The sequence below is a fragment of the Pseudonaja textilis genome, unplaced genomic scaffold, assembly GCF_049901715.1.
Source record: "Pseudonaja textilis isolate UNSWEBS1 unplaced genomic scaffold, rPseTex1.2 PTEXSCF50, whole genome shotgun sequence".
Taxonomy (NCBI): domain Eukaryota; kingdom Metazoa; phylum Chordata; class Lepidosauria; order Squamata; family Elapidae; genus Pseudonaja; species Pseudonaja textilis.
The window spans coordinates 22,337-93,092 of record NW_028262926.1 but is presented as its reverse complement, the minus strand read 5'-3'; the positions used below and the strand labels follow the sequence as shown (position 1 = coordinate 93,092).

Below are 70,756 nucleotides of genomic sequence, written 5' to 3'. Positions count from 1 at the left end.
TCAACCTTCCATCCTTCTGAGGTGGGTAAAATGAGGACCCAAATTGTTGGGGGAAATATGCTGACTCTATAAACTGCTTAGAGAAGGCTGTAAAGCACTATATATAAGTCTTATTACTATTGTTCCATTGTTTTCTCATTCATCCACACAGATGGATATTGGGGGCTTTGAGGTGGTGAATACCATAATATGAGGTTGTGAATCCACTTTGTGTCATGTGACATACATTAATTCTGCTTCTTCCTTCCTCCTGTTTGAAGTGCTGCACTATGGAGATCAGAGATGCTGAGGGAAAGAAGAACCCATCAAATCCCCCTCAGGAACTATTTTTCAGGAGAATCCCTTGGAAAGATCCGAGTCAGGACACTTCAGGAGGTAATGGAAGATCCTCCGATTATCCATCTGTCTTCCCTTCACTCTCTCGTCTCTCCTATAGAACAGGGGTCGCCAACCTTTTAGACCTCAGGGACCCCCAAACTCATAATTTTAAATCCCAAGGACCACTAACTGGTTCTGTGGGCATGGTCTAATTTGTGGGTGTGGCTTGGTGGTCATGTGACTGGCTGGGCATGGCTTGTATGTAAATATTATGAATATTGATTTTTTTTATTTAAAAAGAGCAATTTTTACCCAAAATCAGACAAAGCAGGCAGGCAGATTCAGTTGCTCACAGCATCATTTAATGATCTATCTATCTGCCATTGGCTAGCTCAGTCTGTCGTAAAATTTGCTTGCTGTGAGTCTGCACTGAATAATAGAACCTTCAGTCCTAAAGGAGTTTTGGCTGTGCTTAAAAGCAGAGCTGAAGATCTAAAGACTAGCTAGAAGGCAAGAGATCCAACCATTTCCTGCTTCCTAGCTAATCTAAATCTCACACAGCTGATGGTCAGAAAAAGGAAAAATAGCAATTTAGCAGGCAAGTTTGCCCGGTAAGGAGTGAGTGGGCGGGAAGGGTTCCCGCGGGCCATGTGGGTGGCACAGCCTTGTGTTTCTGCACAGCCTGGATTAATTGCTTTGGGGGGGTGCTTTGGGTGTGAGATTTCTCGGTGGCCCACCAAAATTTTCTCATTGCCCACCAGTGGGCCGTGGCCCACTAGTAGGCAACCGCTACTATAAAATATCTCCTCCTATTTTGTTAATTACGCATTTGGAAATTATTCTTTACAGAGAAACAAAGAATGAAGCTTTCTGATCAAACAGCGGTTGAACCTCCAAATCAAGTAAGAAGGGGAAAAGATATTAGATTTCTATTCTCTCCTCAGGAAGTGAAGCGGGTATGCAGAGGGCTCACTCCTTCTATTCCCCCCCATTCTTTGTCTTGGATTGTTTTCACGTTCTTCCACAAATATGGAGAGCAAAATAGCAGGTTCAAGTTTCTGTCAGCAAGCATAGCTTCCTCTGGTTATCTTGTGCTAGGTTCTCCTCCAACTTGGAGTTTACAAGAAGTAATATTTTAAAAAGTCCTTCAAGAAGTAGGAATAAACCTATCAGGGTAGCAGGAACTGCTAAAGACCCCCCCTTTCTTTTTCTTTGACTTCTTTCTTTCTTTTTCTTTGGTAATCCTGTCAATCTGGTCTGCAAATTTGAAGAGTTCCCCTTCTATCCTCTTGTCTAAATCAATGATGAAGATGAACAGATTTTGCGAATCCTCCTGTTCTGTTCTTTTTTCCATGTCCAGGAGGGTCTGGTGTCCTTCGAGGAGGTGGCTGTGTATTTCTCTGAGGAGGAATGGTCTCAGCTGGATCTTGACCAGAAAGCGCTACATTCAGAAGTCATGCTTGAAACCCATAGGCACGTGGTTTCTCTGGGTAAGAGTTTCCTAGTCCCCAATCAAGAAGAAAGATCATGGTTTTTTATTTAAAAACCACTGATCAGATATTGTCTCCTGGGAGGGAGAAGGAAAGGATCTAGCCTTCTCGTGCTCGAAGGAAGGAAAGAGTCAACGTCTCTTTGCCAAAATGCTTTCTGTGCCATTTCTTATCTGTATTTTTCCATTTCTATTTAAACATCTGTGGAGGCTGAAAAGAACGAGGTATGCTTTTATGTATCCTCTGGAGGTCGTGTGAGAGGAGTGTATTGTCATTTGCCCTCTGAAACCTCCCCAGATTGTGTGAGAACAGAACTGAGGCCATGGAAGAGCATTCTCCCAATCCAATTCAAAAACAAAGGCGTCATGCAATGTGACTCAGAGCATGCTAGAGTACAGGTAATCTCCGAGTTACAACAGATCACTGTGACCATTCCAAGTTATGACCAGCCCCTTTCCAAATATTTGAGACCCAGTCCCCTCTTAGTTTTCAAAGAGCCAGGATCTCGTGCAGGTCTCAGTTCTTAAAAGACACAGGCCTAAAGTACTGCTGTGTTAGATCACACGAGATTAGTAGCCTGAGATGGTGCATTACTGGTCTTGTGTGATCTCATACTAAAGTACTTTAGGCCTCCGTTCTCTGAGAACCGATGCCTGTACCAGATCCAGCCAAAGAGCCCTTGCAAGTCGATGAGACTTTGGGGCAGTGAAATAGCCATTCTTGAAGCATCGCAGTCTTTCCAGTCTCAGTACAAAGAGCGTTTACAAGGCAATGGGAGGCTTCAGCAAGGGATTTATCTCCAAAATCTCATCACTGGGATCGAGGAAAAGGCCAAATGGGCGTCCAGACAGACAGACTCTGTGGAGCAGCTGCTCCAAGATACACAGAGGAAGAAGGAGCTTGTTTCAAAATTGTTTCATTTCTCACAGGTCTCTGCTGAAAGTAACCCACCTCAATAAAACTTAAGTTTTCTTCTAATTCCTCCTTGGATGCTTCCCCTGCTTATTCCTTAACTCAAAACTGACTCTGAGTCAGATTTGCATATCTATAGATAATTGTAAAGAAAAAGATGTTTTCTAGATATTTTCAAAGCTTTCATGACTCATGAATGTAGAAATCATCATGTCTATATCACACTACTGTAGGCATGCAAACATACAACCTAATGGAATTTCAGAGAAATTCAGAAGGAAATTCAGTTGACTTTCTACACTTTGATCTTTTTCCCTAACCTTGTCATCATTTTCATTTCCCTTTTGCTTTGAAGGTAATACTGGGCAGGAGAATCAAGATTCCTGTGAACTGTTCCAAGTGATCAATGCTAAAGATGGAACAGAGAAGTTTGGAATTCGAACAGAATTTGAAAGCCATGAAAAAAAACAGTCAAAGAATTGGAACCAGGAAAGCTCATCTTCTACTGATGCTCCGATGCAAAACAAAGGAGATGATTCTATAAGAAGACACAATGGACAAAATTACAATGGGACATTCATTCTTTCTCTTGGGAATAACTTCCTTACATCTCAAAAAGTGATTGACACAAAAGAGAAGCCTTGTAAATGTTTGGAATGTGGAAAATGTTTTAGAACAAACAGGGAACTTACTATCCATAAAAGGATCCACACAGGGGAGAAGCCGTATAAATGCATGGAGTGTGGAAAGACCTTTGCTCATGGTAGCGGACTTAGAAGCCACAAAAAGCGCCACACAGGAGAGAAACCCTATAAATGCATAGAGTGTGGAAAGACATTTGCTCATAGCAATAGACTTACTATCCATGAAAGGATCCACACAGGGGAGAAACCCTATAAATGCATGGAGTGTGGAAAGACATTTGCTCAAAGAAGTCGTCTTATTATACATAAGATGATCCACACAGGAGAGAAACCGTTTAAATGCATGGAGTGTGGAAAGAGCTTTGCTCATAGCAATACACTTATTATCCATGAAAGGATCCACACAGGGGAGAAACCATATAAATGTATGGACTGTGGAAAGACATTTGCTCAAAGAGGTAATCTTATTTCCCATAAGATGACCCACACAGGGGAAAAGCCATTTAAATGCATGGAGTGTGAAAAGACCTTTGCTCAAAGAAGTCATCTTATTTCCCATAAGATGATCCACACAGGAGAGAAGCCATTTAAATGCATGGAGTGTGGAAAGACATTTGCTCGGAGCAGTGGCCTTAGAAGCCACAAAAATATTCACTCAGGAGAAAAACCATATAAATGCATGAAGTGTGGAAAGACCTTTGCTCAGGACAGTGACCTTAAAAGGCACAAAAAGATCCACACAGAAGTGAAACCATTTAAATGCATGGAATGTGGGAAGACCTTTGCTCAGGACAGTGATCTTAAAAGGCACAAAAAAATCCATACAGGAGAGAAGCCACTTAAATGCATGGAGTGTGGAAAGACCTTTGCTTATAGAAGTAATCTTATTTCCCATAAGATGATCCACACAGGAGAAAAACCATTTAAATGCACGGAATGTGGAAAGACCTTTGCTCGGAGCAGTGGCCTTAGAAGTCACAAAAATATCCACTCAGGAGAGAAACCATATAAATGCATGGAGTGTGGAAAATCCTTTGCCCAAAAAGGTTATCTTATTTCCCATGAAAGGATCCACACAGGGGAGAAGCCGTATAAATGCATGGATTGTGGAAAGATGTTTACTCGTAGCTGTGATCTTAAAAGGCACAAAATGATGCACACAGGAGAGAAACCATTTAAATGCATGGAGTGTGGAAAGACCTTTGCCCAAAGAAGTTATCTTATTTCCCATGAGATTATCCACACAGGAGAGAAGCCATTTAAATGCATGGAGTGTGGAAAGACCTTTGCTTGCGACAGTAATCTTAAAAGGCACAAAAAGATCCACACAGGAGAGAAGCCATTTAAATGCATGGAGTGTGGAAAGACCTTTGCTCGGAGCAGTATCCTTAAAAGCCACAAAATGATCCACACAGGAGAAACCATTTAAATGCATGGAATGTGGAAAGAGTTTTGCTCAGAATGGTCATCTTATTCTCATAAAAGGATCCACGCTCGGGAGAATTTATATAGAAATATCAATTCCACTTAGACTTATATACCACTCCTGGGTCCTCATTTTAGTGACCTCAGAAGGATGAAAGACTGAATTAACCATGAGCCAGTCAGGATCAAACTTGGGCAATTAGCCTGTATTTCTGCATTCTTTTTTTTGTAAAGTTTTTTATTTTTGACAACGAACACTGACAGATACAAACATAAAACATCAAAATAAAACCTCCTTTCTATTGTATACAGTGTGTTAGTTGGTACATATCTCTTGTGCATAATATCAACAGTCTTTCTCTTCTAATTTAAATTAAACTTCATATTGTAAATCAACTGCAAATTATACTATTATTAACTCATTAGACTAAAATTAAAAATTCAAATCTTTTACAAGGAAATTTCAACTCAAATTTCAGCTTAATTTGTATTATTCATTTCATTATAACTATTGTCTACCATAATCATGTATAATTACATTATCTTACCTCTATTATTCTATTATAATTGTATTATGTATTTTATTTCCCTATCTTCTTGTCTAGCCATTGATAAAATAAATCCCATATTTTATAATATTGTTTATCTTCGTGCTCTCTAATTTCTAATGTCAGTTTACTCATTTCTGCACATTCTATTATTTTCTTAATCACCTCCTCTTCTATGGGGATTTTCCTACTTTTCCAATTTTTAGGAAATACGATTCTAGCTGCTTTTAAAACATTTATAATCAAGTATGTCAATTCAGGTAAGATACCCAATAAAAATATTTCTGGTTTCAAATCTATATGCTGTTTTGTCATTTTTTCCAGCCATGTATGAATTTTACTCCAGTATCTTTTGGTTTCCACACACATCCACCACATATGGTAATATGATCCAGGTATCTGACGACACTTCCAGCATTGCTCCAATTTATTCTTGTACATTCTTGCTATTCTTGCTGGGGTAGATGCCACCTGTAAAACATCTTATACAAATTCTCCTTGTATGCTGTTGACATCGTCATTTTATAATTTTGAGACCATAAATTTTTGCCATTTTTCTAAGTCTATCCCCAAAATTTTCCCCAAGCAATCACTTCTTCTTCTTCTAATTTATCCTCAAATAAATATCCATATAATTTTTTTAATCACCTTCTCATCAGTACCTGTCAAAACTCTATCTAATTCGGTTACTTTATCATAAAAACCTGTTTTACAATCTTTATCATATCTAGAATGTATTTGCACATATGAATACCAATTCATTGTTATTTCTTGTTCCTGTTCTTGCATAGATTTGAGTTCACCCTTTTCATTCAATTTCACCATATCTGACTGTTCCATTTTATAAACAATTGGATATGCAAATACTTCGATAGTTGACAACCAGACTGTTATTTTCATTTAATGTTGTTTTCTTATTTTCTCCCATGTTGATAATAAAGCATCTCAAATATTATGTCTCCTAAAATAACCATGTGTTTTACTTTCCTTATACCATAAAATAGCATGCCATCCCAATAATAGGTCATGACCTTCTAATGTCATAATCTAGTATTCCTTAAAACTATCCATTCTTTCACCCACATCAATGTTACCGCGTGGTAATATATTTCCCAATTGAGTAAACCAAAACCTCCTCTATTCTAGCATCTTGTAACAGCTTTAATTTAATTCTTGCTTTTTTTCCCTGCCATATATTATTTCAATACTATTTTATTTAGATCTTCAAAGTATTCTTTCCCTAGTTTAATTGAAATCGTCTGAAACAAATATAAAATCCTTGGTAACATATTCATCTTAATTATATTTTCTCTATTAAAGATAGTTGCAAATTTTTCCATTTTGTCAAATCTGTCACAATCTGTCACAATCTGTTGTTTGAGTTTATAATAATTATCCTCTTTAAGTGTTCCACATCTAGCTGATATTTGTATTCCTAAATACAATATTTAACTTTGATTGTGATCTGGATAATCAATCTCTCCGCCAATTCTTTCTTTAGCTTTTCAACCATATTCTTAGTCAAAATCTTAGTTTTATCTTTATTTTCAAACCTGCCACCTGTCCATATTCTTTAATCTTTTCTATCAATTTGAAGTTGAAGCTGTAATTTCACTTCATATTTTATACTGTGCTGAAGTAGGCTTTTTTTTCCTTTTACCCCCCTTCCTGTTATGCTACACCTCTTTTTCCCCTTTCTTTTCTTTTCTCATTTTCTTACTACCTTTATTTTCTATCTTATGCCATGATAATCTTAATAATAAAAATAATAATAAAAAGGAGCCTTTTTGTCAGGAGCACTTCCTTTTCCACAGCAAAAATATCCAAATTCCTGGGAATAAAAAACATATTGATTTTACTTTATATCTGTACTTTTCTACTGGCAAAATTTCTTCCAAAATGTTACTTGATATATATTTTCCTGCTGAAAGAGAAATACCTGGAAATAATGGCAAAGATGTGGAAGTTCTCCCAGGAAAGGAGGAGAAAGTGGAGGAGAAAGGGTCACATTTGATTCCGAGATCTCCATTCTGGGCTGCTTTGCCAGCAAAAGTGGGATCCCGACCCACAGAAAGAAAGAAGGAGATTCCTTCCCAATTGGGGTTGAGGGGCGGGGAATCGGAAGGAGCAGCTTCATCCAGGCATTCCGAGCATGGGAGATGCGTGTTTGAAGGAAAGAAATTGAGTTTTTCTCCTGTGAAGAGAAGCGGCGCCTTTCCCGAGAGAGCCGAGCGGAGGATTACTACGGGGAGGAGCATCTGGGGGAAGGATCTGGCTGGGCTAGGAGGGATCCCTGCAGATCTTCTCCGCCTCTTTCTTGCTTGGTTGAGGGTTCCCTTTGGATTGGGGGTGTCTGTGACCCCCAAGTCTTCCCTGCTATGTGTTAAGTTCGCAGGGTTGGGCTCATAAAGACAAGAGACTTCAGTAACAACAGCTCTTTATTTATTGGCTAGCACCAGCTTAAAAGAATAGCAGCTGCGGCAGCTCTTTATAGAGCTTGCCGGGGCTTTAGCGGCCAATGACATCGCTTTAAGTCTCCCGCGCTTGGTTTTGACCAATCGCAGCAGACTCTTTGCAAGCCAATCACAGCCGCCCTGGTTGTCCAATCAGGTAGCGGTTAAAACGGACCAATGGGAATGTTGGGTTACAAGTCTGTCAATATGGAACATCCCTCCCCTCTTGGTATCGTCCAAGGGGCGGGGTGACATAGTCGCGTAGGAAGGCGGGTCTCCGCACCTACCTACTTGATTTGCTTCATTTAGTCTCTGGTCATCGGCCGGTTTGGACGGGCTCCGCGTTGCTCTCAATTCCCCCGATGGAACCGCCTGGAAGGGTGAGCCGGGCCTATAGCTGCGACTCCCGCCTGGTTCACCCGGGTTGGTTGAGTCGTTCGCTCTGCTGCTCCCGCCTGGATTTTCTGGGCTTGTCGAGCTTGTCCGGCTACTCTTTTCAGGTGAAGTACCCGTCTGCAACGGCTCTGTATATTCAGGTGAGTATGGTTGATTTATTGTTTGGCTTCTGCCTGAGGTTGTTCTGCTTGTGTTGAGTTTTTTTCTTTTTCAATGTTCGAGGTTCCCCCCCGATTTCTTTGTTAAAGTCTGTGCTGGCTAGCCTGGACCGTAGCTGGTCGATATGGCGCTTCCAGCTTCACCCATCGGTGGTTTCTGCATCGACCGGCAGCTGCTGATAGGCTTGTGCCAGGTCGAGCTTTGCAAAGACCCGGCCTCACCCCATTGAGTGCAGGAGGTGCTGGACTACTGGCACGGGGTAGGCCTTTGCTGCAGGGCATGGTTGAGGGTGGCCTTATAGTCTCCACAAATTCTTATGGAGCCATCTGGTTTGATTGGGGTGACTATAGGCGTTTCCCAATGGGCGTGGTCAATTGGCTCCAATACCCCTTGGGTGATGAGCTTATTTAGTTGCTCATCTATTTTAGGCTTGAGTGCAAATGGCACTCGCCGTGGTTTGAGGCGGATAGGGGCAACATCTGGGTTAAGATTGAAGGAGATTGGGGACCCCTTGTACTTGCCTAAGGTGCTGTCAAAGACCTCTTGGGAGTCCCGTGCAAGTGCCGCTTCACAATCTTCTTCGTTTGTGTGGTGAATGCTAGCCATTTCTATCCCTAGCGGCTCGAACCATTGTAGCCCGAGCAAACTGGGGCGGTCATTCTCCACGATGGTGAGTGGCAATATGTTGGTGCGGCTTTTGACTGTGATTTTGAAGTGCCCGATGCCGATAACGGGGATGCAGTTCCCCTGGTAGTCTCTGAGAATCAGCTTTTGGTTGCTTAGTTCCTGTCGGCGTATGCTGGGTATTAGGCGCTTGATGGTGTGCCAGGAGACCATGGAATGGTAGGATCCCGAATCCACCTCCATGGAGCACGGTTGGTTTTCAATGTTTACCATTACACATACTTTTCGGGCGTCTATGGTTGAAGAATGGCCGATGACAACCGTTTGATAGGTCTCTTCTTTCCACGGTGCCTCGTTGAATCGTTTGGTCCGGCCGCCTCAGCTCCATCAACTGTCACTCTGGTGATCCCGATGCTTTGTGGGGGGGGTGCCGTCTCGTCGTCTAGGGCTGCTGCCTTGGCGCCGGGGACTTTGGTTGCATTTATTTCGGCAAACTTTTGCAATGTGCTGGAGCGTCATTGGTCTCTGGGCAGAGTCATTTTGTGACTTCACCTGAAGGAGGAGTGAGAGTTCTGCGGAGAGAGACAAGCAGAGAAAGTGGGAGGGGGGAATTCCTTTAGTCTTGGGGGGAATTCATGACAGGCCCAGAAGGGACCCTCCACCTTCTTTGCTCTCTTCACCATTATCCGCCAGGGATTCCGGCTCCCCCCCTCCTTATTTCTCCTCCATTCAGATCAACAATCGCTCTTCCTGAATCAAAAACTGACCTACTATTTGCGGTGGGTCAGAAAACCCCAGAGCGCGGGGGGCAGAACCGGCCTCCGGAGGCTCCTTTGCCAGGAAAGGAGCCAAAGGCAGAAGCTTTGGGGAGGGGCGTGTGTGTGTGCGCGCGCGCGCGCGTGTGTGTCTCTCCTTCTCACATCCACTGCAGCCCCACTCCACGCCGGATTGGGTAGAGAGGGAAGGCAAAAGGAAGACCACACTCCCCTCCAGGGCTGGCATGAACCCCCCACTTGAGCTGCAGCCACCCCCTCGAAGACTGAAATTATTTCCCCTCTCTCTCCCTTTCTCTGCTTCTCTCTCTACATCGAACTATCTCCTCAGTCGGGTGAAGTCAAGGGAGACCCTGCCCGGAGACCGATGACGCTGAAGAAGGGAGGATTCTCATTGGCTTTTCGCTTTTCTGGCCACTCCCAAGTCCGAAGTTCGAACAAAACTCCCCCCCCCCCCCCATCATCCAGACCCTCCGATCCCGCCTCTGGGGCCGGGACTCTCCGCGTCTTCCTCCCCTCTCTTTGGGGGCGCTTGTGGGGCGGCATCCATGGGCTCTGCTGGGCTCCCACTGATGCTGCTGGTGGGGGCGCTGGGCCGGATCCCCGCAAGCGAAGGGGGGAAGGAGATCCCCGGTACGGAGGGGGCTGGGCGGGGGGAATGGGAGGGGCCGTCAGTGCTCCTGGGGGAAGATCTCCTTCACCGAGGGCTCCAACTGGCACAATTCTTGGATGGATTAATTGTGGGGGGGATCTGGATGAGCCCCCCACCCCACCCCAAGAGGGTCCTTAAAAGATCCACTCCATCTGAGAGTAACTTCGCTAACAATGTTTCTCTCTTTTCAGGGATTGTTTTTAATAGCTGTTATTTCTATAGTGCTGAAGAACATTCAAATTGTTATTTGTAATTTAAAGCAAGGATCTAATCTGGTTGCCATCCACACAAAGGACATTTTAGATGTGGATTATTGTTTGTCTGTTTTTCATAAAAAGTCCATTTGCATCTGGGAACATTAAAGGTCTTTGTGGAATAGCTTAAAAAAGGCAGTGGCTTTACAAAGTGAAAATCGTGACTATTTGTTCAAACAAATTCAGGATGAAAAAAAATATTTCAGCAAGAAAATGGATGGAGCATTTTTAAATAAGTGGAAATTGAAAACTTTCAATTTGGCATTTTATTGTAAACAGACAATCGGATGACATGAATCATTTTTATGGCCCAACCCAAAATTCACCTAATTTTAGAAAAAATCTATTGATAACATTTTGGGGTTCCAACTTGATCAGATGGGAGTTGCTGGAGAGAGATTTTAATTCACTTCTAGCTCCACTAGGGAATCGGAAGATGATTTTTCTTTTCTTTTTAAAGACACACACACACACACACACACACACACACGACAAAAACATTCTCTTTCTGTCCATCCAGGAATTGATGGAGCCCTGGTGCCTGAAGTCCTAAGCCCGGTACAAGTCCTCTGCAGCTGGCACACCTATCCGCACTTTTGCTGAAGCAGGAGATCCTATACCATTTCAGGATCTACTGATATCCCTACAGGATCTCTTTCATAAAAGTGACTATCCAGTATCTTCTTAATAATGTCCACTGATGAAGCAACCACAATGTCCGAAGGAAAGCTGTTCCACTGCTTAATTGTCTTCATTTTAAGGAAGATTCTCCTTAAAGATTAAAGGTTGCTTCTCTCCTTGATTATTTTACATGCATTGTGCCTTCTTCTGCCCTCTGGTGCTTTGGAATATAAATTGCCCCCCTCCTCTTTGTGGCAGCCTCTCAAGTATTAGAATACTGCTATCATGTCAATCATAGTCCTTATCTGTAGACTAGCCATGCCCAAATCCTGAAACGGTTCTTTGTATGTTTTAGCCTTCAGGCCTTTAATCATTTAGCTGCTCTTCTTTGCACTTTCACCAAAGTCTAAAAATCTTTTTTTGTTTTTTTCATTTTGTTGGATTCAACCTTGACTCATTTGGATCAGAAAGGCACAATAGGCATACACATACAAATCTAGAGATATGGTGGGTCACCGGTTAGAACGCAGTACTACAGCCAGGAGTTTGATCCTGACTGGCTCATGATTGGGGCAGTCTTTAATCCTAATGAGGTCACTAAAATGAGGACCGAGAAGTGGTATATAAGTCTAAGTGGAATTACTATTTCTATATAGTTTCTGCTGAGCATGGATCCTTGTATAAGAAATAAGATGACCATTCTGAGCAAAACTCTTTCCACATTCCATGCATTTGAATAGCTCCTCCCCTTTGTGGCTTCTTTTATGGAAAATAAGAGTGGATCTGTTTGTGGCTTCTAAGGCCACTGCTCTGAGCAAAGGTCTTTCCACACTCCATGCATTTAAAAGGTTTCTCTCCTGTGTGGATCTTTTTGTGCTTTTTAAGAACACTGTCGTAAGCAAAGGTCTTTCCACACTCCATGCATTTAAATGGTTTCTCTCCTGTGTGGATCTTTTTGTGCTTTTTAAGAACACTGTCGTAAGCAAAGGTCTTTCCACACTCCATGCATTTAAAGGGTTTTTCTCCTGTGTGGATCATTCTGTGGCTTCTAAGTCCAGTGCGATCAGTAAATGTCTTTCCACACTCCATGCATTTATATGGCTTCTCCCCTGTGTGGATCATCTTATGGTAAATAAGTGTAGAGCTATGAGTAAATGTCTTCCCACACTCCATGCATTTAAATGGTTTCTCTCCTGTGTGGATCTTTTTGTGCCTTTCAAGATCACTGTTCCGAGCAAAGGTCTTTCCACACTGCATGCATTTATATGGCTTCTCCCCTGTGTGGATCCTTTTATGCACAGTAAGTGTATTGCTATGAGCAAAGGTTTTTCCACACACTAGGCATTCATATGGTTTCTCCCCTGTGTGGATCCTTTTATGGACAGAAAGGTGCCCGTTTGTTCTAAAACATTTTCCACATTCCAAACATTTATAAGGTTTCTCTTTTGTTTCAATCACTTTTTGGGATGTAAGGATGTTACTCCCAAGAGAAAGAATGAATGTCCCATTGTAATTTTGTCCATTGTGTCTTCTTATAGCATCTTCTCCTTTGTTTTGGGTTAAATAGTGTTCATTTACTTGTACTTTAGCTTTGATTAGCTTCACACTTTTTCCAGTATATTTTTTCCCTATTTTCTCTTCTTGGGCAAGAAAGTCTTGCACTGAAGCATTACTGGAAGGTGAACTTTTCTGGTTGCAATTCTTTGACTGGTTTCTCTCATGGCTTTCAAATTCCATTCGCATTCCAAACTTCTCTGTTGCATCTTTAACATTGATCACTTGGAACAGTTCACAGGAATCTTGATTCTCCTGCCCATTATTACCTTCAAAGCAAAACAGAAATGAAAATGATGACAAAGTTAGAGAAAAGGATCAAAGTGTAGAAGTCAAGTGAATTTCCTTCTGAATTTCTATGAAATTCCATTAGGTTGTATGTTTGTATGTCTACAGTGCTGTGATATAGACATGATGATTTCTATATTGATGAGTCATAAAAGCTTTGAAAATATCTAGAAAATATCTCTTTCCTTACAGTTATCTCTATATATGCAAATCTCACTCAGTTTTGAGTCAAAGAGTAATCAGGAGAAACATCCAAGGAGAATTAGGAGAAAACTTAAGATTTATTGGGGTGGCTTAATTTCAGCAGAGACTTGTGAGAAATGAAGCAATTTTGAAACAAGCTCCTTCTTTCCAGGTGTAACTTGGAGCAGCTGCTCTACAGCATCTGGGGGTCGGGCGGGAAAAGGCATCAGCCTTTTCTCCATCCCAGCAGTGAGATTTTGGAGATAAATCCCTTGCTTAAAGCCTCCCATTGACTTGTTAAACATTCTTCATGCTGAGCCTGGAAAGGTTGGGATGCTTCAAGAATGGCTTCAAGAATCACTGCCCCAAAGTCCCATCAGCTTGCAAGGGCTCCTTGGCTGGATCTGGTACAGGCATCTGTACACAGAGAACGGAGGCCTGAAGTCCTTTAGTATGAGATCACAGAAGACCAGTAGTGCAAGATCTCAGGCTACTAATCTTACTTGATCTTGCACTGCAGTACTTTAGGCCTGTGTTCTTTTAAGAACTGAGGACTGCATGAGATCCAGAACAAAAGTCTTTGAAAATGAAAAGAGGACTGCATCTGAAGTACTTGGGGGAGGGCTGGTTGTAGCTTGGAATGGTCGCTAAGTAAACTTCTGTAACTTGGGGATTACCTGTACCCTAGTATGCTCTGAGACACACTGCATGAGGCCCTTTTTTAAAAAATTACATTGGGTGAATGCTCTTCCATGGGCTGTGTGTGAAAGTTCTGTTCTCACACAATTTGGGGAGTTTTCAGAGGACAAATGACAACACACACCCTTCACACGACCTCCAGAGGACACATAAAAACACACCTCATTCTTTTCAACCTCCACAGATAAATTCAAATAGAAATGGAAAATTACAGATAAGAAATAACACAGAAAGCATTTCAGCAAAGAAACATTGACTCTTTCCTTCCTTGGAGCATCAGAAGGCCAGATCTTTTCCTTCTCCCTCCCAAGAAACAATATCTGATTAGTGGTTTTTAAATAAAAAAACTAACTAAAATCTCTTTTCTTGATTGGGGACTAGAAAACTCTTACCCAGAGAGACCACGTTCCTATGGTTTTCAAGCATGACTTCCGAATGCAGCGCTTTCTGGTCAGGATTCAGTTGAGACCATTCCTCCTCAGAGAAATACACAGCTACCTCCTCGAAGGACACAAGACCCTCCTGGACATGGAAAAAAGAAGAGAACAGGAGGATTTGAGAGATCTGTTCATCTTCATCATTAATTTAGATGATAGAGGGGAACCCATCAAATTTGCAGAGAAGACCAGATTGACAGGAATACCAACACTCCAGGAAGATAACCTCCAGATATAAAAGGATTGACACATTGGATCCCATCTAACAAAATGAAATGAACAATCAGAAATGTAGGGTTCTACATTTAGGAAAGAAAAACCAAATATACTGGCAAAGATGATACCTGTCTCAAGAGTAGTAAGTGCAACAGGGATCTTGGAGTCCTAGTGGACAACCGCTTAAACATGAGTCACCACTATGCTTCAGTTGCCCCCCCCCAAAAAAATACCTTCAATAGAACCATAGGCTGCATTAAGAGGGATAGAATCAAGATGATATAAAGTGTTAGTACCACTTTATAATGCCTTGGTAAGACCACACTTGGAATATTGCATGCAGTTTTGGTTGCCAGATGTAAAAAAGGTCTTGGGACTCTAGAAAGAGTGTAGAGAAGAGCAACAACAATTATTAGTGGACTGGAAGTTAAAACATATAAACAACGATTGCTGGAATTTGGCATGTCTAGTTTCATGAAAAGAAGGACTAGGGGAGACATGATAGTTGTGTTCCAAGAAGCAATGGATGGAATTCAAGGAGAGAATTCAAGGAGAGAACCAACCTACAAATAGAGAAATTTCCTGACAGTGAGAACAATTAATTAGTGGAATGACTTCCCTCCAGAAATTGTGGTTGCTCCAACACTGGAGGTGTTTATGAAGAAATTGGATAGCCATTTATCTGAAATGTTATAGGGCTTTCTGTCTGAGCAGGGGGTTGGACTAGAACACCTCCAAGATCCCTATCAACTTTGTTATTCTATTCTATTGTTCCCAAATTCCCAAAGCAGAGATATGTTAAATGGCTGTGGGTTATACAAGTCCTATTCTTAGGTGAGAAAATGGGCAAATCTGAAAACTGCTTTTACTGAAGAAATATTTGGGGAATTTTTAACAAGTTCATTGATTCTGAAAAATCTTCAGTGCCTTTCAGTAAAGTAACCCCACTTCTGGATCAACCGATCTATCGCTCTGTCTATCATTGATTGATCTACTAGTCTGAGCCATTGGCTGAAAGGAAGAAAGCAAAGAGGAAAAAATTCCCTGGGAAAGTCATTTCTCAGCCTTTGCAAAACAGGAATGTTTCATCTCCTAATCGAGGTGCAAAGCAGAGGATTGGAAATTATTTTCCAGCCCAAAGTACCATGACTACATGCTCAACATGGTCACTCTCTTTGGATTTTAATAATATGCTTTATTTTTTAATATGATTTGCTGATTTTTGAACTACAGGTTATAAATAAGTCAAAGAATTACCAAAAAAAGGGGGGGGTCTCTCTAGCAGTTCCTGCCACTATGATATGTTTATTTCTTGAAGGACCTTTAAAAATTGCTTCTTGTAAACTCCAAGTTGGAGGAGAACCTAGCAGAACAAGATAACCAGAGGAAGCTATGCTGGCTGACAGCAACTTGAACCTGCTATTCTGCTTTCCATCTTGTGAAAGAACAGAAAAATAATCCAAGCCAAAGAAAGAGGGGAAATAGAAAGAGAGAGACCACTTCACTTCCTGAAGGGAGAATAGAAATCTAATAAACTTTTCCTTTTCTTACTTGATTTGGAGGTTCAACTGCTGTTTGATCTCCATCATAAAAATCAGAAAGCTTCATTCTTTGTTTCTCTGTAAGGAATAAATAAATTTCCAAATGCATAATTAACAAAATAGAAGGAGGTATTCTATAGGAAAGAAGAGAGAGCGAAGGGAAGACAGATGGGGAATCGGAGGATCTTCCATTACCTCCTGAGGTGTCCTGACTTTGATCTTCCCAAGGGATCCTCCTGAAAAATAGCTCCTGAGAGGGATTTGATGGGTTCTTCTTTCCCTCAGGATCTCTGATCTCCACAGTGCAGCACTTCAAATAGGAGGAAGGAAGAAGCAGAATTAAAATATGTCCCAAGATATTGGGACGTATATCGACAGTAAAAATGAATATTTTGCCAAAACCGTTGTTCCTGTTTCAGACAGTACCAGTCAAGTTGGAAAAGAACTTTTTTGTAGAATTAAATTCTATATTTGGATAAGTTATGGAAATGATAAAAGATGTGCATTTAATTATAAACTATATAGAGAAATTAAAACATTAAAAGAACAAAGGAATTATTGTAACAAGGCAGATCACATCAACGATAAAGAAAAAAAAATTAACCATTGCTCAATATACGCTGTAAAATGTATCTATGTATATGTATGTATGTGTATGTATGTATGTATATGTATACATACATACATACATACATATATACATACACACACACACACACATACACATATATATATATATATATATATATATATATATATATATATATATATATATATATATATATATATATATGATTTGTCTGTTTTAAATGTATGTCAAATAATTTTTCTTTCTAGAATAAATAAATAAGTAAGTAAGTAAGTCACAAGACATAAAGTGGATTCTCGTATTTGGAACACAACCTCAAAGCCTCCAATATCCATCTGTGTGGCTGAGTGAGAAAATAGTGGAACAATGTCCTACAAGAATTGGAGGATTGCCACATATTATGAACAGGAGAAGTTTGGGAAGGAGGGGTGAAGAGTTCAAGCACTCTATTTATTCCCTTCCAAACTCCCTAAAATCTCCCACCTGCCACTGGAGAGGCTCCTTCTGCTCCTCCGCCTGGCTCAGGAGGAAGCCTTCCGCCAGGGCCACTGCCTGGGAGCTGCTCTCTGCTCCACATTCCCGCACCCAGTCCTCCATCTCTGGGGGCAGGAGAGCCAGGAGCCGCTCCAGAACCACCAGGTCCAGCATCTGGGCTTTGCTGTGCTTTCCTGGGCTCAGCCATCGCCTGCACAAGTCATGGAGTCGGCTGCAAAGTCCTCGGGGACCTTCAGCCTCCTGGTATCGGATGAAGGACCAGGGCAGAACTTCTGAAGGGAGGATGGTTCCCTCCTGCAGGACCTTCTGCCTGGTTCTGGTCCAGCTCTCCCCACAGCTGCCAGGCTGAAGAACCGCAGGGCCTTTTCCGCTCCCCTCCTTGGCCAAATGGGGTGTCCGCATCCTTCCTCTCTCCGGCACAGAAGCTCCAAAGGGCTCCAGGGACTCTGGAGGTCTCCAGGGGCCTCTTCCTTCACAGGACCATTTCTGGGGCCGCAGGACAGATCCCTGCTGGTCCTTCCGCTCCCTTCCTTCCTTCCTTCTTTCCTTCCCCTGCAGAGGAAATCCTGTCTTGCAAAGGCTGCCAAGGGCTCCGAGGTTCTGGATCTGGGAGGAAGAGAAACACTGACGCCCAGGATCAGAAAGGGGGATTCAGTCCCTGGACCCCCCTCCCCCAACCTGCCCACAGCCCCAAGCGGCTCTTCCCAGTGCAGGGCCCATCCCATCCCACAGCAGGGCCGGGAAGGAGGCAGCTGGAGAGGCCGCCTCCCCCCCGCTTCTCTCCCCTCCGCAGACAGGATGTGGCTCCCAGGAGCCCGGTGCGAATCCTGCTGCCTCCTCTTCCTCGCCAGGCTTCTCTTCTCTCCTGCTGAGCCTCCACCAGGCCTGCCCTTCCACCCTTCGCATGGAGAGGGCGGCTGGCGCGCATGGGACTTTGGAAGAGCCCCCCACCCCACCCCACCGCTCACCCGGGACACGTCTGGATGCTCTCCAGCCAGACCCTCCTGCAGCCACTCCGCCTCCTGTGGCGGACCAGGGTTTGAAGAGAGCGATTGCGGCGTCCTAGAGAGGCAAGGCTCAGTGATGTCACTTCCTCTGGAATGCCAGCCATGACGTTCGCCTCCAGTGGCCCAAGAGGGAAGCACCTGGTGTTCCCTTCCCTTGGCCGAGGTTGCCCTCTGGTGGAATTTGGGCGGGAAAGAGGAACGCATCTCAACATCTTTTTTATAGTGTGGTGACCATAACTGGATGCAAAACTCTAGGTGTGGTCTGACTAAGGCTTTATAGAGTGGCATTAGGACCTCACTATTGCGTGGTCACTCTCCCCCAAAGTTCCTGTAACTTCAACCCCATCTATCATTTCATCTCCATTCGTGAGAATTCAATCCAGCATGGTTGACCCTCTAGTTCCCTTCTCTGCTTTGGGGGAGACAAAATTTGTCTGCTAGGAATGTCAGGAATCTGTTTCATCTTCAATTAGCTGCACAGCTTGTCTTCCAGTTGATGTTACTGTGTTACTCACATAAGGCTGGGCCTCATTTTTTTTGACCCCCCCAAAACGGCTAGGCAGTCTTTTCGGGGGGTGACTTAATTCCCCCCCTTGCATCCTTGGGTAGGCGGGCGGCGACAGCTTGGATGTTCGGGAGACCTTCCGCCACCGTTGCTTTCCCTTCTCCCTTGCTACTGCGGTGTTAGAGCAACGCCACAGCATTTGGCGCAGCCACATATGGCCAGTCAGGGCTCCTCCCTGCAACCGGAGCCCCAAGGAGACACTTGGCTTCAGGAGCTCCTGTCGCACAATAGTAATGGGGACTTTACCGTGTTTCTCCAACAATACGGCCTCCACCAATAGGAAGCCCCAGCATGATTTATTGGCATAAAATAAAATTAAGCCCCTCCCCCCAAATTAAGACCTATATTAAAACATGAGAAATGGGGGGGAATGGTGGGGGGGGGAGGGGTGGCTTGCCGTTAGGAAGTACTTTGTTGCATGCCCAGAAATGATGCTGCCTGCATTGGTAGGGCACTTCATATCGGGAGACCTTCCACCACCGTTGCTTTCCCTTCTCCTTTGCTGCCGCGGCGTTAGAACAATGCCACAGCGTTTGGCACAGCCACATGTGGCCAGTCAGGGCTCCTCCCTGCAACTGGAGCCCTGAGGAGACACTTGGCTTCCAGCACTCCTGTCGACGCCTTCTCTTTGCCTTCGAAGGTAAAGCGAATTATTTTAAAAACCTCCGCTCATCACACCAGGGCTGCACCGGAGTAGTGCAGACTGGGCAGAGCCGGGAAAGCGAGTCGCGGGTGATTCCTGGCTCTGCCCAGCCCACACGGCTTGGCGCGGCCCTGGCGGGATGAGTGGAGGGCCTGGCGGGGAGGCGCTCACTGCCTTGGTGAGAGCTCTGCTGCCGGAAGGAGGGCCCGCCTGCCTGGCACAGCTGACAGGCGGGCCCTCCTTCCCGTGCAGGCTGGGCAGAGCCAGGAATCACCCGTGGCTCGCTTTCCTGGCTCTGCCCAGCCTGCATGGCTCCGGCACGGCCCTGGTGGGGTGAGCAGAGGTTTTTAAAATAATTCGCTTTACCTTCGAAGGCAAAGGGAAGGCGGCGACAGGAGTGCCTGAAGCCAAGTGTCTCCTCAGGGCTCCAGTTGCAGGGAGGAGCCCTGACTGGCCGCATGTGGCTGCACCAAACGCCATGGCAGCAAAGGAGAAGGGAAAGCAACGGTGGTGGAAGGTCTCCTGATATGAAGTGCCCTACCAATGCAGGCAGCACCATATCCGGGCATGCAACAAAGTACTTCCTACCGGCAAGCCCTCCCCACCATTTCCCCCATTTCGCATGTTTTAATTTAGGCTGTAATTTGGGGGGAGGGGCTTAATTTTATTTTATGCCAATAAATCATGCTGGGGCTTCCTATTCGTGGAGGCCGTATTGTTGGAGAAACACGGTAAAATCCCCCATTACTATTGTGCTAGGCTTCTTATATACCTCAGTTAACCAACTAGCAAAAAGTCCATCTATTTCGTTTGTTTGGTAGGTTGGCCTGTAGCATATACCTCTGGTGCCATGTCATTCTTTGTTCCTTTTATATTGCTTTCAAGGAGATGTTCATCCTTGTTTGAAGCTGTATATTCCACTCATGGGCTTTATCCCACCAATGGCAGTAATGTTACACTTGCTCTCGTGTATTAGGGCAGTGGTGGCTAACCTTTTTGGGCTCCTGTGCCAAAAATTGTGTGCGCACTTGCACGCTCATGTGCTAGCACCCAGAAGGCAATGAGCCCTCCCTGCTACCCCCTACAAATGCATACGCAACCCCCACCCACCTACGCACTCCCCCCCACCCCCTTACTTGCAGTGTGCCTCACAGCTGATTTTTGGCCAGTTTGAGGCCTTTTTCGGCTTCCCAGAAGCTTCAGGAAGGCTTCTGCAGGCTTTTCAGGTCAAAAACTAGGCCCATTTAGTCACTTCCGGTATTTCCAGAAAAACAGCAAGTGACAAAACGGGCCTAGTTTTGGGCCTGAAAAACCTGGAAAGCCTTCCTCAAACCTCTGCGAGGCTGAAAAAGGCCTCAAACTGGCCAAAAATTAGCTGTGAGGCGTGTGCACGTGCAATGAGATAAGTTTGTCTGTAGCTTCCATGCTGGGACAAATGGCTCTCCATGCCACCTGCGGCACGCATGCCATAGGTTCGCCATCATGGAGCTAGACTATCCTGGGGTCATCAGCTCACCAACATCTGACAAGAAAAGTCAATGGGGGAAGCTGGATTCACTTAAAAAACACATTTCACTCAGTAACTGCAGTGACTTGTTTAACAACCGTGGCAAAAAAAATTGTAAAATTGGGCACATTTAAAAACTGCCTTGCTTAGCAATGGAAATTTGTATTCTAACTGTGGTCATAAATTGAGGATTACTTGAATTCTGTATGTTAGTGTCAAAACATCTGAGTCTGTGAATACCATAAACTCAAAGCATAAACTAAATCACTATTTTTTTTTTGGGGGGTTGCAACGGTGTGTTAACACATTAACATGGCAAAAGCCCATTGAAAGCCAATTCATCTTATATAAACTGCCTACCCCTATTGTTAGAAATCTTCCCCCAGCAAATTCATTCTCTCTTGTGGGTATAGGATTCAGGTTTTGGAAAAATCAGGTCTAAGGCAGCCAGGATTCGTAACTCAGATAAAAAATTTTTTTAGTTCATACCAAGAAGACAACGTATGCATAAAAAGAACCAGGTACAGCTAGTCTAGGGAGTCCCACTAGAGTGGATATTTGCATGGGAAGTAAGCTGCCTGCTTCACTGAAGTTCTCCCTGAAGTCTACACATTTATAAGGGTTTTTCTCCTGTCTGAATATTCTATGTGAAGCAAGGGTGCTGCTCTTGCCAGATGTCCGTTCATTCATACGGCTTCTTCCCCCGTGTGGATCCTTTTATGGGAAGTGAGTTCATTGCTCCTCTTGAAGGTATTCCCACATTCTCTGCATTGGTAGGGTTTCTCTCCTGTATGGATGGTTTTATGGGAAATGAGGTGGCTGCTTTGACGGAAGCTTTTCCCGCACTCTGCACATTTAAACGGCTTTTCCCCTGTGTGGATTCTCTTATGGCAGGTAAGCTGGCTGTTCCATCTGAAGTTCTTTCCACATTTCATACATTTATATGGTCTCTTGCCTAAGTGAATCGTTTTATGGGAAGTAAGTTCACTACTTTCCCCGAAACTTTCCCCACTCTCTACGCATTGATATGGATTCTCACCAGAGTGAATCCTTTTGTGGGAAGTAAGCTGAGTACTCCAAGAGAAGCATTTTCCACACTCTGTACATATGTATGGTCTCTCCCTCGGGTGGATATTCCTATGGGACGTGAGCTCAGTGCTGCTCCTGAAGGCCTTTCCACATTCCAGGCATTTGTGTAAATCTTCTAGTGCGTGGATCCGTTTATGGGAAGAAAGCTCACGGCTGCCTCTAAAGCTCTTCCCACACTCTATGCATTTGTATGGCTTCTCTCCCGTGTGGATCGTTTTATGGGAAGCGAGCTGATAGCTCCAGAAGAAGTTCTTCCCACACTCCATACATTTGTATGGTTTTTCTCCCGAGTGGAGTCTTTTATGGTAAGCAAGCTGGCTGTTTCTCCTGAAGGTCCTCCCACATTCTGTGCATTTATAAGGTTTTTCTCCTGTGTGGACCCTCCTGTGGGAGGTCAGCTCACTGCTTCCTCTGAAACCCCTCCCACACTCCACGCATTTATAAGGCCTCTCCCCGGTGTGGATCCTCCTGTGGGAAGTCAGTTCGCTGCTCCTCCTGAAGCTCTTCCCACACTCCGGGCATTGATAGGGTTTCTCTCCTGTGTGGATCATTTTGTGGGAAGTAAGCTGATAGCTCCAGAGGAAGTTCTTTCCACACTCCATGCATTTGTACGGTTTTTCTCCCGCATGGAGTCTTTTATGGTAAGCCAGCTGACTATTCCTCCTAAAGTTCCTCCCACACTCGGAACACTTAAAAAGTTTTTCCCCTGTGTGGATCCTTTTATGGTAAGTCAGGTCATTGTTCCAGCTGAAACTCTTCCCACACTCCAGGCACTTATAGGGTTTCTCCCCTGTGTGGATCCTCCTGTGGGAAGTAACCTGGCTGCTGCTCCTGAAGTTCTTCCCGCACTCTCTGCATTTGTAGGGTTTCTCCCCCATGTTGATTCTATCACGTAACGAAAGAATGAAGGTCCAGCTGTAACTTTTTTCATCTTCCCTGTTCTGATGAGCTTCTTCTTTAGTGTGGGTTCGATCATGTTCATTTAAATCTGATTTTTCTCTGAATGTTTTCGCACTTTTCCCAAAACACCTTGTCCTTTTTCCTTTGGAAAGGTGCAGGGCTGCTCTGTCTTGAATTTCATCACATTGAAGAGCAGAAAACTTTCTGCTTCCATCCTTTGACCGGTTTCTCTCATGACTTTTTAGTTCCGTTTGGTTTCTTCCTTCTTTGCGTCTGAGAGCTTCTAGTATTTGCCTACAGCACACGTTCTCTTGCCCAACAGTATCTTCAGAGAGAAAGAAAAAAAGTGTGGGTTTAAACTAACAGAAAGGGGATAAAATCACCAAGAACATGTGACATAATTGAGAATCCCAATTCTGCAAATCCCAAAAACCTCAGTAATATTTTTATAGGCTATTCTGACCTACGTAAAACAATCTGACTTAAAGCTTATTAAATTTAGAGACCTGGTGCAGGTTCCTATCAATTTTATTGATATAAATTTGCACGGGATGGAAATTTAAATTTCACAGGCTGTAGAAACAATTTTAAAAGCCATTTATCTAAAACAATTCCGCACATTGGGTTAGTATATTTGCCTCTTGCTATCAATGATTTTTTCTTTATTCTGCACTAGATATCTTTTCCCACACATTCTCTTCTTGTTTCAGATGAGAAAAAATCTGAAATCTTCACTCAATGTATGTTTCCAGGGCAAACAAAGTACTGTTCAATATGTGGTGTCAACCTGGGTTTTACTTTCATTACAAAAAACACTTTCCCAGGAAAACTAAAACTCTCAGCTCAGCCATAAAACACCAAGAAGGCCAAGTAATGTTTTTATCAGTCAAGAAAAGATCCTGAGAAGCAGGTAGAGCTCTGCACAGCAGAAGATAGTAACCCCCTAGGACCGGGGTAAGGAAACTTGGTTTTAATCACTTATGGACTTCAACTCCCAGAATTCCTGAGTGAGCCATAAAAGATTCCTCATTCCTGGACTACCAGTTTTTCAGTTGTGGGGAAAATCCAATTTTTTACTTGAATGGGACTGTTTATATACAAATGTAGGACATGTTGTGCTACAAAAAAGTATTTCTTTGATCTATTAAAAAACTATGTCCAGCCCCATAACCTCATAGTTATGCCTGACTTCACTAGGCATATGATTTGCTGTATCCAGTTTGCTCTGTCCAATCACAAGGATCAGTTTTGATTAGTCAACAAAGGGAGGCTGCAATCCCTCCCCTTTAGAAGCCCACCTCTGCCTCCAGCACTGTCCCTCAATCACTGTATGCTTCAGCGTAAGGTGTTTTGGAACCAGTAAAGGAGATTTTTTGTATTTTCTCCTTCTCCCAGATATAAGGTGTGGTTCAGTGGTGGGATTCAAATTTTTTTACTACCGGTTCTGTGGGCATGGCTTGGTGGGCATGGCAGGGGAAGGTTACTGTAAAATCCCATTCCCTCCCCACCCCACTAACCTGCTTTCCAGCTCCATTCGCCTGTGCAGGGCAACAAAAGAAGACCCAACCAATCAGGTGGGACTCGGGAGGCAGAGAATAGGTGGGGAAGGGGCCAGTCAGAGGTGAGATTGGCCGGTTCTTCAAACTACTCAAAATTTCCGCTACCGGTTCTCCAGAACTGGTCAGAACCTGTTGAATACCACCTCTGGTGTGGTTGGCTTTAGGCCAGAGAGCTGGTTCCACAAAATGCCTTTTCTACCTGCCTGTGCCCTTACCCAGGGAGGCCACATTCCTCAGGTTCTCCCTCATGACTTCCCCGTGGAGGGCTTTTTGGTGGGGATTCAGCTGAGTCCACTCTTCCTTGGAGAAACACACAGCCACCTCCTCAAAGGATACAAGACCCTGGAAAAGGAAGGGGAAAAAAAATTTTCTCCATTAGTAATCCAGGAAGGTTTTGCATCTCATACCCTTTGTTCAACAAATTCCCCAAGCAAAGATTGGGTATGGATTATTGTCTAAGAGAAAAGAATATATGTAGCTCAGTGCTGAGCCGAGCCGTTTGCTAGCAGTCATTTCATTACCTGGCTAGACAACATTATCAACACAAGTGAGTGAGGTTTTCTATCTGTTTTTATACAGTTGCTTGCCTGGCCAGTGTTGGATGGTGGAGGGGGATGGTTTCCTCTTGACAGCTCCTGAATTACAGTATTGTTTTCTGATTGTTTGTCTGGTATGATTTATTAACCCAAATTATAAATATTTACTATTAAGGCGACTGGGCAGTTTACAGATAAGAAACTATGCAATCCATACAAAAAAGACAAGATCAAAGAGTTAAAAAGAGGGAGGGAACATCCTTTAGCCACCAACCACCCCCAGGGTTGGATCCCTGTGCCAGTTGATAAGAGCAAGCATGACTTGAAAGGGATCTCCTAGTTAATTCTGCCACATTCCATTTCAGGCTGCTTAAAGAGCAATAATGCTGTTGAGTCCCGGGGAAAAGGGGACCCCAAGTGATCCCCTAAATGTTTCTCTCCTACCTGAACTGGAGGTTCAGCCATTCTTTCAGTTCCACCAGGAAAAGGTGACGATCCTAGAAACAGCAAGGGCATAATTTGATTTCCTGCATGGGACTTTCACTGAGCTAAAGCAGAATTTCAAATATTACGTGAAGAACTAAAGACCATATCAGAGCATTGAGACATTTCTTGAGAATGTCAGGTTCCTTTGAAAGACTCCCTTTACCTCCTGAGATGTCCCAACCTGGATCTTCTTGGGGGATCTCCCTGAAAGGCAGCCCTTGAGAGGCATCTGACAGATCCTTGCTCCTTTTAGGATGCCTCGGGATGGCTTCCAGAAAGGGCTGCTGCATCTGACATACCTAGAGATGGAAAAGAGAAGTGAAGGTTTAGATAAAACCTCTCAAATTTGCTGATGCAGATAGAACAATGGAGCAAGTGCCCCAAATACATATTCTGGTGGGAAAGTGGAGAAAATGCTCAATTCAAAGATATTCTCGATTAATGCATAGCTTCAGAGAGGGTGTTCTCTCACCTGCAGCTCTTCCTGCTGGTGCTTCTCCGCCTGGCTCAACAGGAAGCCTTCGGCCAGGGCCACTGCCTGGGCGCTGGTCTCCGCTCCACACTCCCGCACCCAGCTGGACATCTCTGCAGGAAGCACGGCCAGCAGCTGCTCCAGGATCACCAGGTCCAGCATCTGTGCCTTGGTCTTCTTCTCTGGCTGCAGCCAATCCTGGCAGAGCTGATAGAGGCGGCTGCACATCTCCCGCGGGCTCCTGCCCCAAATGTCCAACGGCAAGAGGCCAACCTTCTCCCTGGTGGTTTCCCGCAAGGCGTCCCGCAGCTCCTCCACCTTCTCCCAGAGGGCTTCCTTCAGGGAGGAGTTCTGCAGGGCGCTCCTCAGGGAGTCCACCTGGGCCAGCAGCTCCTCCGCCTGCATCAGCGTGTCTGACCAGAAAGCCAGCGCCTGCGTCTCCAGGGCCGCCGCTTTCTCCCACAGGACATGTGCCTCCTTCACAGGCGCCTCCTGGGCAGCTCTTTGCAGGGCTGCCTCCCCCTGCCCCAGGGGCACCTGCCGGAGGGTCCGGCGAAAGGCTTCGGCTTCTCTCCGGGCCGCCTCAGCCTCCTCCAGGCGGCCTGCCCACAAGCCCTTCTCCAGGCAGGCCACCTCCCAGCAGTCCGTCTTCCGCAGCAGTGCCTCGGCCTTTTCTAGCATCGGCTGCAGCTCTTCCAATGACGCCTCCTGCAGGCCGGTGTGCAGCCCCTCCAGCTCCCTCCGCAGCGCCTCGGCGCTCTCGGCCCAGCCTTCTTCTTCCAGGGCCTCCCGCAGGGCCAGCAGCTGCCGGGCCCGGATGCGCCCTTCCTTCCGCACCGCCTGGCCCAAATCCCGTAGGCTCTCCCACAGCTGGTCGTCCAGGAACGTCGCCAGGGCCCCTTCCAGCTTCCGCGCGGCGCGCACCGGCCGCCCCCGGCCCTCGGCCGCCTCCAGCTCTGCCACCACGCCCAGGAGCGCCTCCCGTACAGCCGCCACTTTCTCCACTGAAGTGGTGGGTGCGGCTGCTGGCTCGGCCGGCACCGGCTGCTCTTTGTCCTCGCTCGGCGCCGCCTCCTCCTCCTTGGCCAGGGCCGGCGGTGCTGCAGACCTCTCGCCGCCCGCGGCAGACGCGGCCACTCCACTCGTACCGCCGACGGGCTTTCTCCGTCGGGCCCGCCGGGCCGCCTCGCGCTCGCCGCGCGCCTGGAACCAGCGGAGCAGCGCCATCTCCAGCCTCAGGAAACCCTGGAGCCGCTGCTGCTCCGCCTCCGAGAGCGCCGCGTCCCGGGCCAGCAGGGTGTCCCTGCCTCGGCGGGCCTCGCTCAGCTGCGCCCGGAACCGCTGTAGGTTCGGCTGGCCCAGGTTGACCTCCCAGCGCCAACGCGCCCGCACCGCTTCCGACACCCGCTCCGCCAGCAGAGCCTCCACCTCGGCCAGCCGCTCCGGGGAAACCTCCGCCGCCGCGACCCCCGGAGCCGCCATCACCGCTGCTGAGCGCCCCTGCCTCCCAATCGCTCCGGCCGCAGGAGCGCGCACGGCGACCCTGCTTAGCGACGGAAGCGGTTGCCCCGCCCATCCGCCGATCCCGCGCCCTGCCTTTTGCCTTCCGCCCCGTTCCCTCAACAGCCGCTTTCCGAGACTTCAACTCCCAGAATTCCCCCGTCAGCCTCCCGAGGGCCTCTCGCCCCGCCTCCCGAGTCTTCTGAACGCGCCGACAAGCGAATAAAAGCCTCCAGTGGTGCTGCTTCCCGGCGCCGCCGTTCCCGTAATGAAGGCTACTCAGGAACCTTCTACTACATCTCTCGGCAGTCGAAATAGCGACCCAAACGGACTGCTTTCATCTGCCCAGCCTGAGAAACCGACTAATCTGAAATAAAAGAGCCCCGGTGGTTCGTCCCTCATCCCGATTCGGTTCGGGCGATTCTCCTCACGGGGCGTCCGTCCCCTTCCCGCCCGTTTCTTCTTCCGCACTTCTGGGCGCCTAGGTAAAGTTTCGGGCCAATTTTACCTCAGGAAAGAATTTAGTATTATCCTGCCTCCCCTTCTCAAATCATCGCCTGAGGTAATCTCTCATTCTATTCTATTCTGAGGTAACCTGAGGTAAAAACAAAAAGCAGGAAACCTTATAGAGGTCAAATATGGCATTACAGGACATACACAGCATAGGAGGTAACTAAAGTTGGTTAAATGAGGTGTTATTATCAGCTTGAAGCAGGCCAAAGAGGTAGAAGGGGGAACAGCCAAGTTAAGCTCCGAGCCAGGAATCAAATTAGCCTTTATCTCATTTGACAGGGATGCCCTCTAATAAGAATAATAATCCTTTATCTGTTAATTCCTACCCCTTTACTTCAACCAACCTTCCTGCCTCGCCTCCCCACACCCTCTAATAGTAACCGTTCCTGGCAGAAGGCGGGGCTTCATTGTGCTGCGCTGATTGGCAGTTCCCCGACCCAATCACTAACTGAGGATGGCAGCATCTGTCAGACTCAATTTCTGTGATTGACCTGGGGGAGAGGGGGACCAGGAGGGTGTGGTTGACTGACTGACTGGGTATGGCCAGCTTGACCCCATCTCCAAACTGCTGGCCTGTTTCCTTGGGGTGACTCTGGGTTTGGCACCTAGTTTCCCAAGATGAGAAGCTCGACAGAATGCCAACCCTTGTATGGAGACCGTCTTGTCAGGATCCAGGTAGTGTGCTGTCTCAAGGAATATCTGCATAGGTCACATTGCAGGAGAGACACTGGCCCGTTTTGCTCACAAACGGAAAATGGCGATCTACTCTGGGGAAGCAAAATATTTTCTCTGCATTTGCACTTCCCCGGGGAGTTTGTGTGACCCCTGCAGAATGAGATGGTTATCGGGAAGGTTTCAACCTCCCAGCTTTGCAGTTTCCTTTCCCTTCAACTGGAGGCTTCATTGATCTACTTAGCAACGGAAATTCTGGACCCAATCATGGCCGTTAAGTCGAGGTCTACCTGTACTGTGCTAATGGAGGTCACACCTCTGTGCAGGACAGTAGCACAGTATGGGTGGACCTCGACTTATGGCCATGATAGAGTGCAGAATTTCCAATGCTAAGCAAGACAGTCATTAAGTGAGTTGTGCCTAATTGCACAACCTCTTGTCAACATGCCTTTGAGAAGATTTTGTGTCTTCCTTTGGCTGTTTCACAATTTTTTAAAAAGTCTGCATTTTTCACCTTTCTAGCATTTATAATTGCATTGATACCAATTGTGTTGTACATCACCCTGAGTGATACAGATATGGAGTGCGAAAGAATTTAAACATAGGAAAATTCTTGAACTCTGCATCATGAAACTTCTTACGTCTCCATCTGGGCTGCCAGAAAAACCATGCTCAGCACTGCTGTCAGCCAAATGTGCCAGGACCATAAACACAGAATTAAGGCACAAACTGATCAATCAATCAATCAGAATAGAGCTGGAAGGGACATAGGAAGTCTTCTTGCCCAACCCCTGCTCAATCTGGCAAGAGATTTTTAGAAAGAAGTTGTATCGAAGACTAACAGAGCAATAATATCTGGTTACTCGATATGAGAAATTATGACAGACTGATCTCCATGTGGGAATTCTCAGCAGGGAAGCAAGACCAGGACTCCGTCAGATGCAACTTCAGCACTCCAGGACATGAAGGCTCCTCGTTCCTTCTCGTGAGCAGCCAGATGCCTCTTAGGCTGCTGCTCGTTATGGAACCTCTTTGTCCACTGTGAGGATGGAGGCAATGTTGGTCCTCCATGGAGCTTTTGGTGTCTCACCCAATTCCTCTTCTGGTTGAAGATCTTGTCACACTTGGTGCAAGAGAAGGGCTTTTCCGCTGTATGCCTCCTCTGGTGCCGCAGAAGGTGCTGCTTGTAGTAAAAGCTCTTCCCGCACTTGGGAAAGCTGTGGGGCTTCTCCCCTGTGTGGATCCTCCAGTGGAATATGAGGTTGAAGCTGTGGTGAAAGCTCTTCCTGCACTCGGGGCAGCAAAAGGGCCTCTCGCTCGTGTGGATTCCCTCGTGGGAGGCCAGCTGTGAGCGTCGGATGAAAGTCTTGCCACAGGTTAGGCACTTGTGGGGCTTGTCCTTGGAGTGGATGAGCTGGTGGAGGTTGAAGCTCTTACTGCAGACAGGGCACTGGAAGGGCTTCTTACCTGTGTGCTTCCTCTGGTGGCAGGTCAGGTTGGTGCTTCGGTTGAAATGCTTCCCACACTTGGGGCAGTGGAAGGGCTTCTCTCCATGTGCCAAGGTCCGTGTGGCCATCCAGGGAACTGTAAGGGTATGGCCCGCCTCACTTCATTTCGGCCCACGCTGTCTCGCATGTGTGTGCACATACAAACTCAGTTCTTCATCACCACGTGCAGGGCAACCAAAGGAGTCTGTGGGAGAAGTTAGTAAAAAGTTAGTTCAGACCTTTCAACCTCGCGAGATTTTTTTTTTGTGAGCAGTTGGAAGGTCTGAACTATCTTTTTTATCGTAGTCCCACAGACGACTTTAGTTGCCTTGCACGTTGCAATGGAGAATGGAGCTGGAAAGCAGATTAGTGAAGGGATATGGGAGTGGGGTTGAGGGTTTGTCATGGGTGGCCTGGCTGAAGGGCCCTCAGGTAAGCCAGTGGGTGGTGGGTGGGGCAGCTCCACACCCCCTGCCTTGCTTTGTCCCCCACACACACCCTGGCCTCGCTTTGATCTTCTCTGTTCTTCGGCACTTCTTCTCCTTGCTTGCCGCTGTAACCTGGCAGGAGGCTGAGCAGCACATTGATATGGCAGCCACGAAGCAAGGTGGTGACCTGCAGAGCTGCCCCCCACATCCCACACCGGTTTACCTGAGCACACCACCAACCAGGTACTGAAGCCCAACTGCTATCACAGCGAGGCAGAGAGAGAAAGAGAGGGGGGGAGGGAGAAAGAAAGAGTAGGGAGGGAGGGGAAGAGGGGGAGAGAGAGTGAGAGGAAGAGAGGGAGAAGGGACAGAGGAGGGAGGGAGAGAGGGAGAGAGAGAGAGATGGAGGGAGGGAGGCTCTCCAAACTCTGGTGCGTGCGTGCGTTTGTGTGTGTGTATGAGAGAGAGAGCGCAATTCGTGCTTCAGCAGAGGCAGCCAAGCAGGAGCCACCAGGATTCCCCCCCTCCCCGCAAGCAACCAATCCCGTGTTCTTCTCATCCTCATCGTCTCTCCGCTGAAGCAGCTTCAGAATCCGCAGGACAGGGTTTCATTCGCCGGGATGCAGCCGGCCTCCGGGTGCCCTTTTTTGGCTGCCAGGATGGGGCTGCAGGGAGGCCCTCGGAGGCAGTTTGGGAACCCAAAGGGACATCTAATCCACCCCTCCATGCCCACAGAGGAAAGTCTAGCTGAGAATCATGAAGAGAACAAAGAAAATGGAGGGTCCCCGCAGGGCCTGCCCTGAACCCCCTTTAGTTGCAGCCCCCCAAGACTGAAGGGGTCCCCCATGCCACTTTTGCTTTCTGCCCCCCACTCTCCTCCTCCTTCAGGTCACAAAGGACTTTGCCTAGAGACTGATGATGCTGCAGCAGAAAGAATTCCCATTGGTCCTTCAGCTCGTTCTGGCCCCGCCCAGGTGAAAAGTCCGAGAAAAACGTTTCCCTCACCCCCGTTCCTCCACTGGGGCTTGAAGCATCTGGCCGGGACAGACAGACAGGCAGACAGACAGACACACACCTCCCTCTCTCTCTATTCTGCCATAGGAAGAGCTGCCGCACTGGATGATGGGGGTTGGTATCCCCACAGCCAGAGAGAAGTTGGGGGTCACCCACAGACACACACCACCCCCAATCCGAAGGGAAGCCCTGGAAAAACCTCAGCTAAACCAGGGAGAGGCGCCGCTTCCCTTCAAGAGATTAAAAAAAGGCATTTCTTTCTTTGAAATACGTGTCTCTCTTCCTCAGAACACATATATATATAAAGTAAAATGTTGGCAGAAATTTCGCCCGTGTAAAAGAGCAGATCTGGAGCAAAGCGGCGCCTGGCTGGGCTTGGAGGACAGAAGAAACTTTGGCTCGCGCCTAAGAAGCCCGGATGGCCGCGGCAGTTGCCAGAGGCGGCGGAGGACACCCGGAATGCGGCCTCCCCGTAGAGAGCCGGCCAGTGGGGAAAGAGGGGCTGGAGAGGATCGGGGGATGGAGTGAAGGGCCTTTCTGAGGGGAACCCTGGGAAGCTGCGACTTTAGCCCTGACCGCCTTCTAAGAGGACGAAATGACCCCAAAAGGAGCCTCCGGATCACCAGACGTGGCGAAAAAGGCACGAAAATCCTTGGCTCATCCAGCTCCTTTCCCGGCTGCCCCAGGAGAGGATTTTGGTTCATATAAAAGAGGGCAAAGAACCACAGACGTGGAAGCCTTTGTCTGACAGGGAGCCATGGAGAGGGGATGTTCCCCCTATTCCCAGGCCCATCATTCCCGCCCTCTCCCTTCCCCCTCCCATGCGCTCCTCTTTCCCGCCCTTTCTACCATCCTGGCCCTTTGCCCCGAATCCACCAGGGGGCGCCCTCCGCCAGGAGAAGGGAACTCCAGGCGCTTCCCCATTGGGCCACTGGAGGGCGAAACGTCACGGCTGCCTTCCCTTGCCTCTCTAGGACGCTGCACTCGCTCTCCTCAACACCTGGTCCTCTGTTGGAGTTGGAGAGGCTACGGGAGAGTCTGTCGGGGACACGTGCTCGGAGAAGAGAGAAGCCGGGCGAAGAGGAGGAGGGGGCAGAATTCGCATCGGGCTCCAGGAAGGCCCGATCCTGTCTCCAGAGGGGGATAGAAGCGGGGGGGAGGGCGGCTTCTCCAGCCACCTCCTTCCTGGCACTGCTCGGTGGGGCCCTTGGGTCCTGTGCTGGGAGAAGCCTCTTGGGGCTCCGGGCAGGTTGTGGGAAGGGGGTCCAGGGGTTGAATCCCCCTTTCTGATCCTGGGCAGTCGATCTCACTCTCCCTCCCAGATCCGGAACCTCGGAGTCCTCCACAGCCTTTGTAAGCCAGGATTTCTTGCGAGGGTGGGGTGGGGGAGAAGGAAGGAAGGGAGCGGGAGGACTGGCAGGGATGCGTCCTGCGACCCCAGAAATCGTCCTGTGAAGGAGGAGGCCCCTGGAGACCCCCCAGAGCGCTTTGGAGTTGCTCTGCTGGAAAGAGGAAGGATGGAGACACCCCCTTTGGCTAAGGAGGGGAGCGGAAAAGGCCTCACGACTCTTCAGCCTGGGAGCTGTGGGGAGAGCTGGACCAGAACTGCTCAGAAGATCCTGCAGGAGGGAACCATCCTCCCTTCAGAAGTTCCACCCTGGACCTCCATCCAATACAGCGAGACTGAGGGTCCCCGAGGACTTTGCAGCCGACTCCATGACTTGTGCAGGCGATGGCTGAGCCCAGGAAAGCACAGCAAAGCCCAGATGCTGGACCTGGTGGTTCTGGAGCGGCTCTTGGCTCTCCTGCCCCCAGAGATGGAGGGCTGGGTGCGGGAGTGTGGAGCAGAGAACAGCTCCCAGGCGGTGGCCCTGGCGGAAGGCTTCCTCCTGAGCCAGGCGGAGGAGCAGAAGGAGCAGCTCCAGTGGCAGGTGAGAGACTTTAGGGAGCTTGGAAAGGAATAAATAGAGAAAGTGTTTGAATGCTTCACCCCTCCTTCCCAAACTTCTCCCACGTTCATAATATGTGGCAGTTCTCCAGTTCTTGTAGGACATTGTTCCATTGTTTTCTCACTCAGCCAGACGGATGGATATTGGGGGCTTTGAGGTTGTGTTCCGAATAGAAGAATCCACTTTGTGTCGTGTGTATATTAATATATATTAATTCTGCTTCTTTTTTCCTTCCTCCTATTTGAAGGGTGGGACTGTGGAGATCACAGATCCTGAGGGAAAGAACCCATCAAATCCCCCTCAGGAGCTCTTTTTCAGGAGGATCCCTTGGGAAGATCCAAGTCAGGACACCTCAGGAGGTAATGGAAGATCCTCCTATTCCCCATCTGTCTTACCTTTGCTCTCTCTTCTCTCCTATAGAACACCTCCTATTTTGCTAATTATGCATTTTGAAATTATTTATTCCTTACAGAGAAACAAAGAATGAAGATTTCTGGTTTTTATGAAGGTGATCAAACAGTGGTAGAGCCTCCAAATCAAGTAAGAAAGGGAAAAGATATTGGACTTTATTTTCCCTTCAGAAAGTGAAGCGGGTGTGCAGAGGGCTCTCTCCTTCTATTCCCCCCCCTTGTTTGGCCTGTATTATTTTTGTGTTCTTCCACAACATGGAGACCAGAAAAGCAGGTTGAAGTTGCTGTCGGCCAGCATAGCTTCCTCTGGTTATCTTGTTCTGCTAGGTTCTCCTCCATCTTGGAGTTTACAAGAAGCAGTTTTTAAAAAGTCCTTCAAGAAATAGGAATAAACGTATCACAGTGGCAGGAACTTCTAGAGACCCAAATTTTTGGTAATTCTTTGACTCACAATTGTGCAAGGCTAATGAAAAATAAGTAAATACATTGCCACATGACCATTTTTAAAAACCCTTAAAAACCGGGTTCGCACAAAACCATTCGGGCCACTGTATTTTGCACCAACAGGGGCCTCCAGATGCTCTTCAATGGCAGCCCTATGTAGAGCACATTGCAATAGTCAAGACAGAAAGTGGGGCAGAGTGACTGTGAGTAGGGACTGTTGGTCCAGGAAAGGGCGTAACTGGCGCACAACCTGAAGTTGTGCAAAGTTCCTCCTAGCCACAGCTGCCACCTACTCTTCAAGTAGGAGTCGTGAGTCCAGGAAAACTCCTAGATTACACACACGGTCTTTTGGGGGTAGTGCCACCCCATCTAAGACTAAAGGTGGCAATTCTACCTGAGTCAACGAACTCCAAACCCAGAGCCACTCGGTCTTGCAAGGGTTTAGTTTCAACCCATTGCTCCCCATCCAGCCCTTAACAGCCTCCAGGCACTGCGAGAGGGAGGACACAGCATTACTTAACTCACCATTGGCTGAGACATACAGCTGAGTATCATCAGCATATTGGTGATACCTCAGTCAATGGTGCAGGATGATCTCATCCAGCGGCTTCATATAAATGTTGAACAGGAGCGGAGAGAGTACCATTCCCTTGGGACCCCATAAAGCAGTGGGCGAGGACTGCATCTCTCCCCTTCTATCAACTCTGACTGAGAGCGGCCACAAAGGAAGGAAGTGAACCAAGATAGCAGAAGGCCCCCAACTTCCATCCCCTGAAGCCGCTTCAGGAGAATCCCTTGGTCAATGGTATCGAAATTACTTTACTGAAAGGCACCGAAGGTTTTGCAGAATCAATGAACTTGATAAAACTTCCCGAAATATTTCGTCAGTGAAAGCAATTTTCAGATGTTCCCATTTTCTCACCAAAAATTTGTTCTTGTGTGACACACAGCCATTTAACTTAGTGCATATCTCTGCTTTGGGAATTTGAGGACAATGCAATAGAACAACAGAGTTGGTAGGGATCTTGGAGGTCTTCTAGTCCAACCCCCTGCTCAAACTGGAAGCCCTATAATATTTCAGATAAATGGCTGTCCAAGTTCTTCATAAACACCTCCAGTGTTGGAGCACCCCCAATTCCCGATTAATTGTTTTCACTGTCAGGAAATTTCTCTTTAGTTGTAGGTTGGTTCTCTCCTTTAATAGTTTCTATCTGTTGCTTCTTGGAACTTTGCTATCATGTCTCCCCTCGTTCTTCTTTTCATGAAACTAGACATCCCCAATTCAAGCAACTGTTCTTTATATGTTTTAGCCTCCAGTCCACTAATAATTGTTGTTGCTCTTCTCTGCACTCTTTCTATAGTCTCAAGATCTGTTTTTAGATCTGGCAACCAAAACTGGATGCAATATTGCAAGTGTGGTCTTATCAAGGCCTTATAAAGTGGTACTAACACTTCATGTCATCTTGATTCTATCCCTCTTAATGCAGCCTATGATTCTGTTGGTGGTTTGGGGGGACAACTGAAGCATAGTGCTGACTCATGTTTAAGTGGTTGTCCACTAGGACTCCAAGATCCCTGTTGCACTTACTACTGTTGAGCCAGGTATCACCTATTCTGTGCCAGTGCATTTGGGTTTTTTTCCCCAAATGTAGAACCTTACATTTCTCACTGTTGATTTTGTTTTGTTAGATGGGCCCCAATCTGTCGATCCTTCTATATCTCGAGTTTATCTTCTGGAGTGTTGGTATTCTTATCAGTCTGGTATTCTCTGAAAATTTGACAAGTTCCCCTTCTATCCTCTTGTCTAAATCAATGATGAAGATGAACAGATCTTGTGAATACTCCTTTTCTGCTCTTTTTTCCCATGTTCAGGAGGGTCTTGTGTCCTTTAAGGAAGTAGCTGTGTATTTCTCTGAGGAGGAATGGTCTCAGCTGGATCCGGACCAGAAAGCGCTGCATTCGGAAGTCATGCTTGAAAACCGTAGGAATGTGGTCTCTCTGGGTAAGAGTTTTCTAGTCCCCAATCAGGAAGTTCAAAAAGAGAGATTATAGTTAGTTTTTTATTTAAAAACCACTAATCAGAAACGGTCTCCTGGGAGGGAGAAGGAAAAGATCTAGCCTTGTCGTGCTCCAAGGAAGGAAAGAGTCAATGTCTCTTTGCTTAGATGCTTTCTGTGCCATTTCTTATCTGTATGTTTCCATTTCTATTTGAACTTATCTGTGGGGCATGTGGGGCAAGTTTCCTCCCCTCCACCCTGAAAAGGCTTTTGTGTGCCCTCTGGAGCAGGGGCCTCCAACCTTTTGGACCTCAGGGACCACCAAACTCATAATTTTAAATCCTGCAGACCAGAGACCCTGGGAAAATCCCAAAAAAAGTCTGCAGGAAAATTCCCCGCCCCATTTTTCTACCAACCGATCATTCTTTATTTAGGATCTCAGGATACCAAATCCAGCTCCGTTCTCATGGGGTGGGAGAGACTTTTGGCTTCATACAAGGAAAGCAGCAGAAGTCTTTCTTTCTCTTCCCCAAACTCTGCCAGAAATGAGTCTTTGCCAGCGTAGCCTCTTGGAACAGGATGCTTTGCAGGATCCCAACGATTCACTTCTTGTGAAGTTTGGGGGAGAGAAAGAAAGCCTTTGGCTGCTTTCCTTGCGTGCAGCCAAAAGCAGAAGAAGAAGGATGCGGAAAGAAGCAGCCTGGTGGCCAGGCGATGTGTGTGGGACATGTTGGGAAAATTCCCCCCCTTCGCCCTTTCCCCCCTCCCCTCACTACCTTGTGTTGTTCACAATGCAACCGATGCAAGCCTTGGGTTCCCGTGGGCCATGTGGGCGGCGCAGTCTCATGTTCCCACGTAGCCTGGATTAATTGCTTTGAGGATGACAATTCTCTGTGGACCACCAAAATTTGGTTACCATTCCTCTAAAGCACCTGAGGGCAGGACAAGAAGCAATGGATGGAAACTAATCAAGGAGAGAAGCAACTTAGAACTAAGGAGAAATTTCCTGACAGTTAGAACAATTAATCAGTAGAACAACTTGCCTCCAGAAGTTGTGAATGCTCCAGCAGTGGACGTTTTTAAGATTTGGATAACCATTTGTCTGAATGGTGTAGGGTTTTCTGCCTAAGCAAAGGGTTGAACTAGAAGACCTCTAAGGTACCTTCCATTTCTCTTATTCTATTCTATTTCTTAACTCAAAGTTGATTCTGAGTGAGATTGGGATATATTTAGATAATTGTAAAGAAAGAGATGTTTTCTAGATATTTTCAAAGCTTTCATGACTCATGAATGTAGAAATCATCATCTCTATATCGCACCACTGTAGGCATGCAACCTAATGGAATTTTGGAGAAATTCAAAAGGAAATTCACTTGACTTTCTACACTTTGATCTTTTTCTCTAACCGTGTTATCATTTTCATTTCCTTTTTGCTTTGAAGGTAATAATGGGCAGGAAAATCAAGATTCCTCTGAACTGTTCCAAGTGATCAGTGCTAAAGATGCAACAGAGAAGTTTGGAGTGCGAATGGAAGCCAAAAGCCACAAGAGAAAACAGTCAAAGAATCGGAGTCAGAAAAGCTCATCTTCCAGTGATGGTCCAATGCAAGACTTTCTTACCCAAGAAGAGAAAATAAGGAAAAAATATACTGGAAAAAGTGTGAAGCTCATCAAAACTGAAGTACAAGTAAATGAACACTATTTAACCCAAAACAGAGCAGAAGATGCTATAAGAAGATACAATGGACAAAATTACAATGGGACATTCATTCTTTCTCTTGGAAGTAACTTCCTTACATCTGAAAAAGTGATTAACATAAAAGAGAAGACTTATAAATGTTTGGAATGTGGGAAATATTTTAGAACAAGCAGGCAACTTACTATCCATACAAGGATCCACACAGGGGAGAAACCATATAAATGCATGGAGTGTGGAAAGACCTTTACTCGGAGCAGTACACTTAGTTCTCATAAGATGATCCACACAGGGGAGAAGCCATATAAATGCATAGTGTGTGAAAAGACTTTTGCTCAAAGAGGTAATCTTATTTCCCATAAGATGATCCACATTGGGGAGAAGCCGTATAAATGCACAGAGTGTGGAAAGACCTTTACTCAAAGAGGTAATCTTATTTCCCATAAGATGATCCACACAGGGGATAAACCATATAAATGCACAGAGTGTGGAAAGACCTTTGCTCTAAGAGGTAATCTTATTTCCCATAAGATGATCCACACAGGGGAGAAACCATATAAATGCTTTGAGTGTGGAAAGACCTTTGCTCATACCAGTACACTTACTTCCCATGAAAGGATCCACACAGGGGGAAAGCTGTACAAATGCTTAGTGTGTGGAAAGACGTTTGCTCGTAACAGTGAAATAAAAATACACAAAAGGATCCACACCGGGGAGAAGCCTTTTAACTGCTTGGAATGTGGAAAGACCTTTGCTAAAAAATGTAATCTTATTTCCCATAAGATAATCCACACAGGAGAGAAGCCGTATAAATGCATGGAGTGTGGAAAGACCTTTGCTTATAGTAGTAGCCTTAATGGCCACAAAAAGATCCACTCAGGAGAGAAACCATATAAATGCATGGAGTGTGGAAAGACCTTTGTTCAAAAATGTAATCTTATTTCCCATAAGACGATCCACACAGGGGAGAAGCCGTATAAATGCATGGAGTGTGGAAAGACCTTTACTCAAAAATGTAATCTTATTTCCCATAAGATAATCCACACAGGGGAGAAGTCTTTTAAATGCATGGAGTGTGGAAAGACTTTTGCTCATAGTAGTGGCCTTAGTGGCCACAAAAAGATCCACTCAGGAGAGAAACCATATAAATGCATGGAGTGTGGAAAGACTTTTGCTCATAGTAGTAGCCTTACTAGCCACAAAAAAATCCACTCAGGAGAGAAACCACATAAATGCATGGAGTGTGGAAAGACTTTTGCTCGTAGTAGTAGCCTTAGTGGCCACAAAAAGATCCACTCAGGAGAGAAACCATATAAATGCATGGAGTGTGGAAAGGCCTTTGTTCAAAAATGTAATCTTATTTCCCATAAGATGATCCACACAGGGGAGAAGCTGTATAAATGTATGGAGTGTGGAAAGTCATTTGGTCAAAGACCTCATCTTATTTCCCATAAGATGATCCACACAGGAAAGAAGCCATAAATGCATAGTGTGTGGAAAGACCTTTGCTCAAGAAGGTTATCTTATTTCTCATAAAAGAAGCCACACGGGAAAAGCCATATAAATGTATGGAGTGTGGAAAGACGTTTACTCGTGGCAGTGATCTTAGAAGATACAAAAAGATCCACTCAGGAGAGATGCCATTTAAATGCATGGAATGCATTTTCTTTACAATGGTCATCTTCTCGTAAAAGGATGCACGCTTGGGAGAAACTACAGCAATAGCAATTCCACTTAGACTTATATATCACTCCTGGGTCCTCATTTTTGCAACCTCAGAAGGATGAAAGGCTGAACCGTGAGTCAGTCAGGATTGAACTCCTGGCTGTGGACAATTAGCCTGTAGTACTGCATTCTAACCACTGACCCTCCATGCCTATAGATTTGTGCATATTGTGCCTTTCTGATCCAAATGAGACAAGGTTGAATCCAAGAAAATGAAACTTAATGTGGAGAAAAGTAAGATGTTACACCTGGACAGGAAAAAACGATTACAGGAAATCTGGCTCAAAAACAGTAACTGTGAGAGGGACCTTGGGAGTCCGAATGGATGATCACTTAAACATGTGTCACGTGTGTTGGCGGCAGCCGAACAAGCTAATATAATCCTTGATTGTATAAACAGACATAAAATCAAAATCACGTGAAGTGTTTTTACCATTTTGTAAAGCCTTAGTAAGTTCTTCTTATCCTTCCTATTACCCGTCTCTTCCAACTTATGACTATAACCGTGTCACTTGTATCTTTACAATTTACATTGTTTTATTTGTTCCGTACTATGATTTGATTGCTTATTAGTAACCTATGACTATCACCCAGTGTTGTATCTTGTGATTCTTGAAACATATATTTAATTTTTTCTTTATATACACTGAGAGCTTATGCTCCAAAGACAAATTCCTTGTGTGTCCAATCACACTTGGCCAATAAAGAATTCTATCCTATCCTAGTGCAACAGGAGAGATAATCTGGAGCTCAGTTCAACTCTGGGGTCCTTGGGGGCTTCTGAGCTGGTTGCTTCCTTGGAGACATTGAATTACCCAATGAAGTAACTGAGTCAGATAAATTCCCTCCATCCCTACATTTTGGATGCTCAGTGGAAGGTGGAATGTGTGGTTCCCCCTCCACAAGAGGGAACTGCCATTTTCTGGGGGTTTAGAGGGGAGGAAGGAGAAGTTACTTGTAGCAAGTTGATGTCATGAATCACAAAGAATCCAGTTGATCGAGATTGGGAGAGGGGGAAGAAGGTGAGGGAAATGGACAAACCTTGGAGTCAGCTGAGGAAGATGGGATTTGTAGTCCTGGGGCAGGCATTTGAAAGAGGATGTAGTCCACAGAAGATAATATCTGGAGGTTGGGTTAAATTCTGGGGTCATTGGTGCCCTCGGTGCTTGGTTTGCTTGGAGATGTTTTATTACCCAGCTAGGTAACATCCTCAGTGCAAAGCTTCCTGTTTAGATGCCCGGCCAGAGATTGTGGGGTTCCCTCCTGGATGGTTCCTTGATTGGAGAATGGTTTTCTCCCTGTTTGTCTGGTGCTGATCCCTGCTTATCTATTGGCTGTTGGAGGGGAGGCGTGTCTTTTTCATCTCTTTTTCTAGGTTTTTTAAAATTGTGTAAATGTAATTTATCTCTCTGTCTGTTGAAAACCAGAGATTAACCTTTTAGGATTACTGGATAAGGAACTTGAAAGAAAAAATTGGAACTTTATTACCTTACAAGCTAGTACAAGTAGGAATTTTTAATATATAAAACTGGAAATATACCTCCATCCGCAAGATTGAAGGTGGATGGACGGAAGAAATGAGGGAGTGGGCTGAGAGGACGAGATGAGCTGTTTTGACCAGAGAAAAGAAAAGATCCAGCTGTGTTTCTACCTGGAAACCACTTCTGGACTTTGTGCTTGAGGCAGAAGGAAGGGAAACCTCTATTAGGATTGCTTGACATAGAAATGTACCAAATTTACTAAGAATGAACAGTAGAAGGAAGAATTGAGGCTGAAATTTTACTTTGCATTCTGCTTCCTTGAAAATAAACCTTTTCCCTTTATCCTACACTTTCCTGTCCCTTTCCCATTTCCCGACGACCTTTATTTTCTATTTCATTCCATGGGAATCTTCATAAAAAATAACCAAAAGGAGCCTTTTGTTTTAGAGGCGCTTTCTCTTCCAAAGCCGAAACATCCAAATTCGTAGGGGGAAAAGCTCATCCGGATTCCACAAATATATCTGCACTTTTTGTGCCGTCCAGGCCGTTTAGAGTTAATGGGATTTGGGATAGTTAGTTAGAAATTGAGAGCTGTCCTCTAAGGGAATGCATCATGGTAAATGTAGTTAAGGTATCCTGGGAAATGTAGTCCATGTCTTGTGGTCACATCTGTAATCCTGATTGGTCACTAAATTGACCCTTGTTGGGTTGGGGGAGGCTTCCTCACTTTTGCCTGAATCCTTTACCATGCAGCCGGTTCAATCATCATGGGGATGAGAGTTTATTATCTTTCTACACCATAATGCAGATGTGCAAAGGATTGGACATTAAGAAGAACCTCGTCATGATGAACCAATAAAAAAGACATTGTATGGATGCTTTGTGGAGTTGCTCTGTCTGCTTTATACCCATCCAGAGAGTCATAAGCAGAACACTTGTCTACTGGCAAAAGTTCTTCCCAAATGCTACTTGATGTTTTTCTCTGCTGAAAGAGAGAAATACCTGGAAATGATGGGGAAGAAGTAGAAGTTCTCTGAGGAAAGGAGTGGGAAGCGGAGGAGAAATGGCGCAAACTTAAATGCTTCCTGGATGTTAGAGAAGGCGAACTCCGGGGTCTCCCCTCTCCTGGTGGCAAAGCCCACATCTGGATGGAAATTAGGGAGGGCTGCTTGCTTTCAAGTCAGCCTCTTGTCTGCTGGATGGTGATGGGGGGCCTCCAGGCTGGCATGCCTCACTTGGCGAGCGTAGAGGTCCCCCCACTTTGGGGCTGGGTCTCCAGCATCACCTGAAGCTGGTAGGTCAAATCTCCGTTCCGGAGCTCCTCCCCGAAGGCCACAGCCTCCACCCGTTCTTCAGCAACTGGACCTCGATCTCCAGGGGGTAAAAGTCCATCATGGTGCAGAGGAGGATGGTGTTGGGGGAAGCGGGGTCCATCTTGATAGGGGGAGATGGAGGCGGTGGGCTTGGCAGGAAGGAAAGAGGAGAATGAGGGATATGAGAGACACAGGACGGCCCGGATTCCAGGACATACCAAGGCTTTGGCAGGGCTACGATGTGGGAATTTGGGGAAATGAAGAGGCAGACAGACACCCACCCCCCAAAACCAAGCTCTGCCTGCAGCTGGCCGGCCCCTTTCCAACTGGCTGTTCCTGGGGAACAAGGTGCGGAGGTGTCCAACTCCCAGACAGCAGCTTGCCAGGGATGGGGGCGGCAGTGAGGGTGGAAGGGATGGGGGGATCTTGGGGAAAGGGAAGGTGTGGGCAGATGGAGGCTGAGATCAGGCAGATCCCAGGATCAATGCAGAGCCTTGGAAGGGATCCCTCTTGATCTCCTCTTTCACCAAATCCTGTAACTGGCACAATTCTTAGATGAATTAATGGTGTGTGTATGTAAGTATCTTAAGAGCCTCCCAGGAGGGTCCTTAAAAGGTCCGCTGCAGCTCTGAGGATTCTCTCCTTCTGTCCATCTAGGAATTGATAGAGCCCTGGTGCCTGAAGTCAGATTTAACAGATCAGATTTAACAGATAATCAGAGTTGGAAGGGACCTTACAGGTCATCTAGTCCAACCCCCCTGGAGACCCTACCACCATTACTGACAAATGGCAGTCCAATCTCTTCTTGAAGGTCTCAAGTGATGGTGCTCCTACAACTTCCGAGGGCAACTTCTGTTCCATTGGTTGATTGTTCTGTCAGAAAGTTTCTCCTTATTTCCAGGTTGAATCTCTCCTTGTTCAGTTTCCAGCCATTATTCCTTGTCTGGCCTTCAGGCGCTTTAGAAAATAGCTTGATCCCCTCCTCCTCTCTGTGGCAGCCCCACAAATATTGGAAGACCGCTATCATGTCTCCCCTGGTCCTTCGCTTCCCTAGACTAGCCAGGCCCAGTTCCTGTAATTGTTCATGTTTTAGTCTCCAGTCCCCTAATCATCCTGGTTGCTCTTCTCTGTACTTTTTCTAGAGTCTCAATGTCACGCCGAGCGACTGGTCCGTTGTTCCGTCGGCGTCCTTCCGCTGCCTATGGAATTCCCCGCAGGGAAGAAGTTTAGCGGGACCCTCGCAAGGGTAAATACCAATAACAGACACCAGACATCCGATTGTTTTCAAAGGAGGAAGCACATCGCGCCCGGGGCAGGTGGAATGGTCCCGGCGGCCCCGAGTGCTTTGCACAAACCTCTTTTATTATTTTCTTTCAAGCGGGCGGGGGAGCACAAAGGAGGTAGCAGAATTTTACCTTATATGGAAGAACTCATAAACAAAGAACAAAGAACAAAGTATGTGATAGTTTGCAAGTTTGCAAGTATACTTATCATACTTAGCTAACATGTCCTGGGACGGAGAATACCAACAGTCATTGTTTCGTACTGAAACATCCTGCGGTTGGCTAAAACAAGGTCATTAGATATGTGCAAATATCCTTGTGTCCGTGTTTGGCAATGTCTGCTTAATGGTGGAATAGTTACATCTCAACATCTTTTTTATAATGTGGTGACCAAAACTGGATGCAGTACTCTAGGTGTGGTTTTATTAAGGCTTTATAGTGTGGTTATTAGTACCTCACTTGATCTTGATTGTATCTCTGTGTAAATGCAATTTAGGATTGCAATAGCTTTTTTGGCAGCGGCTGCACACGGCTGGCTCCTATTTAGCTGGCTGTCCACTAAGACTCCAAGATCCCTCTCACAATTACTGCCTAAGCCTGATAGAAGTCCTCGGCTGCTGGCGCCCCTATCCACACTTTCGGCTCATGCAGGAGATCCTATACCATTTCAGGATCTATTGATATTCCGATAGGATCTCTTTCAGACAAGTGGCTATCCAGTCTCTTCCTAAAAACGTCCAGTGATGAAGCAACCGCATTGTCTGAAGGAAAGCTGTTCCTTTTTATTTATTTATTTTATTTTTATTTTAAAACAAATGCATCTTTCAGTTATACAGTGTGATGGTTGGGTATATATATCTTGGGCAAGTATTAATGTGCTGTCCAGCCAGTATATGGGAATTGGATAGTTAGATAGCAATTGTGACCTGTCCCCTTAAGGGAATGCATCATGGTAAATGTAGTTAAAGTATCCTGGGAAATGTAGTCCATGTCACGTGACCACATCTATAATCCTAATTGGTCACTAAATTGACCCTCGATGGGTTGGGGGAGTTCTCCTCACTCTTGGCTGAACCCGCAGACTCATGGTAACTGGTCTATTCCTGCCACTACGAGATGAGGGAAAAGGATAGCAGATAATCATATTTTTACCTATAAAACAGATATGCAAAGGATTGGTCTTTAAAGAAGTTGTTTGTCATAAATGTGAGTTATGAGGATACCTGATCAACCAATAAAAGTACTTCGTTATGTTTTGTTGAATTTATCTGCATCTGTATAGAAGACAAATCCACCACTGTACAGAATACAGAACAATTTATATTTTATATACATTTCTTAATAGGATTACATGTGTATTACAAATTACTCAACCTTAAATATATCTTATCATGACAATATCATTTAATTTCCTGTTTTCGAACCATTTATAAAATAAATCCCATATCACTCCAGGTGTGGTCTTACTAAGGCTTTATAAAACTGTACTAATACTTCATGTGATTTTGATTCTATGCCTTTGTTTATACAATCAAGAATATTAGCTTTTTTGGCTGCTGCTGCATACACAACTCATGTTTAAGTGATCCATTCCGACTCCCAAGGTCCCTCTCACAGTTACTGTTTTTGAGCCAGGTTTCCTGTAATCGGGGTTTTTTGCCCAGGTGTAAAATCTTATTTTTCTCCACATTGGATCCAACCTGTCTCATTTGGATCAGAAAAGCGCAATATGCACACATACAAATCTACAGAGATGTGGTGGGTCAGTAGTTAGAACGCATTACTACAGGCTAATGGCCCACAGCCAGACAGTCTCATAGTTGATTCAGCGTTTCATCCTTCCAAAGTAGCTAAAATGAAGACCCAGATTGCTGGCGAAAATAAGCTGACTTTGTTACCTGCTCAGAGTGTGGTAAAGCATTGTGGAGTGGTATATATGTGGAGTGGAATTGCTGTTGCTATATAGTTTCTCCCGAGCGTGGATCCTTTTATGACAACATGACCATTCTGAGCAAAACACTTTCCACATTCCATGCATTTATTTTACTGTATTTGAGTATATATTTTATTTTTATTCATAAACATTTGGAATACAGTATATTTTCAGGGCATATCATACACAAAAAAGTACAAGAAAAAACAAACAGAAATATCAACAGATATACTAGTTACAATGATGATAGTGTAACAAAATAATTTTAACTGAATTTAGCTTATTTATAGTTCTATTAATTATATCAACATATTTCTAATTGTCAACACTCTATGTATTTAATTCTTACATAATAATTTTTTGTCACCCAATTTCTAATAGGAAATAAGATTTCATCTATGAGCAAAGGTCTTTCCACATTCCATGCATTTATATGGCTTCTCTCCTGTGTGGAGCTCTTTGTGGCTTCTAACTCCACTGCCACACTCCATGCATTTATACGGCTTCTCCCCTGTGTGGATCATTTTATGAGAAATAAGATGAGTTCTTCGAGTAAAAGTCTTTCCACACTCCATGCATTTATATGGTTTCTCCCCTGTGTGGATCATTTTATGGGAAATAAGATTACGTTTTTCAGCAAAGGTCTTTCCACATTCCATGCATTTATATGGCTTCTCGCCTGTATGGATAATCTTATGGGAAATAAGATGACCTCTTTGAGCAAAGGACTTTCCACACTCCATGCATTTATACGGCTTATCCCCTGTGTGGATCATCTTATGGGAAATAAGATGACCTCTTCGTGCAAAGGTCTTTCCACACTCTATGCATTCATATGGTTTCTCCCCTGTGTGGATCCTTTTATGGACAGTAAGTCCACTGCCATGAGTAAATGTCTTTCCACACTCCATGCACTTAAATGGCTTCTCCCCTGTATGGATCATCTTATGGGAAATAAAATGACCTCTTTGAGCAAAGGACTTTCCACACTCCATGCATTTATATGGCTTCTCCCCTGTGTGGATCATCTTATGAGAACTAAGTGTACTGCTCCGAGTAAAGGTCTTTCCACACTCCATGCATTTATATGGTTTCTCCCCTGTGTGGATCCTTTTATGGATAGTAAGTTGCCTGCTTGTTCTAAAACATTTTCCACATTCCAAACATTGATAAGGCTTCTCTCCTGTGTGGAGCTTTTTGTGGCTTCTGAGTCCACTGCTATGAGTAAATGCCTTTCCACACTCCATGCATTTAAATGGTTTCTCACCTGTGTGAAGCTTTTTGTGGCTTCTAAGGTCACTGCTCCGAGCAAATGTGTTTTCACACTCCATGCATTTATATGGCTTCTCCCCTGTGTGAATCCTTTTATGAGACGTAAGTGTACTGCTCAGAGTAAAAGTCTTTCCACACTCCATGCATTTATATGGTTTCTCCCCTGTGTGGATCATCTTATGGGAAGTAAGTGTACTGCTCAGAGTAAAGGTCTTTCCACACTCCATGCATTTATATGGTTTCTCCCCTGTGTGGATCCTTTTATGGATAGTAAGTTGCCTGTGTGTTCTAAAACATTTTCCACATTCCATGCATTTAAATGGTTTCTCTCCTGTGTGGAAGTTTTTGTGGTTTCTAAGGCCACTGCCATGAGTAAACATTTTTCCACACTCCATGCATTTAAATGGTTTCTCTCCTGTGTGGAGCTTTTTGTGACTTCTAAGGCCACTACTATGAGCAAAGGTCTTTCCACACTCCATGCATTTATATGGCTTCTCCCCTGTGTGGATCATTTTATGGGAAATAAGATGACCACTTTGAGCAAATGTATTTCCACACTCCATGCATTTATATGGTTTCTCCCCTGTGTGGATCCTTTTATGGATAGTAAGTTGCCTGCTTGTTCTAAAACATTTTCCACATTCCAAACATTTATAAGGCTTCTCTCCTGTATGGAGCTTTTTGTGGCTTTTAAGTCCACTGCCACGAGTAAACATCTTTCCACACTCCATGCATTTAAATGGTTTCTCTCCTGTGTGGACTTTTTTATGATTTCTAAGGCCACTACTATGAGCAAAGGTCTTCCCACACTCCATGCATTTAAATGGTTTCTCCCCTGTGTGGATCATATTATGGGAAATAAGATGACCTCTTTGAGCAAAGGTCTTCCCACACTCCATGCATTGAAATGGTTTCTCCCCTGTGTGGATCCTTTTATGGATAGTAAGGTGCCCACTTGTCCTAAAACATTTTGCACATTCCAAACATTTATAAGGCTTCTCTTTTGTTTCAATCACTTTTTGAGATGTAAGGAAGTTATTCCCAAGAGAAAGAATGAATGTCCCATTGTAATTTTGTCCGTGGTGTCTTCTTATAGCATCTTCTTCTTGGTTTTGCATTAAATAGTGTTCATATACTTGTACTTCAGCTTTGATTAGCTTCACACTTTCCCCAGTATTTTTTTTCCTTATTTTGTCTTCTTGGGCAAGAAAGTCTTGCATTGGAGCAGCAGTGGAAAATGAGCTTTCCTGGTTGCAATTCTTTGACTGGTTTCTCTCATGACTTTCTAATTCCATTTGAATTCCAAACTTCTCTGTTTCATCTTTAGCACTGATCACTTGGAACAGTTCACAGGAATCTTGATTCTCCTGCCTATTATTACCTTCAAAACAAAAGGGAAATTAAAATGATAACAAGGTTAGAGAAAAAGATCAAAGTGTAGAAAGTCAAGTGAATTTCCTTCTGAATTTCTCCAAAATTCCATTAGGTTGTATGTTTGCATACCTACAGTGGTATGAGAAAGACACGATGATTTCTATATTCATGAATCATGAAAACTTTGAAAATATCTAGAAAACATCTCTTTCTTTACAATTATCTATCTATCTATCTATCTATCTATCTATCTATCTATCTATCTATCTATCTACACACATATATATATATATGCAAATCTTACTCAGTTAAGGAATAATCAGGGGAAACATCCAAGGAGGAATTTTAGGAGGACTTAAGATTTTTTTGGGTGGCTTAATTTCAGTAGAGACCTGTGCAAACTGAAGCAATTTTGAAACAAGCTTCTTCTTCCTTGATGTACCTTGGAGCAGCTGCTCCACACTGTCTGTCTGGCAGGCAGGACCCCCACTCGGCCTGTTCCTCGATCCCAGCGATGAGGTTTTGGAGATAAATCACTTGCTTAAAGCATCCCATTGCCTTGTAAATGCTCTTCATGCTGAGGCTGGAAAGGTTGGGATGCTTCAAGAATGGCTATTTCACTGCCCCAAAGTCCCATAGGCTCACAAGGGCTCTTTGGCCAAATCTGGTATAGGCATCAGTTCGCAGAGAACAGAGGCCTAGAGTACTTTAGTACAGGATCACACAAGACCAGTAGTGCAAGATCTCAGGCTGCTAATCTTGTGCGATCTCACACTGCAGTACTTTAGGCCTGTGTTTTTAAAAAACGGAGGGCTGCACAAGATCCAGCGCAAAAATCTTTGAAAATGAAAAGGGTCTCAAGTACTTGGAAGAGGGCAGATCACAACTTGGAATGGTCGCTAAGTTAACTGTTGTAGCTCGGGGATTATCTGTACCCTAGTATGCTCTGAGACACACTGCATGAGGCCTTTGTTCTTGAATTGGATTGGGAGAATGCTCTTCCATGGGCTGAGCATGAAAGTTCTGTTCTCACACAATTTGGGGAGATTTCAGAGGACACTCCTCTCACACGACCTCCAGAGGACACATAAAAGCACACCACGTTTTTTTAAGCCTTCACAGATAAGCAACGAGACACTGACTCTTTCCTTCCTTGGAGCACCAGAAGGCCACATTCTTTCCTTCTACCTCCCAGGAAACAATATCTGATTAGTGGTTTTTAAATAAAAAAACTAACTATAATCTCTCTTCTTGAACTCTGATTGGGAACTAGAAAACTCTTACCCAGAGAGACCACGTTCCTGTGGTTTTCAAGCATGACTTCCGAATGCAGCGCTTTCTGGTCAGGATCCAGCTGAGACCATTCCTCCTCAGAGAAATACACAGCCACCTCCTCAAAGGACACAAGACCCTCCTGAACATGGAAAAAAAAACAGAACAGGAGGATTTGAAAGATCTGTTCATCTTCATCATTGATTTAGACAAGAGGATAGAAGGGGAACTCATCAAATTTGCAGAAAAGACCAGATTGACAGGAATACCAACACTCCAGAAGAGAAGCTCCAGAATAGAAGGATCAACAGATTGGGCCCCAACTAGCAAAATGAAATCAACAGTGAGAAATGTTCTACATTTAGGAAAGAAAAACCAAATGCACTGGCACAGAATAGGTGATACCTGGCTCAACAAAAGTGCAACAGGGATCTTGGAGTCCTAATGGACAACCACTTAAATGTGAGTAAGCACTATGCTACAATTGCCAAAAAACACCCCAAAGAATCTCTGAATCAAGGTGCAAATCAGAGGATTGGAAATTATTTTCTAGCCCAAAGTACCACGCTCAACACGGACACGCCCCTTGGATTTTAATAGTCTACTTTATTTTTTAATACGATTTGCTTCTTTTTGAACTACAGGTTATAAATAAGGCTTTTTAAAAATGGTAATGTGGCAATGTATTTATTTATTTTTCATTAGCCTTGCACAATTCTGGGTCAAAGAATTACCCAAAAATGGGTCTATAGCAGATCTTGCCACTGTGATACATTTATTCCTACTTTTTTAAAAATTGGTTCTTGTAAACTCATAGTTGGAGGAGAACCTAGCAGAACAAGATAACCAGAGGAAGCTATTCCGACTGACAGCAACTTGAACCTGCTATTCTGCCCTTCATGTTGTGGAAGAACACAAAAATTATCTTGTTCTGCTAGGTTCTCATAGTTGGAGGAGAACCTAGCAGAACAAGATAACCAGAGGAAGCTATTCCGGCTGACAGCAACTTGAACCTGCTATTCTGCCCTTCATGTTGTGGAAGAACACAAAAATAATCCAAGCTAAACAAGGGTGGAAAATAGAAGGAGAGAGACCTCTGCACAACCACTTCACTTCCTAAAGGCAGAATAGAAATCTAATTTCTTTTAACCTTTCTTACTTGATTTGGAGGTTCAACCGCTGTTTGATCTCCCTCATAAAAACCAGAAAGCTTCATTCTTTGTTTCTCTGTAAGGAATAAATAATTTCAAAATGCATAATTAGCAAAATAGGAGGAAGTATTCTATAGGAGAGAAGAAAGAGCGAAGGGAAGACAGATGGGGAATTGGAGGATCTTCCATTACCTCCTGAGGGGTCCTGACTTGGATCTTCCCAAGAGATCCTCCTGAAAAATAGCTCCTGAGGGGCATTTGATGGGTTCTTCTTTCCCTTAGCATTTCTGATCTGCACAGAGCAGCACTTCCAATAGGAGGAAGGAAGGAAGAAGCAGAATTAATGTACATCATAAGATATAAAGTGAATTCCTATATTTGGAACACAACCTCAAGGCCCTCAAAATCCATCCATATGGCTGAGTGAGAAAACAATGGAACAATATCCTATCAGAATTGGAGAATTAATATGAATATGGGAGAAGTTTGGGAAGGAGAGCGAAGCATTCAAACACTATTTATTCCCCTCCGAGCTCCCTAAAGCCTCCCACCTGCCACTGGAGCTGCTCCTTCTGCTCCTCCGCCTGGCTCAGGAGGAAGCCTTCCGCCAGGGCCATCGCCTGGGAGCTGCTCTCTGCTCCACACTCCCGCACCCAGCCCTCCATCTCTGGGGGCAGGAGAGCCAGGAACCGCTCCAGAACCACCAGGTCCAGCATCTGGGCTTTGCTGTGTTTTCCTGGGCTCAGCCATCGCCTGCACAAGTCATGGAGTCGGCTGCAAAGTCCTCGGGGATCCTCAGTCTCCCTGTATTGGATGGAGGTCCAGGGTGGAACTTTTGAAGGGAGGATGGTTCCCTCCTGCAGGACCTTCTGCCTGGTTCTGGTCCATCTCACCCCACAGCTCCCAGGCTGAAGAGCCGCGGCGGCTTTTCCGCTCCCCTCCTTAGGCAAAGGGGGTGTCTCCATCCTTCCTCTCTCCAGCAGAGCAGCTCCAAAGAGCTCCAGGGACTCTGGAGTGTCTCCGGGGGCCTCTTCCTTCACAGGACCATTTCTGGGGCTGCAAGACTGATGCCTGCCGGTCCTCTCACTCTCTTCCTTCTTTCCTTCCTTCCCCCGCAGAGGAAATCCTGGCTTGCCTGCCTGCCGAGGTTCCGGATCTGGGATGGAGAGAAAAACCAACGCCCAGGATCACAAAGGGGGATTCAGCCCCTGTACCCACTTCCCCCAACCTGCCCGCAGCCCCAAGCAGCTCATCCCAGTGCAGGGCCCAGCCCGCCCCATCAAGCAGGGTCGGGAAGGAGGCAGCTGGAGAGGCCGCCCCTCCCCTCTTCTCTCCTCCTGCCTCCTCCTTGCCCGGCTTCCCTCTTCTCCTGCTGGGCCTCCGGAAGCCCCGCCCTCCCCTCTCCCCACTTGGCATGTAGAGGGCGGCTGGGGAGCATGGGACCTAGGAAGAGCCCCTCCCCTCACCCGGGGCACGGCTGTATGTCCCGCCGCAAATTCCGTTGCAGCCTCTCCGCCTCCTGCTGCGCCCCAGGGGTTAAGGAGAACGAGTGTGCGTCCTAGAGAGGCAAGGCTCCGTGATGTCGCTTCCTTCACCGCAGCCTCTGCGCTCCAGTGGCCCAATGGGGAAGCCTCTTTCATTAGGTTCGCTTCTATATTTATTTAGAGGGGAGAAAAAAGAAATCTTCTTTGTGGAAATCCCTGACATATTGGAAGATGCCACCATTTCTCCCCTCGTCCTTCTTTTCCTCAGACCAGACACACCCAGTTCCAGCAACTGTTTTTAAAAAATATATTTTAGCGTCCATCTTTATTGCTTTTCTCTGTACTCTTTCTAGAGTCTCAAGATCTTATTTATTTATTATACAAAACACACAGAAAATAGAAATTGGAAATTAAGGGAAGGAGAAAGAGGGGAAAAGAAAGTCTGAGGTACAAGAGAAAAAAAGGGGGAAAAGATTATTTCTTTTTAGCCCAGTGCAAGATAATAAAAAAAACATTCCAGCCTGACAATTCAATCTAATGGACAAAAGCAAAGTTATTTTGGGTCTTTTCCTTTTGAACCCTTTAAATGTGAAGATACCCCATTTAATGGCTGAAGAAGAAAAGCGCACAAAGGTCCCAAACACGCCATTTTGACTGAGGGAGGGAGGGCTCCCGCCTGAGGGGATCTGCTCTCTGATTGGTTGCTGTAGGTGGAAAGGGGGCGTTTCCCTTTTCTCCCGCCTTTTTCTTCTCTGGGCTGAGATTTACCTCAGGATGTTCCTGACTGTCTTCTCTGCTGCGAACGTTAAATACATTTATATTGATATAAAACTACAAGTTTGTCTCCTGCTTCCTTTGGGCAGCAGCTGCGCGATTCCCCCCCATTAAATCTTTTCCTGACGCGTCTCTCAAGTAGGGAAATGGCCTTTTTTTTTTCCTGTAAGGCTTTTCGACTGCAGCTCAGAATCTAATAAGTCCAATAAAACTCTGAACACGAGGATACTGATAATCAGTTTTATTTTCTGATATCAGAAAGGAAAAACTGGGCAACCTTTCAGTCTCCCACCTTAAAACAGCAAGGCAGAGAGAGAAAAGCAGGCGCGCGCAAACACTTTTTCTTGAACTTTTATAGATTACACAGCTAGCAAAGACCGTCATTGCTATGGAAACATTATTTCATATCAAGCAAAGTTCATGACTTTCTCAGTGCCTCTACAAACAAAGAGACCTTACAGAAATACATTTTAGCTCAAAGCTTCGTTTCTCACATTTTGAGTTACTGGGAAAAAATACATTCTAAGTTAGCTACTTTGCTAGGCTAATGTTGGCTGTTTGCCCATAAGTTTTTATCTCTGCAGTTGGTTCACCTCCCAACTCAGCATGTTACAATGGGGTTCAGCAAGGAAATCTAAGATTGGGCCAGACACACACTATATGTACTCTGTTTATGCTCCAATCCCTTCACTCCCCCGAAATGAAGCGGCGCCTCTCCCTTGTTTAGCGGAAGGGTTTCCGGGGTTTCCCTTCGGGTTGTGGGGGTGTCTGTTTGTGGTCCCCAATTTCTCACTGCACAACCTTCACATTTAATGAACATGTTTGTGTGTGCCAGGCGGAGGGTACGTTTTTCTCGGACTTTTGAGCTGGGAGGAGCCAGGATGAGCTGAAGCACCAATGGGAATACTCCCTACTCTAGCGTCATCGGTCTCCGGGCAGAGTCCTTTGTGACTTCACCTGAAGGAGGAGGAGGTCTTTCGGAGGCAGAGAACGAAGCTGAAAGGGGGGGGCGGCTCAAGGGCGGGAGGTCAGGGCAGGCCCTGCGAGGAACCTCCACTTTCTTTGCTCTCTTCACGATTCTCAAGTAGACTTTCCTCTGTGGGCAGGGAGGGGTGGACTAGATGTCAATTCAGGTCCCCAAACTCTTATGGTCAGAAAATGAATCTCTCCTTGGTCAGTTTCTTTGCCTTCTTTCTCCTCCTGCCTTCTGGAACTTTGGGAGAATAGGTTGTCAGGGAGGGAGGGAGAAGCCCTCCCCCAGTTCAGATCAACAACCGCCATTCTTGAACCAAACACCGACCTACTATTTGCGGTGGGTCAGAAAAGCCCACAGCGCTGGGGGTGCTCAAGTCACGGCGGCCTTTCCACGCCACCACTCAGCTTTGCCACTCTAGGATGCCGCACTCGCTCTCCTCAAACCCTGGGGTACCGCGGGAGTCGGAGAGACTTCGGGAGAGTCGGGGGGAATCCAGACGTGCCACGGGTGAGGGGGGCTCTTCCTGCATCCCATGCTCCCCAGCCACCCTCCATGCGAAGTGGGGGAGGGGAGGGGTGCCTGGCGGAGGTCCAGCAGGGAAGGAAAAAAGCAGGCGAGGAGGAGAAGGCAGGATTCGCACCGGCCTCTCTGAGGACCCCGTCCTATTTCCGGAGGGGGAGAGAAGGGGGGGAGCCTCTGCAGCTGCTTCCTTCCCAGCCCTACTGGGACGGGCGTGGCCCTACACTGGGAGGAGCTGCTTGGGGCTACGGGCAGGGGGGGGAAGGGGGTCCAGGGGCTGAATCCCCCTTTCTGATCCTGGGTCTCAGTTTTTCTCTCCCTCCCAGATCCGGAACCTTGGAGCCCTCGGCAGCCTTTGCAAGGCAGGATTTCCTCTGCGGGGAAAGGAAGGAAGCGGAAGGACCGGCAGGGATCTGTCCTGCAGCTCCAGAAATGCTCCCATGAAGGAAGAGGCCCCTGGAGACCCCCAGAGTCCCTGGAGCCCTTTGGAGCTGCTCTGCCAAAGAGAAGAAAGATGGAGACACCCCCTTTGGCCAAGGAGGGGAGCGGAAAAGGCCCCATGGTACTTCAGCCTGGGAGCTGTGGGGAGAGCTGGACCAGAATCAAGCAGAAGGTCCTGCAGGAGGGAACCCTCCTCCCTTCAGAAGTTCAGCCCTGGACTTCCATCCGATACCGGGAGGCTGAGGGTCCCCGAGGACTTTGCAGCCGACTCCATGACTTGTGCAGACGATGGCTGAGGCCAGGAAAGCACAGCAAAGCCCAGATGCTGGACCTGGTGGTTCTGGAGCGGCTCCTGGCTCTCCTGCCCCCAGAGATGGAGGGCTGGGTGCGGGAGTGTGGAGCAGAGAGCAGCTCCCAGGCGGTGGCCCTGGCGGAAGGCTTCCTCCTGAGCCAGGCGGAGGAGCAGAAGGAGCAGCTCCAGCTGCAGGTGGGAGACTTTAGGGAGCTCGGAAGGGAATAAAGAGAGAAAGTGTTTGAATGCTTCACCCCTCCTTCCCAAACTTCTCCCACGTTCATAATATGAGGCAATTCTTGTAGGACATTGTTCCATTGTTTTCTCACTCAGCCACACAGATGGATATTGGGGGCTTTGAGGTTGTGTTCCGAATATAGAAACTTCTGTGTCATGTAGGTTAATTCTGCTTCTTCCTTCTCTCTTCTTCCTTCGTTCCTCCTATTTGAAGTGCTGCACTGTGGAGATCAGAGATCCTGAGGAAAAAAACAACCCATCAAATCCCCCTCAGGAGCCAATTTTCAGGAGGATCCCTTGGGAAGATCCAAGTCAGGACGCTTCAGGAGGTAATGGAAGATCCTCCAATTCCCCATCTCTCTTCCCTTCGCTCTCTCTTCTCTCCTACACCTCCTCCTATTTTGTTAATTATGCATTTTGAAATTATTTATTCCTTACAGAGAAACAAAGAATGAAGCTTTCTGGTTTTTATGAAGGTGATCAAACAGTGGTAGAGCCTCCAAATCAAGTAAGAAAGGGAAAAGATATTGGACTTTATTTTCCCTTCAGAAAGTGAAGCGGGTGTGCAGAGGGCTCTCTCCTTCTATTCCCCCCCCCTTGTTTGGCCTGGATTATTTTTGTGTTCTTCCACAACATGGAGACCAGAATAGCAGGTTCAAGTTGCTGTCGGCCAGCATAGCTTCTGCTTGCTATCTTATTCTGCTAGGTACTTCTCCTTGGAGTTTACAAGAAGCAATTTTAAAGATCCTTCAAGAAATAGGAATAAATGTGTCACAGTGGCTGGGACTGCCAGAGACCCATTTTTTGGAGGGGGTGTAATTCTTTGACTTGGAATTGTGCAAGGCTAATGAAAAAGAAATACACATTACCATTTTTTTAAAGTCTCACCTGTAGTTCAAAAATAAGTAAATCATATTAAAAAAATAAAGCAGACTATTAAAATCCAAAGGGAGTTTCCTTGTTGAGCATGTAATTAAGGTACTTTGGGCTACAGAATAATTTTCAATCCTCTGATTTGCGCCTCAGTTAGGAAGGCAAACATTCCCACTTTGCAAAGGCTGAGAAATGACTCCCAGTGAATTTTCTCTTCTTTGTTTTCTTCCATTCAGCCAATGGCTCAGACTACTAAATCAATCAATGATAGAAAGAGCGATAGATCAGTTGATCCAGAAGTGGGATTAATTTACTGAAAGGCACTGAAGGTTTTGCAGAATCAATGAATTAGATAAAACTTCCCAGATATTTCTTCAGCGAAAGCAATTTTCAGATTTGCCCATTTTCTCATCTAAAATTAGAACTTGCATAATGCACAGCCATTTAACTTAGTGCATATCTCTGCTTTGGGAATTTGGGAATGATGGAACAGAATAACGAGAGTTGGCAGGATCGTGGAGGTCTTCTAGTCCAACCCCCTGCTAAGGCAGGAAGCCCTATAACATTTTCCATAAATGGCTGCCCAGTCTCTTCATAAACATCTCCAGTGTTGGAGCATCCACAATTCCTGGAGGGAAGTCATTCCACGGATTAATTGTTCTCACTGTCAGGAAATTTCTCTTTAGTTGTAGGTTGGTTCTCTCCTTGAATAGTTTCCATCCATTGCTTCTTGGAACTCTGCTGTCATGTCTCCCCTAGTCCTTCTTTTCATGAAACTGGACATACCCAATTCCAGCAACCGTTCTTTATACGTTTTACCCTCCAGTCCACTAATAACTTTTATTGCTCTTCTATGCACATTTTCCAGAGTCTCAAGATCTTTTTTACATCTGACAACCAAAACGAGGCAATATTCCAACTGTGGTCTTACCAAGGCCTTATAAAGTGTTACTAACACTTCATGTCATCTTGATTCTATCCCTCTTAATGTAGCCTATGATTCTGTTGGGGTTTTTGGGGGGGGCAACTGTAGCATAGTGCTGACTCATGTTTAAGTGGTTGTCTACTAGGATTCCAAGATCCCTGTTGCATTTACTATTGTTGAGCCAGGTATCACCTATTCTGTGCCAGTGCATTTGGGTTTTTTTCCCCAAATGTAGAACCTTACATTTCTCAGTTTTGTTTTTGTTTTGTTAGATGGGGCCCAATCTGTCGATCCTTCTATATCTCGAGCTTATCTTCTGGAGTGTTGGTATTTCCTGTCAATCTGGTCTTGTCTGCAAATTTGATGAGTTCCCCTTCTATCCTCTTGTCTAAATCAATGATAAAGATGAACAGATCTTGCGAATCCTCCTGTTCTTTTTTCCATGTCCAGGAGGGTCTTGTGTCCTTCGAGGAGGTGGCTGTGTATTTCTCTGAGGAGGAATGGTCTCAGCTGGATCCTGACCAGAAAGCGCTGCATTCGGAAGTCATGCTTGAAAACCATAGGAACGTGGTCTCTCTGGGTAAGAGTTTTCTAGTCCCCAATCAGAGTTCAAGAAGAGAGATTATAGTTAGTTTTTTTATTTAAAAAACACTAATCGGATATTGTCTCCTGGGAAGTAGAAGGAAAGGATCTGGCCAAGGAAGGAAAGAGTCAATGTCTTTCTGTGCCATTTCTTACCTGTATTTTTCCATTTCTATTTGAACTTATCTATGGAGCCTGAAAAGAACAAGGTGTGCTTTTGTGTGTCTTTTGGAGGACGTGTGAGAGGAGTGTGTTGTCATTTGTCCTCTGGAACCACCCCAAATTGTGTGAGAACAGAACTTTCACTCTCAGCCCATGGAAGAGCATTCTCCCAATCCAATTCAAGAACAAAGGCCTCATGCAGTGTGACTCAGAGCATCCTAGGGTTAGCTTGGTAACCAACGAAGAAAAATTGTTTAGCTCTGTGTTGCCCTTTACGCCTGAGTTGTGTAGGGATATGCACCCATGCTGGTGCACCAAATGTGTGCAGGTAACTCAAGTCAGGCCTCCTGCCATGCCACATGGTGAATGGTATTTCACCAGTAGTTGAGTTAACAACGTTGTTTAATATGTTATTGGCACACATTGCAGCCTCCCCCCACATAGAATCAGGTAATCCAGAATCAGTCAACATTGTTCTAACCATTGCCTGTAGTGTTTGGCCTCTTCTCTCAATAAATGCCTTGTGTTGTGGTCTGTATGGTGCAGATTTCTTGTGCTCTATTCCAGCTACCTTTAATCTATTCTGGAATTTGCTATTAACAAATTCCGTACCATTATCTGTCACCAGGGTTATCAGTTGCCGTTTAGTCTTTCTTTCTGCAAACTTTAACCAGTTGAAGAAATGTTGATATGTTTCAGTTTTGCTTTTCATTAGGTAGCAAAACCCATATCTAGAGTAATGGTCCATAATGCTCAGTATATACCGAGCACCCCCCATACTGGGTTTCTTTGGACCTATAATGTCTGCAAATACTACTTCTAAAGGTTCTTTAGTTTTGAAACCATTTAGCCTATTTGCAGGCAATATTTTACTCTTATCTTCACAGCAGACATTACAACGCAAATATTTATCACAGGGTTTTAACCTTATTCCTTCAGATAACTCTACTGTCCGTTTTAGCATTTTAAAATTCACATGCCCCAAACGCCTATGCAATAAATGGATACATTCATTATGAGGCTTTATATTGTTAAATACAGTCTGTGCCTCCCCTTTCTTACTATCATGTAATACATACAATGTTCCATTTAAAGCTGCAGTTACCCTTTTGTTATCTTTTTCAATTATGCAATTATTATTCTTAAATGTAATTACATAACCTAGTTTATCTAATACTCTTACAGAAAGTAAGTTCATCTTTAACTGTGGTACATACAACATTTTTATATTCTGGTTTAAACATGGACAATATGCAATACCTTCACCCTTGGCCTTGAGGTGCCAGCCATTGGCGAGTGATATATGTTGAGAGCTTGTAGACATTTTTATAAATTTTGTCTTATCTCTCGTGATGCAGTGGGATGCACCACTGTCCACCACCCATAAATCATTCTTCACATCACAGTTGCTAAACGTGGCTAGTTCAAAGGATTTCTTTGGCTTCTTTACATTCTGGCTTTTTTCTTTTCTGCAGAATCTTGCCAAATGTCCTCTGCCTCCACAATTAAAACACTTTTTAATTGTGTATGCCGTCGAAGATAAATTCTCTTCTTTCGGGTGCTTTACTTTACTAAGTTGGTTTCTTTCAAGCTTTGAAGATAATTTCTCTTCTTTATTAGGTTTATCTGCTCTCAGCTGGTCACGTTCAAACCTTCTTCTGGCTTCTTCTAATAGCCTGCCGGTAATCTCAGTTACTGATAAACTGTCTTTTGGCAATACCTCTAAAGCAGTCACAAAATCATCATAGCTTCGATCCAAAGAAGACAGTATGATGTATACTTGTTGCAACTCATTAAATATAAGCTCTTTTTCTTGTAATTCCTGAAACATGCTTTTCATACAGTTTAAATGAGTTAACATGTCTCCATTCTGAAGATGTGTTCTAAACAGCTTCCGTGTAAGATTGATATGAGCTCCTACACTGTCTCGAACATAAATCTTCCTGAGACTCTCCCAGCAGTTTGCAGCATTTTCCTCTCCACGGATATGGATGAGTTGCTGGTTTGAGAGAGTCAGTCCTATGATGCATAAAGCCTGCTCATTCTTTCGTTTATAGTCTTGTATCTTTTTGGCATCCTCTTCAACATTAGGATCTAAGTTAGATACATCTGGTGGGTTTGTTATTATGTCCCACAAACCTTCGTAGCAGTAAACTACATTTCATTGACCATGAAACATAGTTTGTTCCATCTAGTCTGGATATCATGGACAGACTTGGCAAATTTACTTGTGCCATTGCTCTTCAGATAAATAACTATTCAACAAACAGTTTGTACAGTAATGTGCAACTCACACCAAAAACTCTCACTGCTATATCCTGGTTAGTTAGACTGTGCTCACTGGGCCCATAACCAAATGTTAGTGTTTGGGGACAAACCCCCAAGCAGAGTGCACAGCAGCAGTCAAGCCAGGCAGCCAAATGAGAGAGAGGCTGGGCCCAAGAGTATACACACACTGGAGACAAAAACACTGTTTGTAGTTTTAAATAGTTGTTTAATTCATTCAGAGTTTAAACATTGTCAATCAGTCCATATGTCATTATCCAATATATCCATCCAGTAACCTAGTCCATTAACTAGTCAGTAGTATGTCTTTATCTGCTTGTAAATCTTCTCCTCCCGATACCTTTCTCTCGAAGACAACGCTGAGTATTCACAGGATATCAGCTCACTAAGGAAACAGTCCTTTTGTTCAGCAGAAACGGTATCCAGAACAGTAGCCAGCAAACAGTAACAGGCAGACGTCTCAAACAGGAGTAAACAGCAGGCAGCAGATAGCAGAGAGGCCAGCACCAGTGTTACATTACTCTCACTGCCCTTTATTGCAGCTTGCAGCCGCACCCTTAATTATCCAATTACATTGCAGTTTGATGCTTAAAGCTACAAACACTTAAACCTAGGTTTATATATTTATTCATCCAAACCTAGTTGGTGTATCCATATACCCAACAGTGGTACAATATTTGCCCTACCTATTCCCCCACCCCATCTCGCAAGGACTTACTGTATTTTTCAGACTATAAGGTGCACTTTTCCCCTCCAAAAAAGTGGGTGGAAATGTCTGTGTGTCTTATAGAGCGAATATGGGCCTCCCAAACCCTCAGCGGGTTTCCCCTGATTATTATGAAATTCAATGGTGAAAAAATAAGGTTCTACATTTAGGCAAAAAAAAATGCACAGGTACAGTATATGTGGTACCTTGCTCAATAGTAATAACTGTAAGAGGGATGTTGGAGTCCTAATGGACAACCATTTAAATATGATCAAGCCGTGTGCAGCAGCTGCCAGAAAAGTCAACACATTTCTATGCTGTATAAGCAGAGGGATAGAATCAAGATCACGTGAAGTGTTAATACCTCTTGATAATGCCTTGTAAGGCCGCACTTGGAATACTGCATCCAGTTTTGGTCGCCAAGATGTAAAGTTGTTGAGACTCAAGAAAGAGTGCAGAGAAGAGCAACAAGGATGATTAGGGGACTAGAGACTGAAACATATAAAAAACGGTTGGGTATGTCTAGTTTAATGAAAATTGGGTATGTCTAGTTTGGGTATGTCTAGTTTAATGAAAAGAAGGACTAGGGGAGACATGATAGCAGTTTTCCATTATCTCAGGGGCTGCCACAAAGAAGAGGGAATCAAGCTACTCTATGCCTTAACTCAAAACTGATTCTGAGTGAGATTTGCATATACTGGATACATATAATTGTAAAGAAAGATGTTTTCTACATATTTTCAAAGCTTTCATGAATATAGAAATCATCATGTCTATATCACACCACTGTAAGCATGCAAACATACAACCTAATGGAATTTCACTTGAGTTTCTCCACTTTGATCTTTTTCTCTAACCTTATCGTTTTCATTTCCTTTTTGCTTTGTAGGTAATAATGGGCAGGAAAATCAAGATTCCTGTGATCACAAAAAGATCCACACAGGAGAGAAACCATATAAATGCATGGAGTGTGGAAAGACCTTTGCTCAAAGAAGTAATCTTATTTCCCATAAGATGATACATACAGGAGAGAAGCCGTATAAATGCATGGAGTGTGGAAAGACCTTTGCTCAGAGCAGTAGCCTTAGAAGCCACAAAACTCTCCACACAGGAGAGAAACCATTCAAATGCATGGAGTGTGGAAAGACTTTTGCTCAAAGTGGTCATCTTATTTCCCATAAGTTCATCCACACAGGGGAGAAGCCATATAAATGCCTGGAGTGTGGAAAGACCTTTGCTTACAGTAGAAGACTTACTATCCACAAAAAGGTCCACACAGGAGAGAAACCATTTAAATGCATAGAGTGTGGAAAGACCTTTGCTCTGAGCAGTAGACTTGCTGTCCATAAAAAGATCCACACAGGAGAGAAGCCGTATAAATGCATGGAGTGTGGAAAGACCTTTGCCCAGGACAGTAATCTTAAAAGGCACAAAACTCTCCACACAGGAGAGAAACCATTCAAATGCATGGAGTGTGGAAAGACCTTTGCTCGAAGAAGTAATCTTATTTCCCATAAGATGATACACACAGGAGAGAAACCATATAAATGCATGGAGTGTGGAAAGACCTTTGCTCAAAGAAGTAATCTTATTTCCCATAAGATGATACACACAGGAGAGAAACCATATAAATGCATGGAGTGTGGAAAGACCTTTGCTCAGAGAGTAACTTATTCCATAAAGATCACACAGGAGAGAAACCATATAAATGCATGGAGTGTGGAAAGACCTTTGCTCAGAGAAGTAATCTTATTCCATAAGATGATCCACACAGGAGAGAAACCATATAAATGCATGGAGTGTGGAAAGACCTTTGCCCAGGACAGTAATCTTAGAAGCCACAAAAAGATCCACTCAGGAGAGAAACCATATAAATGCATGGAGTGTGGAAAGACCTTTGCTCAAAGAAGTAATCTTATTTCCCATAACATGATCCACACAGGGGAGAAACCATATAAATGCATGGAGTGTGGAAAGACCTTTGGTCATAGCAATACACTTACTTCCCATAACATGATCCACTCTGGAGAGAAACCATTTAAATGCATAGAGTGTGGAAAGACCTTTGCTCTGAGCAGTAGACTTGCTGTCCATAAAAAGATCCATACAGGAGAGAAGCCGTATAAATGCATGGAGTGTGGAAAGACGTTTACTCAGAGCAGTAATCTTAGAAGCCACAAAAAGATCCACGCAGGAGAGAAACCATATAAATGCATAGAGTGTGGAAAGACTTTTGCTCAAAGTGGTCATCTTATTTCCCATAAGATCATCCACACAGGGGAGAAGCCATATAAATGCATGGAGTGTGGAAAGACCTTTGCTTACAGTAGAAGACTTACTATCCACAAAAAGGTCCACACAGGAGAGAAACCATTTAAATGCATAGAGTGTGGAAAGACCTTTGCTCTGAGCAGTAGACTTGCTGTCCATAAAAAGATCCATACAGGAGAGAAGCCGTATAAATGCATGGAGTGTGGAAAGACGTTTACTCAGAGCAGTGGACTTAGAAGGCACAAAAAGATCCACGCAGGAGAGAAACCATATAAATGCATGGAGTGTGGAAAGACCTTTGCTCAAAGAAGTAATCTTATTTCCCATAAGATGATACACACAGGAGAGAAGCCGTATAAATGCATGGAGTGTGGAAAGACGTTTACTCAGAGCAGTGGACTTAGAAGCCACAAAACTCTCCACACAGGAGAGAAACCATTCAAATGCATGGAGTGTGGAAAGACCTTTGCCCAGGACAGTTATCTTAAAAGGCACAAAAAGATCCATGCAGGAGAGAAGCCGTATAAATGCATGGAGTGTGGAAAGACGTTTACTCAGAGCAGTGGACTTAGAAGGCACAAAAAGATCCATTCAGGAGAGAAACCATATAAATGCATGGAGTGTGGAAAGACCTTTGCTAATAACAGTGACCTAAGAATACACAAAAGGATCCACACAGGAGAGAAGCCGTATAAATGCATGGAGTGTGGAAAAACCTTTGCTCAAAAACGGAGTCTTATTTCCCATAAGATGATCCACACAGGAGAAGCCATATAAATGCATGGATTGTGGAAAGGGTTTTGCTCAGAATGATGATCTTGTCATAAAGGATCCACACTCGGGAGAAACTATATTGCAACAGCAATTCCACTTAGAGTTATATACCACCGCATAATGCTTTACCACATTCTCAGCATATTACAAAGTTAGCCACCTCAGAAGGATGAAAGGATGAATCAACCATGAGCCAGTCAGGATTGAACTCCTGGCTGTGGACAATCAGCCTGCATTCTAGTACTGCATTCTAACCACTGATCCCCCATGTCTCTATAGATTTGTATGTGTATGCATATTCTGCTTTTCTGATCCAAATGAAACAAGGTTGAATCCAACAAAATGAAACTTAATGTGGAGAAAAGTAAGATTTTACACCTGGGCAGGAAAAGCAGATTACAGGAAATCTGGCTCAAAAACAGTGAAACGGATCATGGGAGTCCAAAATGTATGATGACTTAAACATGAGTCACATGTGTGCAGCAGCAGCCAATAAAGCTGATACAATCCTTGTCAGGTTTCCAAGTGATGAAATCCATTTAAAAAGAAAAGAGCAAAGTCCGTTTTCCAAAACAATTTCTTTTATTTAGGAAAGCATCAAATTGGCAACGTCCATTGTAATTCTGGATCTGACACAACCAGGAATTACAGCACATAATACTGGAAATTAGAAACAACCCCCAAAAGTCACATTCCTCAATAGAAGTAAATCACCGGTGTCATCAATCTCCACCTCAAGGCCTCAGCAGGGTCAGTTTCTTTTCCCACGGGAAGGAAAATCACTTAGCCTAGACAATCCTCACTATCTCCACTCCTCCCACCTTAGGAATGTGGCAAGCCCAAAACCCTCCACCACCACCCCCCATAACCAGCAAAGAGAAAGAAAAAAAAGGAATATATGATAGAGCTAAGTAAATGGCTATGCATATGTCAATTTTGGGCTTGATAGACTGCCCCCCCCATCATTTGAAAAGAAACCCCTGCAATGACAGAATACACAAAGATTGAAATTAGGTTAAACACAATGATACAATACAGCAATTTAACCTCCTCTGCCACCCACAGGATCCGCTTTGGGCTTGTGTGGATATTTTTCATGGAATTTTTCCACCAGTCTACACTTTCCAGCTATTTACCCAACCTGGAACCCCACATGGGAGAAAAAATTGGGAAATGGATCCATCAACCTCCGCCAGCCCGCCACATATTCTCTGTACCTGGAGATAGCGCTCATGGCTGCGATGCTCTTTCAGCAGCTCCTTTGTCTAATTCCCCCTGCTCTTTCAGCAGAAACTTTACCCATCTCCTCTTTGTCTTCAAACACCCCCCGCTCCCCCTCCCTCCTCCCCTTCAACAAAAGCCTTACATTCCTCTCCTTCCTCCCCCTTAATCCCCCTCTCCTCTTCCAGCAGAAACTCCACCCACCTACTCTTTGTCTCCAAACGCCCCCCGCTCCCCCTCCCTCCTCCCCTTCAACAAAAGCCTTACATTCCTCGCATTCCTCTCCCCCTTCCCCCTCCCCTCCCTACAGCATTTCAGCCTCAAAATCTTCCTTTACAAAACCTGACTCCTTCCCCTCTAATACCCCTCCCCTTGCTTCGTAACACCTTTCAGGAAGCTTTAGCTAATGGGAAGATTAATGCAGAAGATCTTTCTTGCTTCCCCATGATCCTCCAAGCCCCAGTGGCAGGAGGCAATCCAGTTGCTCAGTATGCCCCCATGGAATGGAATCTTATGAAAGATCTTAAATCTGCCACCACCAACTACGGTCTAAAGTCACCCTATGTGTGCCATGCTGGAGAATATCTCTAACAACCATAATATTCTCTTTTCTGAATGGCAAACGATGTCTTCAATGCTTTTAACATCTCCCCAACTTGCAAACTCCTCTTTGATCATGGAAGGGGTGATCGCCGCCCCTTTCTTTATGACTCATCCGCTCTTAACTGCCTCTCTCTTACAGCAGTAGGTGATAGACCTTTCTCATTACCTGCTAACACTATCGTAGCCACTCTTATTATTCTCCCCTCCTCCATCCCCACTTCCTCTTCCCCTCCCTCATGATTCTCATCATGTCTGTTTCTCTCCCTCTTACCCTTAAATCATCCATTCCTGTATGGGTAGATCAGTGGCCACTCCCCCAAGAGAAGCTGCTTGCTCTGACTGCTCTTGTCTCTGAACAATTAAGTGCTGGTCATCTTGAACCTTCTACCAGCCCCTACAATACCCCAGTTTTTGTTATAAAAAGAAATCTGGGAAATACTGTCTCCTTCAAGATTTAAAGGCCGTGAACTTTATCATTCAACCAATGGGTGCTTTGCAATGTGGACTTCCCAATCCAAACCTTATCCCACAGCATTTTGACCTTCTAGTTATTGACCTTAAGGATTGCTTCTTTTCCATCCCTCTTCAACCCCAAGATAGGCTTCTATTTGCTTTCACTGTCCCAGAACTGAATAACTCCAGACCCACCAAAAGGTATCAGTGGAAAGTCCTTCCTCAAGGGATGCTAAACTCTCCCACTATGTGTCAGCACTATGTTGACATGGCTCTCCAACCATATCGCAACCTATATCCCTCCTTTCTTGTATACCATTACATGGATGACATCTTGGTCGCAGCTGAAGGCCCTAAAGGCACAGTTGCAAAACCCTTCCCATCCTCACTAAACTCTTGACCACAGCAGGCCTCCACATAGCCCCTGAAAAATACAATCTCACTATCCCTTTCAATATCTTGGTCACAAACTCCTGTCTTCTGCTGCCACTCCTGCCTTACCTTCTCTGACTCTCCCTTCCTCTCCAACCCTTGTACAACTTCAACAATATCTTGGCACGCTCAATTGGGCACGGCCTTATCTTTCTGTCACTACTGCAACCCTTTCCCCTCTATTCCATGCCCTTACGGGCTTGAAACATCCTTCAGATGTGGTCCATCTTACAAGACAGCACTTGGAGGCACTAGCCCAAGTCAACAATACCTTAAAGCAAGTGTGGGTGGATCGCATCATCCCCAACTGTTTGCTATCTTTGGCTATCTTTGCCCACACCTGCTCTCCTCACAGCTATTCTCTTCCAAACAGCCCCCAAAACAAAGAAGCTGTGCATCATTGAATGGCTTCACCTTCCCCATACTCCTAGGGCAACTATTACCTCCCGGGCCCTTCAGCTCGCCTTTGCTCTGTACTACAAGGGGCGTCACCGAGCTAAGGCCCTACTCGGCCATGATCTCCAGGCAATACATGTTCCCTTCAAACTGTCTCAATGGGACCCCCTTTTTCAGACATCTGATGTCTTACAGGATGCCCTGGAGAATTGGATTGGTCCCATCTCTTGCCATCTCCCTTCTGACCCTCGTTTGCAGTTAATTAAAACGATACCTATTACCTTTTCCTCTCCAGTAGTTGCTTTTCCATTAACTCAAGCCATCACAATCTTCACTGATGGCTCTAAAACTCATGGTGCCTGTGTCTGGTATGATCAAGGCAACTGGCACAAGCAATTGACAAAGCCCCAATCTTCAGCACAACAAGCTGAATTGGCTGCCTTTAACTTGGCTTTGAAAACATTTCCTGAACAACCAATTAACATCATAACGGATAGTCTATATGTCTCCCAATTGGTCTTACATATTTTTGAGGCATATCTATCTCCTTCTATACAACCATCATTAATGACACTGTTGCTTCAGCTGCAAATGCTCATTCAATCTAGGACCCATTCCCTATTCAGAGCCCACATACGTAGTCATCAACATCTCCCAGGTTTCCTTTCTGAAGGGAACCAGGTAGCTGATACTGCTTGTAAAATACTTCCAATCAGTATTAAGATGCCTCAACCTTCCCCTCTATCAGCAGGGGAAAGTCATAGTTATTTTCATCAAAACAAAAAGGCTCTGGTTAAACAATTTGGCATTTCTCTGGAAGAAGCAAAGGCAATCATCCAACAATGTCCCACTTGCAGTTTGCAAGCAAAAACGCTTCCTCAAGGGATTAATCCCAGGGGCATAGAGGCTTGTGAGACATGGCAAATGGATGTCACTCAATTCTCACCTTTTGCCCCTTGGAAATACCTTCATGTGTCTGTTGACACCTATTCAGGGTTCATCATAGCCACCCCTCAAAGGGGAGAAACGTCAAAGCATGTTATTAATCATTGTATTCGGACCTTCGTAGTGCTGGGATCGCCAAAATTCTAAAAACAGATAATGGACCAGCCTATATCAGCTCTCAATTCTCTGAGTTCTGCTATCACTGGTCCATTATCCACAAGTTTGGGATTGCCTACAATAGCCAGGGGCAAGCTATTGTTGAAAGGGCTCATCAAACCTTAAAATTGGCATTGCAACGATACATGGGGTCAAAAGGCCTTAAAGGCCCCCTAGCCTCCCAGTATTACAAAATGTGTTAAATGTTTGTCTGTATACGCTTAACTTCCTCAATCTCACTGGCACCCCTCCCTGTCTGCTGCATCTCGACACTTTACTAAACCACCTGTTCCCACTTCGAGACCACTTGTCTATCATAGACAGTTACCTGATCCTGCATGGAAAGGACCTGCTGAATTGATCACCTGGGGTCAAGGCTACACAGCAGTCCAGCTTCCTGACAGAACTCTTTGGGTTCCTGCAAGGTGTGTCCGCCCATATCACCGCCCACAACCAGCGGAGCCATCATCCGAAAAAGATGACAGCACTCCTCTTCTTCCTGCTTGGCTGTTCGTTTCGCTGGACTGATGGGACATCCACCAGCCTTAACACCCACAAACCACACAACATCACATGGGTCATCAAGGACGCTTATGGACAAATACTCAACTCTACAACTAATTACACCGTGATTTCTTCCTATTTCCCCAAATTACATTTTGACTTTGCTGAAATGATTATGTATTATTGACAAAAAAAATCATTTTGTATTCAGGTACAATTGTTTCCCAAAATTGATGTATATAACTCAGAAGATTTTGTTTCTTTACTAGAACCTAGACAATGTAACCTTAGGGCAAAAAGAGAAGTAGTAACTGCTTTGATGCTAGCTGTACTGCTGGGAATGGGGGCTTCTGGGACGGCCACAGGTATAGCTGGCCTTGTTACTTCTGATCAGCATCTTCGCCAGTTAAGTGCCACCATAGATGAAGATCTTAGAAGGGTCGAAAAATCCATTCTTGCCTTGCAAACTTCTCTTACCTCTTTATCTGAGGTGGTCTTACAAAACCGCAGAGGCCTAGACCTCTTGTTTTTGAAACAAGGGGGACTATGTGCTGCTCTTAAAGAAGAGTGTTGTTTCTATGCTGATAGCTCAGGAGTTGTCCTAGATTCCATGAAAGAACTAGACACCAGATTAAGAGAAAGGGAACGAGCTTCACAACATACTTGGTATCAAGGACTATTTAACCTTTCCCCATGGTTAACAACATTGTTATCTGCTATAGCTGGTCCACTTATCCTTCTCTTGTTGGCATGTACCATTGGACCATGTGTGATAGGTAAATTCTTAGAAATCCTGTAAAGAAAATTTGGCCAAATTGATTTGGATTTATACTCAAAACAAAAACAAATTAATGCGCTAATAGAGAAAAAGGCCCTCTTGCAATTCTCCTCAGATTCCGATGACTCTGATAACGAGTTCACCAAAGATGCTGCCAAAGGGGAACCACGAATTCTCATGAACCTATGACAGGATGAGTCGGAGGACCTAGACTGGACATAACAGTGAGGATAGTGAGTAAATAGCCCTAAAAACAAGATAAAAACAGAGGAGATGTTGCGATATGACACATCAGTAGGAAGTCACGTACACAGACAACCCAATACACATACAATACATATATAGGGTGACACTATAGGAACAGCTACGTGTAAAACCTGAGTCACTAGGGATTAGCCATATATGGCAATGTTTCCTGTTCCTGTACAAAATCCTGAGTCAGCTATAGCATAAGGATTAACCATATATGGCAGTGTTTCCTGTTCCTGTCTAACCTCATGTAACCTAAACCCACCCCCTGCTTGCTGCACAATAAAAGAGAGGGGCAAAGTTTGCTCTGGGCTCTTTTTCCTCTCACCAAAAGAAACCTTTGTGTCTGTCATCTTTGCCATCAAGAGGAGCCCACCCAGACAGTCTGTCTGGGTGCAGGTCGTCAGCTGATTCATCCTGGTACTGGGACCCGCAACTCATCAGATAGCCTTTCCAATAAATTAGATATTGTAACTTCCCTCTGAAAATCCAAGAGTCCAAGATTTTCTTAGCCTCATAATGTTCATGCCTCACAATGAGCAAAGGCTTCAGAGTTGCACTTTCTTTTCTTTTTAAATAAATGTTATTAGTCTTTATAACTTTAAAAAAACAGAGTAGGAATATCTTAACTTGTTTGTGACATTTGTGTCTTATACTACTATTTTGTGAATTATTTACAAATATATACAATTTATGTGAATGTAAACAGTTCATATCTTGCTTATCATTAATTCGGAGCATCACTTTCTGCTGGCCTCGATGAGGAAAT

General features: G+C 44.9%; 4 protein-coding genes across 4 annotated transcripts; 3 read left to right on the top strand and 1 right to left on the bottom strand.

Moving 5' to 3' along the window:
- On the top strand, window positions 1-5,636 carry LOC148123615 (uncharacterized). Its single transcript, XM_087919200.1, has 4 exons — window positions 1-375; window positions 1,168-1,220; window positions 1,679-1,808; window positions 3,076-5,636. Exons 1-4 carry the CDS (start codon window positions 270-272, stop codon window positions 4,791-4,793), a joined length of 2,007 nt encoding a protein of 668 aa, XP_087775326.1. The 5' UTR covers window positions 1-269; the 3' UTR covers window positions 4,794-5,636.
- Window positions 5,637-10,896: 5,260 nt separating this feature from the next.
- On the bottom strand, window positions 10,897-52,500 carry LOC113450366 (uncharacterized). The gene is given in 14 exon segments (XM_087919201.1): window positions 10,897-12,084; window positions 12,086-13,092; window positions 14,386-14,515; window positions 16,198-16,265; window positions 16,383-16,497; window positions 17,260-17,877; window positions 18,240-18,449; window positions 21,683-22,934; window positions 46,366-48,532; window positions 49,810-49,939; window positions 50,957-51,024; window positions 51,141-51,255; window positions 51,500-52,104; window positions 52,358-52,500. Coding segments are annotated over 14 exon segments (6,678 nt in total). The 5' UTR covers window positions 52,365-52,500; the 3' UTR covers window positions 10,897-11,898.
- Window positions 32,636-41,692, top strand: LOC148123614 (uncharacterized). The gene is given in 7 exon segments (XM_087919199.1): window positions 32,636-33,580; window positions 33,846-33,957; window positions 34,071-34,138; window positions 36,325-36,454; window positions 37,891-39,622; window positions 39,624-39,695; window positions 39,697-41,692. Coding segments are annotated over 7 exon segments (2,667 nt in total). The 5' UTR covers window positions 32,636-33,166; the 3' UTR covers window positions 39,836-41,692.
- Window positions 52,501-54,567: 2,067 nt separating the features above from the next.
- LOC113450377 (uncharacterized) lies at window positions 54,568-64,763 on the top strand. Its single transcript, XM_087919198.1, has 7 exons — window positions 54,568-54,689; window positions 55,028-55,629; window positions 55,886-56,000; window positions 56,112-56,179; window positions 57,920-58,049; window positions 62,095-62,857; window positions 63,017-64,763. The coding sequence occupies exons 1-7, from the start codon at window positions 54,602-54,604 to the stop codon at window positions 64,251-64,253; spliced, it is 3,003 nt and encodes a 1,000-aa protein (XP_087775324.1). The 5' UTR covers window positions 54,568-54,601; the 3' UTR covers window positions 64,254-64,763.
- Window positions 64,764-70,756: the final 5,993 nt, after the last annotated feature.

Bases quoted from the DNA above. Each gene is read 5' to 3' on its own strand.
- LOC148123615 (XM_087919200.1), top strand. From the start codon at position 270: ATGGAGATCAGAGATGCTGAGGGAAAGAAGAACCCATCAAATCCCCCT. The intron at 376-1,167 runs GTAATGGAAGAT...TATTCTTTACAG, and splicing joins GAGTCAGGACACTTCAGGAG to AGAAACAAAGAATGAAGCTT. The intron at 1,809-3,075 runs GTAAGAGTTTCC...TTTGCTTTGAAG, and splicing joins TAGGCACGTGGTTTCTCTGG to GTAATACTGGGCAGGAGAAT.
- LOC113450377 (XM_087919198.1), top strand. From the start codon at position 54,602: ATGCCGCACTCGCTCTCCTCAAACCCTGGGGTACCGCGGGAGTCGGAG. The intron at 55,630-55,885 runs GTGGGAGACTTT...TCCTATTTGAAG, and splicing joins AGGAGCAGCTCCAGCTGCAG to TGCTGCACTGTGGAGATCAG. The intron at 62,858-63,016 runs CTTTGCTCAGAG...GTGTGGAAAGAC, and splicing joins TGCATGGAGTGTGGAAAGAC to CTTTGCCCAGGACAGTAATC.